General features: G+C 46.0%; 5 protein-coding genes and 1 non-coding gene across 7 annotated transcripts; 2 read left to right on the forward strand and 4 right to left on the reverse strand.

The window, feature by feature from the left end:
• Window positions 1–10301: 10301 nt before the first annotated feature.
• Window positions 10302–16708, reverse strand: LOC109744897 (wall-associated receptor kinase 1-like). Its single transcript, XM_020304035.3, has 3 exons — window positions 14813–16708; window positions 14546–14704; window positions 10302–12712 (listed from the first exon to the last, which is right to left on the reverse strand). The coding sequence occupies exons 1-3, from the start codon at window positions 15846–15848 to the stop codon at window positions 11652–11654; spliced, it is 2256 nt and encodes a 751-aa protein (XP_020159624.1). The 5' UTR covers window positions 15849–16708; the 3' UTR covers window positions 10302–11651.
• A 19813-nt stretch (window positions 16709–36521) lies between these two features.
• On the forward strand, window positions 36522–42185 carry LOC109763399 (probable glucuronokinase 2). Its single transcript, XM_020322243.4, has 12 exons — window positions 36522–36901; window positions 37121–37270; window positions 37474–37662; window positions 37754–37870; window positions 37960–38120; window positions 38237–38475; window positions 40008–40056; window positions 40414–40540; window positions 40617–40687; window positions 40773–40845; window positions 41571–41693; window positions 41881–42185. The coding sequence occupies exons 1-11, from the start codon at window positions 36689–36691 to the stop codon at window positions 41682–41684; spliced, it is 1503 nt and encodes a 500-aa protein (XP_020177832.1). The 5' UTR covers window positions 36522–36688; the 3' UTR covers window positions 41685–41693; window positions 41881–42185.
• A 415-nt stretch (window positions 42186–42600) lies between these two features.
• Window positions 42601–44786, reverse strand: LOC109763409 (uncharacterized). 2 transcript variants are annotated; one of them, XM_020322253.3, is made up of 8 exons: window positions 44608–44786; window positions 44152–44256; window positions 43762–43848; window positions 43610–43660; window positions 43424–43517; window positions 43249–43333; window positions 42998–43161; window positions 42601–42903 (listed from the first exon to the last, which is right to left on the reverse strand). In XM_020322253.3, the coding sequence occupies exons 1-7, from the start codon at window positions 44755–44757 to the stop codon at window positions 43005–43007; spliced, it is 729 nt and encodes a 242-aa protein (XP_020177842.1). In that variant the 5' UTR covers window positions 44758–44786; the 3' UTR covers window positions 42601–42903; window positions 42998–43004. The 2 variants fall into 2 exon arrangements, with proteins under 2 accessions (XP_020177842.1, XP_020177843.1); XM_020322254.3 differs by having other exon boundaries at window positions 42730–42894.
• Window positions 44787–44863: 77 nt separating this feature from the next.
• TRNAA-AGC (transfer RNA alanine (anticodon AGC)) lies at window positions 44864–44936 on the forward strand. The gene has a single exon. It is a non-coding gene; the product is annotated as a tRNA-Ala (tRNA).
• A 3931-nt stretch (window positions 44937–48867) lies between these two features.
• LOC109763403 (phospholipase D delta) lies at window positions 48868–59902 on the reverse strand. The gene is made up of 3 exons (XM_020322249.3): window positions 58774–59902; window positions 56836–56952; window positions 48868–50578 (listed from the first exon to the last, which is right to left on the reverse strand). Exons 1-3 carry the CDS (start codon window positions 59761–59763, stop codon window positions 49076–49078), a joined length of 2610 nt encoding a protein of 869 aa, XP_020177838.1. The 5' UTR covers window positions 59764–59902; the 3' UTR covers window positions 48868–49075.
• An 894-nt stretch (window positions 59903–60796) lies between these two features.
• Window positions 60797–63717, reverse strand: LOC109763410 (serine carboxypeptidase-like 51). The gene is made up of 10 exons (XM_073500613.1): window positions 63570–63717; window positions 63377–63471; window positions 62909–63262; window positions 62600–62667; window positions 62373–62478; window positions 62045–62287; window positions 61841–61891; window positions 61172–61224; window positions 60957–61089; window positions 60797–60865 (listed from the first exon to the last, which is right to left on the reverse strand). The coding sequence occupies exons 1-10, from the start codon at window positions 63715–63717 to the stop codon at window positions 60797–60799; spliced, it is 1320 nt and encodes a 439-aa protein (XP_073356714.1).
• Window positions 63718–70112: the final 6395 nt, after the last annotated feature.

Raw genomic sequence — 70112 nt, forward strand, 5'->3', positions numbered from 1 at the left:
ATTATATATAGGAAGTCAAGTTTCGGCCACCGGGAAAGTTTCGGGGGTTACCGGTATTGTACCGGGACCACCGGAAGGGTCCCGGGGGTCCACCGGGTGGGGCCACCCATCCCGGAAGGCCCCGTGGGCTGAAGTGGGAAGGGAACCAGCCCCTAGTGGGCTGGGCGCCCCCCATGGGCCTCCCCCCATGCGCCTAGGGTTGCAAACCCTAGGGTGGGGGGGCTTCCCACTTGCCTTGGGGGGCAAGGCACCCCCCTTGGCCGCCGCCCCCCACCCTAGATGGGTTTGGCCGGCGCCCCCCCCCCCCTCCCAAGGGGGCCTATATAAAGGGGGGGAGGGAGGGCAGCAACATATCAGCCTTGGGCGCCTCCTTCCTCCCCTGCAACACCTCTCTCTCTCGTATAAGCTCGGCGAAGCCCTGCCGACATCCCGCTGCATCCACCACCACGCCGTCGTGCTGCTGGATCTCCATCAACTTCTCCTTCCCCCTTGCTGGATCAAGAAGGAGGAGACGTCGCTGCACCGTACGTGTGTTGAACGCGGAGGTGCCGTCCGTTCGGCACTCGGTCATCGGTGATTTGGATCACGGCGAGTACGACTCCGTCATCCACGTTCATTGGAACGCTTCCGCTCGCGATCTACAAGGGTATGTAGATGCACTCCTTTCCCCTCGTTGCTAGTATACTCCATAGATGCATCTTGGTGAGCGTAGGAAAATTTTAAATTATGCTACGATTCCCAACAGTGGCATCATGAGCCAGGCCTATGCGTAGTTACTATGCACGAGTAGAACACAAAGCAGTTGTGGGCGTTGATGTTGCCAATTCTTCTTGCCGCTACTAGTCGTTTCTTGTTTCGGCGGCATTGTAGGATGAAGCGGCCCGGACCGACCTTACACGTACGCTTACGTGAGACAGGTTCCACCGACTGACATGCACTAGTTGCATAAGGTGGCTAGCGGGTGTCTGTCTCTCCTACTTTAGTCGGAACGGATTCGATGAAAAGGGTCCTTATGAAGGGTAAATAGAAATTGGCAAATCACGTTGTGGTCTTCCGTAGGTAAGAAACGTTCTTGCTAGAAACCTACAAACCACGTAAAAATTTGCAACAACAATTAGAGGACGTCTAACTTGTTTTTGCAGCAAGTGCTATGTGATGTGATATGGCCAGAAGATGTGATGAATGATATATGTGATGTATGAGATTGATCATATTCTTGTAATAGGAATCACGACTTGCATGTCGATGAGTATGACAACCGGCAGGAGCCATAGGAGTTGTCTTTATTATTTTGCATGACCTGCGTGTCATTGAATAACGCCATGTAAATTACTTTACTTTGTTGCTAAACGCGTTAGCCATAGAAGTAGAAGTAATAGTTGGCGTGACGACTTCATGAAGACACAATGATGGAGATCATGATGATGGAGATCATGGTGTCATGCCGGTGACGAAGATGATCATGGTGCCCCGAAGATGGAGATCAAAGGAGCATAATGATATTGGCCATATCATGTCACTATTTGATTGCATGTGATGTTTATCATGTTTTTGCATCTTATTTGCTTAGAACGACGGTAATAAGTAAGATGATCCCTTATGATAATTTCAAGAAAGTGTTCACCCTAACTGTGCACCGTTGCGAAGGTTCGTTGTTTCGAAGCACCACGTGATGATCGGGTGTGATAGATTCTAACGTTCGAATACAACGGGTGTTGACGAGCCTAGCATGTACAGACATGGCCTCGGAACACGGAGGACCGAAAGGTCGAGCATGAGTCGTATAGAAGATACGATCAACATGGAGATGTTCACCGATCTTGACTAGTCCGTCTCACGTGATGATCGGACACGGCCTAGTTAAACTCGGATCATGTTTTCACTTAGATGACTAGAGGGATGTCTATCTGAGTGGGAGTTCATTAAATAATTTGATTAGATGAACTTAATTATCATGAACTTAGTCTAAAATCTTTACACAATGTCTTGTAGATCAAATGGCCAACGTTGTCCTCAATTTCAACGCGTTCCTAGAGAAAACCAAGCTGAAAGATGATGGCAGCAACTATACGGACTGGGTCCGGAACCTGAGGATCATCCTCATAGTAGCCAAGAAAGATTATGTCTTAGAAGCACCGCTAGGTGAAGCACCAATCCCTGAGAACCAAGACGTTATGAACGCTTGGCAGCAGCGTGCTGATGATTACTCCCTCGTTCAGTGCGGCATGCTTTACAGCTTAGAACCGGGTCTCCAAAAGCGTTTTGACAAACATGGAGCATATGAGATGTTCGAGGAGCTGAAATTGGTTTTCCAAGCTCATGCCCGGGTCGAGAGATATGAAGTCTCCGACAAGTTCTTTAGCTGTAAAATGGAGGAAAATAGTTCTGTAAGTGAGCGCATACTCAGAATGTCTGGGTTGCACAACCGCTTGACTCAGCTGGGAGTTAATCTCCCGGATGACGCGGTCATTGACAGAATCCTTCAGTCGCTTCCACCAAGCTTCAAGAGCTTTGTGATGAACTACAATATGCAGGGGATGGAAAAGACCATTCCTGAGGTATATTCGATGCTGAAATCAGCGGAGGTGGAAATCAGAAAAGAACATCAAGTGTTGATGGTGAATAAAACCACTAAGTTCAAGAAGGGCAAGGGTAAGAAGAACTTCAAGAAGGACGGCAAGGGAGTTGCCGCGCCCGGTAAACCAGTTACTGGGAAGAAGCCAAAGAATGGACCCAAGCCTGAAACTGAGTGCTTTTATTGCAAGGGAAGTGGTCACTGGAAGCGGAACTGCCCCAAATACTTAGCGGACAAGAAGGCCGGCAACACCAAAGGTATATGTGATATACATGTAATTGATGTGTACCTTACCAGTACTCGTAGTAGCTCCTGGGTATTTGATACCGGTGCGGTTGCTCATATTTGTAACTCAAAACAGGAACTACGGAATAAACGGAGACTGGCGAAGGACGAGGTGACGATGCGCGTCGGGAATGGTTCCAAGGTCGATGTGATCGCCGTCAGCACGCTACCTCTGCATCTACCCACGGGATTAGTTTTAAACCTCAATAATTGTTATTTAGTGCCAGCTTTGAGCATGAACATTGTATCTAGATCTCGTTTAATTCGAGATGGCTACTCATTTAAATCCGAGAATAATGGTTGTTCTATTTATTTGAGAGATATGTTTTATGGTCATGCCCCGCTGGTCAATGGTTTATTTTTGATGAATCTCGAACGTGATGTTACACATGTTCATAGTGTGAATACCAAAAGATGTAAAGTTGATAACGATAGTCCCACATACTTATGGCACTGCCGCCTTGGTCACATCGGTGTCAAGCGCATGAAGAAGCTCCATGCAGATGGACTTTTGGAGTCTCTTGATTACGAATCATTTGACACGTGTGAACCATGCCTCATGGGTAAGATGACCAAGACTCCGTTCTCCGGAACAATGGAGCGAGCAACCAACTTATTGGAAATCATACATACCGATGTGTGCGGTCCAATGAGTGTTGAGGCTCGCGGAGGATATCGTTATGTTCTCACTCTCACTGATGATTTAAGTAGATATGGGTATGTCTACCTAATGAAACACAAGTCTGAAACCTTTAAAAAGTTCAAGGAATTTCAGAGTGAAGTTGAGAATCAACGTGACAGGAAAATAAAATTCTTACGATCAGATCGTGGTGGAGAATATTTAAGTCACGAATTTGGTACACACTTAAGGAAATGTGGAATAGTTTCACAACTCACGCCGCCTAGAACACCTCAGAGAAATGGTGTGTCCGAACGTCGTAATCGCACTCTATTGGATATGGTGCGATCTATGATGTCTCTTACCGATTTACCGCTCTCATTTTGGGGCTATGCTTTAGAGACTGCCGCATTCACTTTAAATAGGGCTCCGTCGAAATCCGTTGAGACGACACCGTATGAATTATGGTTTGGGAAGAAACCTAAGCTGTCGTTTCTAAAAGTTTGGGGATGCGATGCTTATGTCAAGAAACTTCAACCTGAAAAGCTCGAACCCAAGTCGGAAAAATGCGTCTTCATAGGATACCCTAAGGAAACTATTGGGTATACCTTCTACCTCAGATCCGAAGGCAAGATCTTCGTTGCCAAGAACGAGTCCTTTCTGGAGAAGGAGTTTCTCTCGAAAGAATTGAGTGGGAGGAAAGTGGAACTTGATGAGGTGATAGTCACCCCTTCCGTACCGGAAAGTAGCGCAGCGCGGGAAAATGTTCTTGTGGTGCCTACACCGACTGGGGAGGAAGTTAATGATGATGATCATGAAGCTTCGGATCAAGTTGCTACTGAACTTCGTAGGTCCACAAGGACACGTTCCGCACCAGAGTGGTACGGCAACCCTGTCCTGGAAATCATGTTGTTAGACAACGGTGAACCTTCGAACTATGAAGAAGTGATGGCGGGCCCGGATTCCGACAAATGGCTAGAAGCCATGAAATCCGAGATAGGATCCATGTATGAAAATGAAGTATGGACTTTGACTGACTTGCCCGATGATCGGCGAGCCATAGAAAACAAATGGATCTTTAAGAAGAAGACGGACGCGGATGGTAATGTGACCATCTATAAGGCTCGACTTGTCGCTAAGGGTTATCGACAAGTTCAAGGGGTTGACTACGATGAGACTTTCTCACCCGTAGCGAAGCTGAAGTCCGTCCGAATCATGTTAGCAATTGCCGCATACTATGATTATGAGATATGGCAGATGGACGTCAAAACGGCATTCCTTAACGGCTTCCTTAAGGAAGAGTTGTATATGATGCAGCTGGAAGGTTTTGTCGATCCTAAGAATGCTAACAAAGTATGCAAGCTCCAGCGCTCAATCTATGGGCTGGTGCAAGCATCTCGGAGTTGGAACATTCGCTTTGATGAGATGATCAAAGCGTTTGGGTTTACACAGACTTATGGAGAAGCCTGTGTTTACAAGAAAGTGAGTGGGAGCTCTGTAGCATTTCTCATATTATATGTGGATGACATACTATTGATGGGAAATGATATAGAATTCTTGGAAAGTATAAAGGCCTATTTGAATAAGTGTTTTTCAATGAAGGACCTTGGAGAAGCTGCTTATATATTAGGCATCAAGATCTATAGAGATAGATCGAGACGCCTCATTGGTCTTTCACAGAGTACATACCTTGACAAGATATTGAAGAAGTTCAATATGGATCAGTCCAAGAAGGGGTTCTTGCCTGTATTGCAAGGTGTGCAGTTGAGCACGGCTCAATGCCCGACCACGGCAGAAGATATAGAAAAGATGAGTGTCATCCCCTATGCCTCGGCCATAGGGTCTATTATGTATGCCATGCTGTGTACCAGACCTGATGTAAACCTTGCCGTAAGTTTGGTAGGAAGGTACCAAAGTAATCCCGGCATGGAACACTGGACAGCGGTCAAGAATATCCTGAAGTACCTGAAGAGGACTAAGGATATGTTTCTCGTTTATGGAGGTGACGAAGAGCTCGTCGTAAAGGGTTACGTCGACGCTAGCTTCGACACAGATCTGGATGACTCGAAGTCACAAACCGGATACGTGTATATTTTGAATGGAGGAGCAGTAAGCTGGTGCAGTTGCAAGCAAAGCGTCGTGGCGGGATCTACATGTGAAGCGGAGTACATGGCAGCCTCGGAGGCAGCACAGGAAGCAGTCTGGATGAAGGAGTTCATTACCGACCTAGGGGTGATTCCCAATGCGTCGGGTCCGATGACTCTCTTCTGTGACAACACTGGAGCTATTGCCCTTGCGAAGGAGCCCAGGTTTCACAGGAAGACCAGGCATATCAAGCGTCGCTTCAACTCCATTCGTGAAAGTGTTCAAAATGGACACATAGATATTTGTAAGGTACATACGGACCTGAATGTAGCAGATCCGTTGACTAAACCTCTCCCTAGGACAAAACATGATCAACACCAGGACGCAATGGGTGTTCGATTCATCACAATGTAACTAGATTATTGACTCTAGTGCAAGTGGGAGACTGTTGGAAATATGCCCTAGAGGCAATAATAAATGGTTATTATTATATTTCTTTGTTCATGTTAATTGTCTATTGTTCATGCTATAATTGTATTGTCCAGAAATCGTAATACATGTGTGAATGCATAGACCACCACGTGTCCCTAGTAAGCCTCTAGTTGACTAGCTCGTTGATCAACAGATAGTCATGGTTTCCTGACTATGGACATTGGATGTCATTGATAACGGGATCACATCATTAGGAGAATGATGTGATGGACAAGACCCAATCCTAAGCATAGCATAAAAGATCGTGTAGTTTCGTTTGCTAGAGCTTTTCCAATGTCAAGTATCTTTTCCTTAGACCATGAGATCGTGCAACTCCCGGATACCGTAGGAGTGCTTTGGGTGTGCCAAACGTCACAACGTAACTGGGTGACTATAAAGGTGCACTACGGGTATCTCCGAAAGTGTCTGTTGGGTTGGCACGGATCGAGACTGGGATTTGTCACTCCGTGTGACGGAGAGGTATCTCTGGGCCCACTCGGTAATGCATCATCATAATGAGCTCAATGTGACTAAGGCGTTAGTCACGGGATGATGCATTGCGGTACGAGTAAAGAGACTTGCCGGTAACGAGATTGAACAAGGTATTGGGATACCGACGATCGAATCTCGGGCAAGTAACATACCGATTGACAAAGGGAATTGCATACGGGATTGATTGAATCCTCGACACCGTGGTTCATCCGATGAGATCATCGTGGAACATGTGGGAGCCAACATGGGTATCCAGATCCCGCTGTTGATTATTGACCGGAGAGGCGTCTCGGTCATGTCTGCATGTCTCCCGAACCTGTAGGGTCTACACACTTAAGGTTCGGTGACGCTAGGGTTGTAGAGATAAGTGTATGCGGAAACCCGAAAGTTGTTCGGAGTCCCAGATAAGATCCCGAACGTCACGAGAGGTTCTGGAATGGTCCGGAGGTGAAGAATTATATATAGGAAGTCAAGTTTCGGCCACTGGGAAAGTTTCGGGGGTTACCGGTATTGTACCGGGACCACCGGAAGGGTTCCGGGGGTCCACCGGGTGGGGCCACCTATCCCGGAGGGCCCCGTGGGCTGAAGTGGGAAGGGAACCAGCCCCTAGTGGGCTGGGCGCCCCCCTATGGGCCTCCCCCCATGCGCCTAGGGTTGCAAACCCTAGGGTGGGGGGGCTTCCCACTTGCCTTGGGGGGCAAGGCACCCCCCTTGGCCGCCGCCCCCCACCCTAGATGGGTTTGGCCGGCGCCCCCCCCCCCCCCTCCCAAGGGGGCCTATATAAAGGGGGGAGGGCAGCCACATATCAGCCTTGGGCGCCTCCTTCCTCCCCTGCAACACCTCTCTCTCTCGTATAAGCTCGGCGAAGCCCTGCCGACATCCCGCTGCATCCACCACCACGCCGTCGTGCTGCTGGATCTCCATCAACTTCTCCTTCCCCCTTGCTGGATCAAGAAGGAGGAGACGTCGCTGCACCGTACGTGTGTTGAACGCGGAGGTGCCGTCCGTTCGGCACTCGGTCATCGGTGATTTGGATCACGGCGAGTACGACTCCGTCATCCACGTTCATTGGAACGCTTCCGCTCGCGATCTACAAGGGTATGTAGATGCACTCCTTTCCCCTCGTTGCTAGTATACTCCGTAGATGCATCTTGGTGAGCGTAGGAAAATTTTAAATTATGCTACGATTCCCAACACTTACCAATAGATTGAAGGTTATCCTCCCTGATATTATATCTCATAATCAAAGTGTTGTCGTCCCCGGGCGTATTATTTCAGATAATATCCTTCTTACATATGAATTAACACACTACTTGCAGAATAAAAGGAGTGGAGCATCAGGATTTGCAGCTCTAAAGTTGGACATGAGCAAGGCTTACGATCGCCTTGAATGGAATTTTGTTGAAGGAATGCTCCTGAAGCTGGGGTTTAGAAGAAGATGGGTGGACCTAGTGATGAAATGTGTAACCACGGTTAGATACCAAATCAAGGTCAACAATGAAGTCACTAACACAATTCTTCCCGGGCGGGGGCTAAGACAAGGGGACGCATTATCTCCCTATCTTTTCCTGATTTGTGTAGGAGGCTTTTCAGCAATGCTCCAAGATGCGGAAGAAAATGGAAGACTAAAAGGTATTAAAATCTGTCGCAATGCCCCAAGTGTTAGTCATCTACTATTTGCTAACGATTCTTTATTACTAGTTGAAGGAAACGAAAGGAATGCAACAGAAGTGCAGCGCATCCTTGAAGTGCATGAGAAATGCTCAGGCCAGGCAATCAACAGAGACAAATCGTCTATCCTCTTCAACAGGAACATGAAACCATGTCACAAGGAAAGGATGAAGAACATCCTTAACATCCACAAGGAGGGGTATTCAGAGAAGTACCTTGGCCTGCCAGCTTATATTCGGAAATCAAAGAGCAAAACTTTTGCGTACATAAGAGAAAGGGTTTGGAGATGAATCCAAGGCTGGAAGGAAAAAATGCTTTCGTAGGCTGGGAAAGAAATCTTAATCAAGGTCATGGCTCAAGCAACTCCAGTCTATGCAATGGCTTGTTTTGACCTTACAAATCCTTCTATGATCAATTGAGCGAGATGATCTGTAGGTATTGGTGGAGTCAAATGGATAAGGAAAACAAGATACACTGGGTGAGCTTGGAAAGATTGACAATGTCCAAACAAAATGGGGGTCTTGGGTTCAGGAATCTCCATTCGTTCAATATAGCAATGCTTGCAAGACAAGCATGGAGGTTGCTCCACAACCCAAATGCCCTTTGTGCCCGAGTATTATCTGCGAAATACTACCCAGATGGGCAAATCTTAAATGCAAAGCCTGCAAGGGGAATGTCATATACATGGAGGAGCATATTAAAAGGGGTCAATCTGCTAAATAAAGGCATAATATGGAGAGTGGGGAATGGCAAATCTATTAACATATGGAACGATCCACGGATCCCAAGAGGAATATCAAGAAGGGTCATATCAAGGAAGGGCAACAATCTAATCATGCACGTCGAAGAGCTCATAAATCCAGTAACTAACACTTGGGACCTAGACCTACTGAACCAATCAATGGTAAGCGAAGATGTACAAGTTATACTCAGGATCCCAATTCATGAGCAGCTAGATGACTTCCCAGCATGGCACTATGATAAGAAAGGACTTTTCTCAGTCAAATCTGCATACAAAGTAGCACGGGATTGTGAAGCGCATGAATCTGTGAAAGGGCTACCTGAATGCTCCAGTCCAGTGGGAAACACATGTGGTTTCGAATGGAAGAGACTATGGTCACTCCCTCTGCCTAACAAGATTCTGCACTTCCTATGGAGAGTGGCCACCAACAGTTTACCATTGAGGATGAAACTGAAACAAAGAGGTATGAATATTGATACCAGATGCCCACTTTATTTTAGATTAAATGAAGATGGAGGCCACATTTTTTGCAAATAAAAATTAGTTAAACCAATCTGGAGAGGACTTCAAATGGAGGACACGAGAGAGTTAATTGCTGGATGCCCAAGCGACCCATCTCTCCTACAGGAAATATTCAATCTAAACGAAGACAAGAGGCTCGCAGCTTGTTGTTTGCTCTGGATCTGGTGGGCGGAAAGGAATAAAGCAAACCGGGAAGAAAAACTAAGAACATGAGATGAGAGAATTACCTCTGTCAGAGTTCATGTTTTGGAATACAAGAACATGCAGGTAAAGAAACTAACACCAAGTAATAAGATGCAACTGCAATGGTCTCGACCGATGCATAATTTTTTAAAGATCAATATAGATGGGGCTTTTAGGCATCAATCCTTCTCAGGTGGTTGGGGCTTTATAGTCAGGAATGATCGAGGAGTAGCGGTGGCAGCTGGACAAGGTCATCTTCAAGCTGAACCTCGAGCTCTTCTCCAAGCGGTGCAAATCACCTCATCAATGGGGTGTAATCAGGTGATTTTGAAAATAGATTTGACTGTACTGAAGAATGCTATTACATCAAGCGATTATGATCTAGCGCCCCTAGGTGTTCTATTTAGAGAAATAAAAGCCATGTTATGTGTTAGTTTTGAAAACTTTAGAATATCTGTTGTAACAAGATCATGTAATGTTGTAGCTCATGAACTAACTGCGCGTGACGCTCTGTTACGGGATGGCGATCGTGAGGTCTGGATTGTCCATCTACCGCAGTTTGTACTAAACCTGTGTGCTGGTGATATGCCCAGCACACCAGTTTAATGGAATACATCTGTGTTCCTTTCACAAAAAAAAAGAAAAAAAAACACCGCGTCCGCATCCGAACGGGATCCCTTCGGTGGTCGCCGCCTAGCGGAGACTCCTCCACGCGCCACGCCGTCGCCGTCCGCCAAGGTGCTGACCGCCGTTGTCCCTCCAGTACGCCTAGGCCCCTCCTCCCTCCCGACTAGTCTTCACCGCGGCGGCGTACCATAGCCGGCCATGCCTTAGCTCAGCTCCAGGTCTCCCGAGCCACGACCGCAGAAATCGCGCAATGTACGTTCCGGCTCCCCAGTCCTCTTCCATTTGATGCTGCCCGTGCCCCTGTTCTTGCTATTCTTTTGAAATTGATGATTGAATGTGATGAATCGATTAGACTATGGCTGCTCGGCGTGCTGTGTCTTTGCCTCTGTCTGCTGCTGCATCTGTGTGCTACTGCTACTTATGTCTGCTTTACTGTACTGCCTGTCTCTTATCCGCGTTTTCATGTTCCTTTCGTTATCTTCTTGTGTCATGTTAATCCTGTTCATGTGTGGTGTTATACTGTCAAAATCCGTGCTCAATCTCTGTCAAAACGCTTTCGAATGTGCCTCCTGTGCATGATGCACATCCAGATTCAGTTAAACCGGAAACTGAACCAAATTAGCGGTTTTCAGATTCTGAGTGCAAATTATCGGTTTTCCAATTTTCACTAACTGAGCTTGGTATAAACCGGAATTTTCGGTTAGAAGGATGTGTGGCTTCTAAGGCCATGTCACAGCCCTGACGATGAGCGCTATGGATTAGAATCCTGGCCGTTTTTGCCTGTGAGAGAATTTCCTGGGGCCTCCCAGGTCCCAGCCAGCGCTGCTAGACTTGGCTAATACTCTTAATGTAGTACTCCCTCTGTCCCAAAATAAATGACTCAACTTTGCACTAGCTTTAGTACAAAGCTAGTGCAAAGTTGGGTCACTTATTTTGGGACGGAGGGAGTAGTTTTTTGTCTGTAGTTTTTCTTAACTTCTTCTATCAATGAAATGATACGCAAACTTTGTGTATTCACGAAAAAAAAAAATCCGACTACTAGTACACTTGCTGAGTTAGTATTAAGTAAAGGTATGATTGAGACTTGAGAGTGACACCTCAGTTATTACTGTCTTGCCAGTATTCTTTGATTCACATCATGATAAATATATATTTGTCTAAAATACTTACCATTGATGGCTGCTACAACCCTTACACTTGTGGGTACAAACTATTACGTCCGAATTTCAAATCTGGGCACTTGTATAACTAGTGTTGATGTACTTCAAATATAGGAGCAGTGGTCTGTACTTCGTCTTAACAATCAAAACTAAAAGTTTATGAATGTAACCATTACATAACAAGATCAAATATGCATAGTATTAGCATTTGTAGGTTCTTCATTCTCCCCAAGACTTGAGCAAAGCAACATCATCCGGCGCAGGACCGAGATCTGCCTGGTAGTTTCTCCCTTGTCCATTCTGCACACCTTGACCAATAATTTCGAGGAGACGATGCTCTACTTGTTTCATATCTAGGCGTTCTTCGGGATTAAGTTTTACACACTCCATGGCAACTCCACTGACCATTTCCAAGAGTTTAATATCCACCTCACTTGTGATATCATTGTCAATCAAGTTTCTTACTCTTTTGTCTAGATACGCTTCGACAAAGCTTGTAACATAGTTCCTCTTGTTAGAGTATGTTGCGGGCCTCCTCGTGATAAGCTCTATAAGAACAACCCCAAAGCTGTAGACATCACTCTTCTGTGTAACAATCCCCTGGTCCATATATATCGGATCTATGTAACTCATGTCCCCGACGACACGTTCAGTCTTCTCGGACTTTCCTCCTGCGAGCAACCTCGAGGTACCAAAGTCTGAGACTTTAGGGCAGAAATTTTCATCAAGAAGAATATTGGCAGATTTAACATCACCATGACGGATTGTACTCTCCCCTGCTGAATGCATGTATGTTAGTCCTTCAGCTGACCCAACAGCAATTTGTAGGCGCATATCTACCGGTATGATATGTACACGCCTCAATCCAAATAGAGCATCATATAGACTCCCTCTTGATACATATTCGTATACCAACATTGGAACATCCAGCTCTAAGCAACAACCTAGGAGCCTTGCAATGTTCTTGTGTCTCATCTCAGATTGTACTATAACTTCGCCAGTGAATTCTGCCTTCATATTCTTGTCAACTTTGATGGACCTCTTTATAGCCACTTGTTGTTTATTTTCTAGAGTCCCCATATAAACCTTCCCGAAGTTTCCTTCTCCAATGACACGATTGTAGTTATTTGTAATTTGTTTCATTTCTTTCCTTCTATATATCTTTATGTTCTTTACACCTTTTAGTACTGGTCCACCATTTTGTTCATAGAACCTCTTGAGTGTCAGGAGTTGACGGGCCATAACCATGACGACAAGTACAACAATACAAGCAGCAAGGCCTACACATGATAGAGCAGTGACATGTTTTTGTTAAACTATGTTCAACATTTAATACATTTCTCAAACGTAACATGTTAATTAATTAATAGAAGGATTAACTTGACATGATATTTGTCCATAATTACATTCATTTAATAATAATACATAAACTAATCGTAATAAAGTGCATACACAATAAGTAAGCTGAACTTTGAAGTTGCATGATGACTTTTAAACATAAAGCAATCAGATGCACACAAATTTATCAATGTCAAGCTAGAACCAGAATGTCAGCAAAGATGCGACAGATGTCCAGATGGCCATGGATAAGAAGATGCCAACATCAAACACTTATGGAAGACCCTCGTCAAGATTTTTAAGACACAACATGATACCCAGGGTGTTCGACGAATTGCTTACTTTGCTAAAACTTGAACTCTAAGAGAAGGATTTCTCTCGGCAATAATTAAAAAAATTGTGTTTCGATGAATGCACAGGACATATAACTCGAGTAGAAGGAATACACAGGGCTTTGGGTAAATACACTTGAAAAATGTTAGCAACATTGTGGGCTCCAAAACGGATGGCAGCCCCCAATTGTTAGCTATCCACTAGGATTTTGTTTGGTGGATTTACACATCTAAACCTATTTTTCATGAGTTTAATAACTGATGTTTGTTTGTTATTGAAATGTCTCTGTGTTTTGTAGTTCTGCTGAAATTGTCTTTTTTTGCAATTCATTATGAGGTATGGTCTTTAAGCGTTTGCTTTTAGATAGCTCAGGAAAGGCAGTTAATCCATTATTTTTCTATACGTGGTTGACTTCACATGCTGTCTTTTTATGTTGAACGAGGCAATGAGCTAAAGTGCTATACTACTACTCCCTCCGTCTCAAAATAAGTGTCTCAACTTTGTACTAACTTTAATACAAAGTTTTTTTTTTTGAGGAACCGGCAGGAGCACTGCCTTTTCTTATAGAAGGAAAACAGAAGCGCAATTTGCAGGGGAGCGCACGTTTTTAGGAAACATGGCAAAAAAAATGGCCCATATGCATGCATGAACCATGTAAAACCTAGCACATACTCAGCCTATGCCGACAGATGGCAAGGCCCCAACGAAAGCCATATCCCGTTGCTTAATGGCCTCGAAAGCTAGTAGAGCAACCTCGCGATGAGTCATCCGTTGTCCTGTGAAAACGCGTCTGTTCCTCTCTTTCCAGATAGCCCAAATTGTGTAGATGATCCTACCGCTCCTCCGTCTCCGCACTTGGGATGGCTCATCTACTAGCACCTTGTCCCACCAGTCAGAAACAATGCCTGGCTCAGGCAAGAAACCTGAGATGGCGAGACCCTCTTGACACTTATTTTGGGACGGAGGGAGTATTAGTTTAGTAATGGGAAAATTAGTATAGATGTTTCCACAGTATGATGCTAAGCTAGCAACTCATGGCTCATCCATTATACATATGGATATGGTGCAGATTAATCACCATACACATAGTGGTAGTTTGAGATTAATAAAGAAAGGCACTCCTCTACTTCTGTGTGTAGTTCTTCCTGTTTGTAGGGGTCATCCCAAGACGCCGCACACCCTTCTCACCGGACTCGCCAACAAAGTTGTGCGACATAAAGGATTTGCATCTAACATGTTGGTCTGGACACCTGGTTAATTAATTGAACTTCTATTATCTCATACTGGTCCAAACTACAACTAATGGTAAAAGTACATGGTCTGGTTTTATTTGGATTTCTAAAATCTGGTGCAAGCTACAATTTGGGTAGCAATATATACTTGGTTATCAATGTAGATTCACTCATTTCAATGCATAACCAGTGTGCTAGGTCAGTGCTTACCCACAATCACCTTTGCTGGCAGAGGGAAATTTTCCACGCAGTGTCCGGTTTTGCCATTCATTCCAGATTTGCATGGACAGTCATAGCCTTCCAGCCTGTTGCTGCAGATCCCGCCATTCCAGCAAGGATACGAATCAGGGAGCTTGCATTCATCTATGTCTTGGAAGGATAAAATTAAAGGAATTAATTATGTTAAACATAGGAATACCAATTATATGTTAAACATAGGAATACCAATTATAAAGTTATACTTCAAATAGTATATACCAAGGCATCCACCAATGATGTATGGGTTGCCATCGTAATGCTCCAAGCACTTGCAGACATAGTCATCGCCTCTGGTGGTGTTGACACAAGTGCTGTTGCCGCTGATGCACGCATAGCCCTGAGGTTTCTGCTGTCCTTCCGGTGGACATGAACCAAGGTTCCTGATGGCGAACTCCAGCACAACGGGTACACCCCTGGGGTATAACAGCTCGCGGCCATACAAGTCGTGCACAGAGAAGTTGTACCAGGATTTCTCCACCAGCATGCCATAGAAGCACGGATTGGTTTGCCACAGTAGGTTGAGCCGGGGCATGAACGAGACTCCAAACTCAGTCACATTCAGGGGCAAGGCAGCTTGACAGCATCCCAACCCGGAGCATGTACCGTTACCGTCTGTCGCGTACTTGAGCTTCCCCATGAGGTTGGAAAGGCAGGACGGCATGTACGCTTTCATCTCATTCCCCGTCTCCCCGGTTGAGGTCATCATCATGGACTCGACGTTGGAGCCGACACCGATGAGAACATTTCTCATCGCCGACAGGAGGAACGGGCCCTCGTCACCCAAGTTTGTGTATTGGAACTTGGCACGGAAATGTGTACTATTTGTGCTGCAGGCGGAGCTGACCGCCCTGTATGCCCGGGCCTCGTTGTGAGCAACTGATATGTCCATGAGTTCCACGGCGTTCTTCATCACAAAGGAAGCAGTGACGTTGCGGGCGGTGAACCTGTGGTTCAGAGCACTCACCACCTGGACTGGCCCGCTCTCGTTGTACGCAAGGAACAGGCGGGGGCGACCGGACGAGGAGGTGTTGCAGATGACCTCGAAGCCAGGAAGGAAGCACCTGGGCTTCCCCATGCCGAAGGGGAAGGGAATGCTGATGTTGCCGCACATGTCCTGGCAGCGCGGACGTGCCACTACCGCCTGCTGCTGCTGCTGCTGCTCTTCTAGTCCTCGTTGTTCCGCAATCGCAGACAAGATCAAGAACGCCGCTGCTGCTGCAAGGAGATATGGCAGCAGCTGGGAGGGTATTGCCATGGTGCACTACTTCTGCTTGGCTAACGAGCTCTCTGTGGATTATTGTGCGCCTGCGCTTGCTACTTGCTAGCCACCCCGGGGCCAGGTACGTCTATATGTGCTAATCTGTAACTAGCAGTTGTTAGCTTGCTCTTATCTCTGAGGTTGGGTTGGGTTTTCTTAAGCACTCTGACAGATCATAGCTGGTGTCATACCATACCAGTCGTATACGCCACAATGTGCTCTGACAGAATATGTATAAGCTATTGCTGGAACAGGTCTTTGCATGTTACTAGTATTTGATTTCGTCGAGAGGGATGGCACAGCCACATAAACTTTCTTTCTCGTTTTTTATGAACAGCAGCAACCCAGGACCTGGCAAAGTCGTCGGCATCTCATGAAAGAATGATTCTGATCATTACGGACAAAAACATATTTATACTGCTGTCATGCGTAGATAGATGATGTAACAGGATACCCGCAATCACACTTTTAAATTTCACTTCCATATGGAAACCACCTTCGGTTGGTTGACTATAGTAGTAGTAGAGGTCGTTATACACTTAACCTATCAGGAATTCAGGATGAAACCTAACATTATATTTGTCTCTGATATTTTTTTCGTCTTGTAGATACCGATGCGTCTTTAGTGATCATTATTCTTCAAGCCCTTCAACTCCAGCATTCATGAGCAATGTGTAGATGTGGATGATGGTGTGTGTGTGTGTGTGTGTGTTCGCACGCATCTACAATGTATTTGACATTTCTCAAAAAATTGACTTGTACCTCCGTTCCATATTAGTTGTCGCTTATTTAGTTGACATGTGTTTTCATGTATATCTTCTCATACATCTTTTTTACATATCTAAAACCTTTCTAATATACGTTTACCATTTTTAAATACGCAATATCACATTTTTCTCAAAAACTTGTTGTAAACATCCTGTTCGAATAGGTGTTCAACATTTTTTCAAATACACATTCAACCATTTTTTTTTGCATGATACGAAATATTTTTTGGAACAATGCGAACATTTTTTTCACATAGTATAAACAATTCCTTAAAATTATCACAAACATTTGTTTTGAAATGTACGAACATTTTTCCTAATGTAGCGTAATTTTTTTCTGATGGTACAATTATTTTTTCCAATTACACAATGATTTTTTATCATATAACATTTTTCTAAATGTCCATGCTTTTTCTGGATGTTAGACACAGTTTCTAAAAGAGGTGTAAACATTTTACGCTGCATTTACATTTCTTTTACACTGCATTCACTATATTTGCTTTCATGATATATGTATTTTGTTTTTTTAATAAATATAAAAAAAGCATGCCGAAAGTATGACAAGACCATGTCATAACTGGGCTAGCTGCGGGCGACGCTCACGTACAGCTCGCTTCAGGCGGCACATAGCCGGCTATTTGTATTTTGTACATTGCGCGTTGGACAGGGAGCAAACTCAGACGCCGGCGCACTCTATTCGACCGGCTCACTTACTAGGTTGCCCTTTTCTCCTGGCATGAAATTAGTTTTTAATTTTTTGAAAAATCTAGACTGGTTCGAGTCGGTTTTAATATCGCTAGTCTAGCATTTCTTTTTAAATCGAGATTAAAAATGTTCATAAATTCCAAAAAGTTTGCAAATATGCTCGTGGACTGAAAAAATTTATCTGAAGTTTAAAAAATGTTTGGCGTTTAAAAAATGTTCACGAACACAATAATTGGTCACAAAGTTAAGAAAAGGTTCATCAATTCAAAAAGTGTTCGCGAAATTAAAATATTGATCCCAGAATTGGAAAAATATTCGTGAATTCAAAAAAATCATGAATTTTAAATAAATGTAATGAATTTGAAAATATTCGCCAATTAAGAAAAATGTTCCCGATATGCAAAAAGTGCTCAAGGGTTCAAAAATAAATCATGAATTTCAAATTTTCTTATGAATTCAGAAATTTTACGAATTTCAAGAGAAATTCTAATATTAAAAATTAATTGAAAAAATTGAATTTTGGAAGTAAAAATAGAAAAAGTAAAAGTAAGGAAGAAGAAGAAAATCTAAATATAAAAAGAAAAGAAAGAACGAAAATGGAAAACCAGAAAGAAAAAACATAGGATAAAATGTTGGGGCAGCGTAGGGGGTGTGATTCCTCGTTATTCCCTGGCCTATGAGCTAAATAGGATCGCCATTGGCTACCTCGCGAAATGAGCATAGTTTAGATGGTTAGGTTCTTATGGTAGAATCAGCCCACTCAAGTCGTAGACTTGGCACCGGTGTTCGTATTTTCCCTAAATTTTATTCCAGTCTTTCAGGCGATGTTCGTTCAACAGGAGGAGATGTTCTCGTCGACTACGAATGCATCCCTAGTGAGTTCATCAATCTCAACATATTGTTTGGCTCAGTATATCAAAGTTGCTCATAGGGGTATGGTGTGTGCGTGTGTGTTTAGATGTCATTGTATGTATGTGCATGTGGGCATCTGCGTTTGTACCATGTTTTATTTTTTTTAACCTTTCATTGCAACAAATCGTTGTCGTGTCTCATCATGGTCGATGTGTTCCGTAGCGTGTTGGATTTTGGGTATGGTCGTATTTTTAGGATGCGTTCGGTGATAATTTACTTTTATTCATATTTTGCGGAGGGGCGTTTTGGCTCCCCGGCTCATCTGAGCCCGGGAGTGAGCAGTAAATTTGCCAAAAATAGTTTAAAAATCCAAAAAAAATTGATGAAAGATACTTTAGTCCGTGATGTCCATGCAAAAAATCAGCGTATTTGAACATGTGACGAACTCTCGGCAAAAAAGACAAATTTGCGGTTTGTGAAAAAGTTTATTGTTTTGCACTGTACGGACCCCCGATTTTGTTTTTTACTGAGAGTTATTCAGATGTGTGAATGAGTTGAAACTTGCACGAACATCAAGTATCTTTCACCACAAAAAAATCGTTTTTTTTTCTAGTATTTTTTTGGATTTACTGTTCACACGGGGTGTAGATGAGCTCGGAGCCAAATTGGATATTAGATATTTTACCATTTACCGTAATGTCGTCCTTGTGAGATGGTTTTCCAGCCGGTGTCTGTGCACAAAGGAGACCGCTTGTAGCAAGTTTTCAAAGCGCCTAAAATTTCATTAATTGCTAATAAAGGCCATTTAGGTCAAATTATATGTACAGAGATTCTTCTAGCTTTGCCTTGATATTTTTGTCTATGTTTGGCTAGCTGAGTCCACTGCATCTTACTGTTTGGCTGGAATTGTATTCCCACATGATAGCTGCGCGTCCTAACCTTATGTTGTCATTGTACTAAAGGAAAACCGGTTCAAATTTTGTTTACGTTGTCACTCATCATGTTTAATTTGAATGAAAATGGAGCTGGGCTCACCCCTATTATGATGCTGACTCCCCACGCTCTCGACCTGGCAAGAACAGAAGAGAGACCATAATTCGCGGAGGACACTGCCAACAATAGAGATACGACAAATCGAGAAAGCATAGATATTTCCAACGGAGTAAAGTAATACAGGGTTCCTCTGGATATGGCAATGTGCCCCTCCGCCGAGTTCCTTGTCCAACCCCACCGCACTACGACCTCGTCGCCCCTGCCATTTTAAAACTTCGACTCGTATGTCCTTGCACCACAAAACTCCCTCCCTCTATGCAAGACATGCTCAAATCTTTGCAGTCTTCAATGTACAACTTCGACTGACAATATGTACTTCTGCAGAGGTATTTGTGTTGTAAAATATTTTTTCTCTATGTACTTGTTTGTAGACATAGTACAGGCGAAAATCATAGTCAAAAATTGAACATGCTGTTCACCGTGAAATGGCCCTTACGATTCTGGAAAAAGGAGTAATAAATAATTGGTTAATGTCATATTCTATTTATTTTTAACACAATGCAACCCCTGATGCTCACATACACTTATCCGCATGTCACACATACACAAATCCTATCCGTATGATCACCTCCGAGATACTGAATCGGCACAACATCTTGAGATTGACGAAGTCACCATAGCCGCCTAGTAGTCAACGAAAACGTCTCCTTCAACTAAATAAACATAGTTGAAAAGTCTAGAATAAATCCAGAAAAAACGAATACCAGAGCCAAGAACATAAACACACACTCAACTCGCCTATACTCTGAGTAGTTTATTTTCTACATGCATCCCGTGACCAAAGGATTTTGCCCCTGTACACATCGGCAAGGACTGGTCAAACATGCAGCCAGCTATGTATTGAGGCCTCTTCCAATGCATGGGTGCTTAGATGAGGTGCTAAGTGCATTTAAAATCTTAACAACTAGTCTCCATAATGCATGGGTGCTTAGCTTTGGTAGCTAAGCTTCCTTCATGAAATTGTTTAATAATTAAACTCCCTCATGTATTGGTTGATAGTCTTTTTACATAGGTTCACGTGCTTAGCATCGTTTCTTCCCGGGATCACCATAATGCCCTCTCTCCTCTTTAATTGCCTTGCCACATCACTTTTTTGCCTATGTGACATCCTTAGCACCTGTTGAAATGATCGATATAGTTGACTAGAGGGGGGGTGAATAGGCAACTAACAATTTTTAGCTTTTCTTTACCAATTTAAACTTTGCATCAAAGTAAGTTGTCTAGATATGCAACTAGGTGAGCAACCTATATGATGCAACAACAATAAGCATACACGCAAGCAAGAGATAAAGCACAAATAAGTTTGCACAAGTAAAGGCACGAGATAACCAAGAGTGGAGCCGGTGAAGACGAGGATGTGTTACCGAAGTTCCTTCCCTTTGAGAGGAAGTACGTCTCCGTTGGAGCGGTGTGGAGGCACAATGCTCCCAAAGAAGCCACTAGGGCCACCGTATTCTCCTCACGCCCTCACACAATGCGAGATGCCGTGAATCCACTATTGGTGCCCTTGGAGGCGGCGACCGAACCTTTACAAACAAGGTTGGGGCAATCTCCACAACTTAATTGGAGGCTCCCAACGATACCACGAAGCTTCACCACAATGGACTATGGCTCCGCGGTGACCTCAACCGTCTAGGGTGCTCAAACACCCAAGGGTAACAAGATCCACAAGGGATTAGTGGGGGGATTCAAATTTCTCTTGGTGGAAGTGTAGATCGGGGCCTTCTCAACCAATCCCTAGAGAATCAACAAGTTTGGTCGGCTAGGGAAGGAGATCGGGCGAAAATGGAGCTTGGAGCAACAATGGAGCTTAGAGGTGAAAGAGGTGGTCAACTAGAGGAAGAAGACACCCCTTATATAGTGGAAGAACAAATCCAACCATTATCCACCAACTCAGCCTGCGCAGCGCGGTACTACCACACCTGAGGTGCGGTACTACCGCAGGGGCACGCGGTACTACCGCAGAGCCCCGCGGTACTACCGCCCACGCAGCAGAGACCAGAACAGCCACACATGCACTAAGGCAGAGGGCGGTAGTACTGCTGGCGCGGTACTACCGCTCCCCCTTGCGGTACTACCGCAAGGCAGGGGCTGTCCAGGGATGGGAAGGCATGGATATAAAAAATTACATCCGTGGCTACTTCCGCAGAGTTGGAGTCGATGCAAAAACCCGACGCCGTAGTACCGTAAGTCAGCCGCGGTACTACCGCGTGAGGCGCGGATGTAAAAAATTACATCCGCCCCTTACTGCTGCGTACTTGCAGAACTAAGCAGGGACCACGGTACTACCGCTTACTAGAAGCGGTACTACCGTGGGACCTTGCGGTACTACCGCACCAGCGGGCGGTACTACCGCAAGGTCCTGCGGTACTACCGCTCTAACGAGCAGTACTACCGCACCCCCCTAGTTCGGCAAACAAGAGCAATATTTGCATAGACAAGGAAAACATAGGATGCTCCGAAGGCTAGAGGAAAGGAGGTGCAAAGGAAGATGTGTACGTGATGAATCCACCCAACTTTTCCAACGCGGACCCCCTCTTAATAGTACGGCTTCCCTACGACTCAATACCACCGAAAAGAACCGAAGAGAAACGCCGTCTTCTATAGCCTTCGAGGGGAACCCAATCATCTTGTGCCTAGTCAATATATCTGAAATATTCGATGCACATGATTAGTCCGCAAAAGCATTGTCATCAATCACCAAAACCAACTAAGGGATAAGAATGCCCTTACAATCTCCCCCTTTTTGGTGGATTGATGACAACACGGGATTTGCACGAGGGTATAACGCAAAGAGCAAGGGCAAACCCCAAGTCTCTAAAATATAGACGGGCTCCCCCTAGATGTGTGTTATCTCGATGAGTGCTTTGGACTGCACGGCACACATACTAGGATCAACACTCCCCCTATATTTTACAGACATGGCAAATCTTGCAATAAGGCTAAAGCTAAGCAAGATAGACAGGAGCATAATGTAATAAGCACAAGATAGAATAAGCTCACTACGGTACGATAGAGTGCATATGTCTTACACCATATGATAGAAGGTCTCACGAGCACAAACCAAAGCAAACCAAAGCAAACAAAATAAACGAAGTTCAACTGACCCAAACACGACACAACTCGCAAATCCTGCACTCTCTCCCCCTTTGGCATCGAGACGCCAAAAAGGCAGAGAGGACACCTACAGCAATAGTGGTGGCTCAAGCAGAGTAGTCACTTGCACGCTCCTCGTCAGACTCTGCAGCTGGGACGGACTCCTCCTCAGACTCGGTCCACCGATAACCCTGCTTGTGCAACCATTCTGCCTCTGGGGTGATGTTCACCTCTGACCCGCTAGAAATGTTCTTGCCAAAGGTCCTGAAAATCCGCTTGTCGCGACGGCGAGTCTTCTTGGAAGCCACATGGGTCTGGTACTGCCCCTTTGCTTGCATACAGAACAGCATCTTCATCTTGTTCTTCAGTCGCTTAGCCCAAGAAGGCTCAGAGGTGGGAGGGATGTAACCCTCAGAGCTGTCCTCGTCTGCTGCCTCCTCCTCATCCTCATCTGCATCCACGTCCATGGCAGCCGCAGTATCAGCACGAGAGGTAGTGTTGGCCCACTGAGGCTTGATACGGAGGTTGATGGGCTCATGCCGGATCCAACCAGGGGCCTCAAACTCATCCTGAGGGTAGACCCGCTCCCAGGTAGCCGAGATCAACTGAAACAAATAAGGTCCATAGATGGGGACCTTGCGGTTGTAGACCGCAAAGCGAAGGTCATGCCACATGATATGAGAGACATCAAGTGGTGGTGTCTGAGAGTTGCGAGCATCTTCACACAGGAGCATCATATCCACAAGATAGGCATGCACCTTGTCCTTGTCCCCAATGCGTGGGAAGAGAGTGTTGCGGAAGATCCGGTGCATGATGTCAAGAAAGGAGTTGAGTACCCAAGATGACTTGCCATTGGAGAGCCTCTTCTCCACATAGTAGGGCATAAGCTTGTTCTTGTTGGCAGACTCGGGATTGGCATGAGGGCGAACACCTTGGGGTGTGGCGAGCCCCTCATCCGGAACCCCAAGCAAGGTCATGAATTCCTTCCAAGTAGCAGTCAGCTGCCGACCATTGGTCATCCAAGTCATGGTCCTTTCCTCATTGGGATGAAAATGCACTGAGGCAAAGAACTGAGCAAGGATCTCAGGATCATAGTCTTTGTGGAATGAGATGATACGCTCAATGCCAAATTGCTCCACTAGGTCCAAAGCATCACCAAAGTATTCCCGGTGCGCCTCTTTGCGCATGTGATGCATGTTGATCCACTTCACCTCCACATGGATATTTTGCTTGGCCTTGATGACATCCAGATAGATGAGATTCTGCTGCTTGGTCCAGAATAGATCATTCCCTCGAAAGTTAGCACGAGGGTTTCCATACGGATTGATCTTCCTCCGAGAGATGAACTCAGCAAGCGGTATCTCATCCATACCCTTGGCGGGGTCCTTCTCTTTGGTGGCAGTGGTCTTGGTTCTGCGTTGGGGGGCATTGGAGCCCTCTGCTTCCTCTGTGTTGCGCATACGCTTGGATCCCGTGTCACGGCTTGGATTGGAGCGACGAGCTGGAGCACCTGAGCCACCACCTAAAACACACACCACAAAACAAACACGCACGAAACACGAGAAGGATCAATGCAAAGACCACAGCAAAGCAGGTGAAACAAGTAGACATGGCATGTGAGAAGTGCCACAAGAGGGATTTGAGACAATGGTAATATCGTGTGTTGCGCCACGTGCGGTAGTACAGCTCCAAGGAGCGGTAGTACCGGACGTGCGGCAGTACCGCACCAGCAGGGCGGTAGTGCCGGACGTGCGGTAGTACCGCACCAGCAGGGCGGTAGTGCCGGACGTGCGGTAGTACCGCACCAGCAGGGCGGTAGTACCGGACGTGCGGTAGTACCGCACGGTGCAGATCTGAAACAGCCATGGAGATCTGAGCACAACCGTGTCAACACGCGGTACTACGGTCGATCAAATCCATCACGGGACAACTATAGCAAGTACCATCACTATACAAAACTGCTCTCCTACATCCTACTCTTGCATAGATTTGGCCTAAAATCTCAAGAACAACTTGCATCACCCCAAAACCTAAAAACAACAAGACGAACAAGAAAAAAGGGAGGGATTGGGGAGAAACCTTGTTCCATGGCAAGAGGGAGTGGTGGGGAACGATCTCACCGGTCGGAATCCGAGGAGAGCGGCCGGAGACGGAGATCCGGCGAGGACCTCCGGCGCCGTTCTTGAGAGAGAGAGAGAGAGAGAGAGAGAGACGGAGTGGGGAGAGAGACAAATGGGTATGGGGGAGTTAGAACTCCCCCTGCCCGTGAAACCCCCACACGCCCTCGACCGCACGGTAGTACCGCACGTCATCGCGGTACTACCGTCCCGGGCGGAAGTACCGCACCGTGACTATAGTACCGCTCCCCCAGGCGGCAGTAAAAAATTACTGCCGCGCTGGGTGCGGTAGTACTGTGCGCTCCTCACGCGGTAGTACCGTACGTCATTGCGGTAGTACCGCCCCGGGCGGAAGTACCGCACCGAGGCCGTAGTACCGCTCTTCCAGGCAGCAGTAAAAAATTACTGCCGCGCTGGGTGCGGAAGTATCGTGTGCTCCTTACGCGGTAGTACCGCACGTCATTGCGGTAGTATCGCCCGGGCGGAAGTACCGCACCGAGGCCATAGTACCGCTCTTCCAGGCGGCAGTAAAAAATTACTGCCGCGCTGGGTGCGGAAGTACTGCGCGCCCCCCCTTGCGGTAGTACCGTGGCAGGCCGCGGTAGTACCGTGAGCTCAAGAAAAGATAGTTTCAACCAAAAGAGAGGACACCAAAGCACGGAACCTTCAAGCGAGAGACCACACCAAAGATCTAACACACTGGACACCACAAGCACAAGCTCGGCACGAAGGAAGAGAGGCAAGAGACAACACAGACCAAAAACGAGACACAAACTCTCCAAGGAGAGGGCAGTGGCCGGAGCCACCTATGTTTGAGTCAATTGGTATGGCACCGCGAAGAATTATCCTTGGGCCCATGACCAAAACTCGTCTTTGAAGCACAAGTACCATCAAAAATGGCTAATGTGAAAGAGTTGATCACTTTATGCATAATGGGGGAGGGAGAGTTCATTGAGAGAACAACACTCCCCCTATGTCCATGCCTACACCTAGATTAGACAACAAGTTGAGTGTGGTGGGGTGTGCAAGGGTTCAAGCAACATTGCTCGAATCAATGATATTTAGCTCATGCCTTAACTCGCAAAATCTTGCTTCATCCAAAGGCTTCGTGAAAATATCTGCAAGATTATCATGGGTGTTGACGTAGTTGAGCTCGATCTCCCCTCGCCTAATGTGATCTCGGATGAAGTGATATCGAATCTCAATATGCTTCGTCTTGAAGTGTTGCACGGGGTTGAGAGAAATCTTGATGGCACTTTCATTATCACACCAAAGAGGCACTTTGTCACAAATGACACCGTAATCCTTTAAAGTTTGCCTCATCCATAAGAGTTGTGCACAACAACTCCCGGCCGCCACATACTCCGCTTCGGTGGACGAGAGAGACACACAACTTTGCTTTTTCGAAGACCAACTTACCAAAGAGCAACCAAGGAATTGGCACCCTCCAGAAGTGGACTTCCTATCCACTTTGTCTCCCGCCCAATCGGAGTCCGAATATCCTACAAGCTTGAAGTTTGCTCCTCTTGGGTACCATAAGCCAAAGTTTGGGGTATGAGCCAAATATCTAAAGATTCGCTTGACCGCCACAAAGTGGCTTTCCTTAGGTGCGGCTTGAACCGTGCACAAATTCCCACACTCAACATGATATCCGGTCTAGATGCACAAAGGTAAAGCAAGGAACCAATCATGGAGCGATATACCTTTTGATCCACTGCTTTACCATTGGGATCGATGTCAAGTTGGCACTTGGTGGGCATTGGAGTGGACGCCGGCTTGACATCACTTAGCTTGAATCTCTTGAGCATGTCTTGAGTGTATTTGGCTTGGTTGATGAAGGTTCCTTCTCTTCTTTGCTTTACTTCGAAACCGAGAAAGAACTTCAACTCTCCCATGGAAGACATCTTGAACTTTGAGGTCATGAGTGCGGCAAATTCCTCATTGAAAGCTTTGGTAAGAGAACTAAAGATAATGTCATCAACATATAGTTGGCATACAAACAACTCCCCTTTGACCTTCTTAGTAAAAAGAGTGGGGTCGATTAGCCCAACTTCAAACCCACGATCTTGTAACAACTCGGTAAGGTGGTCATACCACGCACGTGGAGCTTGTTTAAGGCCATAGAGTGCCTTATCGAGTTGATACACATGATCGGGAAAGTAGGGATCCTCGAACCCGGGGGGTTGCTTAACATAAACCAACTCATTAATAGGACCATTAAGAAAATCACTCTTCACATCCATTTGTTGCAACTTAAAGTTGTGATGAGAAGCATAAGAAATCAACAAACGAATAGATTCAAGGCGAGCAACGGGAGCAAAGGTTTCACCGTAGTCGATACCCTCGACTTGGGAGTAGCCTTGTGCCACCAATCGTGCCTTGTTGCGGATGATGGTCCCATGAGCATCTTGCTTGTTCTTAAATATCCACTTGGTTCCAATGACATTGTGGTTCCCCGTTGGCCTTGGCACTAATCTCCACACGTTGTTGTACTCGAAGTTGTTGAGTTCTTCATGCATGGCATTAAGCCAATCCGGATCTTCGAGTGCTTCATATACCTTTTGGGGTTCAACACAAGAGACAAACGCGTGATGTTCACAATAGTTTGCCAATTGTCTACGAGTGCTTACCCCCTTTTGAATGCTTCCAAGCACATTCTTCATGATATGACTCTTGGTGGAGAGCTTGGATGCAATCTTGGCGGCACAACGCTCCAATTCCTCCTCGGTGGTGAGTTGAGGAGCGGTCACTTGATCATCTTGAGCGCCGTCTTGAGCTTATTCTTGATCTTGAACTTGCTCGGGGGAGATAACTTGACCTTGGGCATCACTTGGTGTGTCAACACCGTCTTGATCATGATCTTGCCCTTGGTCTTGTTCATGAGGTTGAGGGCCTTCACTTTGTTCTTCGGAAGTGTGTGGGCCTTGGGTTGGTGATGGCTCCACTTGAGTGGAGCATTGTCCTTCTCCTTCGGCCACAAGGGGTTCCTCAATGGGTAGGATAAAACCAACACCCATTCTTCTTATGGCTTGAGGAGGAATTTCATCACCTACATCACAAATGCCACTTTGCTCCACTTGGGAGCCGTTATTCTCATCAAACTCCACGTTACACGTCTCCTCAATAAGTCCCATGGATTTATTGAGGACACGGTAAGCATGAGAGTTTGTAGCATAACCAACAAATATGCCCTCATAAGCTCTAGCCTCAAATTTAGACAACCGAACACCTTTCTTGAGAATGAAGCACTTACACCCGAACACCCGAAAATACTTGAGGTTGGGCTTGTTACCGGTGAGAATCTCATATGGAGTCTGTTGGAAATATGCCCTAGAGGCAATAATAAATAGGTTATTATTATATTTCCTTGTTCATGATAATCGTTTATTATCCATGCTAGAATTGTATTGATAGGAAACTCAGATGCATGTGTGGATACATAGACAACACCATGTCCCTAGTAAGCCTCTTGGAGACTAGCTCGTTGATCAATAGATGGTTACGGTTTCCTGACCATGGACATTGGATGTCGTTGATAACGGGATCACATCATTAGGAGAATGATGTGATGGACAAGACCCAATCCTAAGCCTAGCACAAGATCGTGTAGTTCGTTTGCTCAGAGCTTTTCTAATGTCAAGTATCAGTTCCTTAGACCATGAGATTGTGCAACTCCCGGATACCGTAGGAATGCTTTGGGTGTACCAAACGTCACAACGTAACTGGGTGGCTATAAAGGTGCACTACAGGTATCTCCGAAAGTGTCTGTTGGGTTGGCACGAATCGAGACTGGGATTTGTCACTCCGTGTAAACGGAGAGGTATCTCTGGGCCCACTCGGTAGGACATCATCATAATGTGCACAATGTGACCAAGGAGTTGATCACGGGATGATGTGAGTTACGGAACGAGTAAAGAGACTTGCCGGTAACGAGATTGAACAAGGTATAGGGATACCGACGATCGAATCTCGGGCAAGTAACATACCGATGGACAAAGGGAATTGCATACGGGATTGATTGAATCCCCGACATCGTGGTTCATCCGATGAGATCATCGTGGAACATGTGGGAGCCAACATGGGTATCCAGATCCCGCTGTTGGTTATTGACCGGAGAACGTCTCGGTCATGTCTGCATGGTTCCCAAACCCGTAGGGTCTACACGCTTAAGGTTCGATGACGCTAGGGTTATAGGGAAAGCATGTACGTGGTTACCGAATGTTGTTCGGAGTCCCGGATGAGATCCCGGACGTCACAAGGAGTTTAAGAATGGTCCGGAGGTAAAGATTTATATATGGGAAGTCCTGTTTTGGTCACCGGAAAAGTTTCGGGTGATATCGGTAATGTACCGGGACCACCGGGAGGGTCCCGGGGGTCCACCAAGTGGGGCCACCAGCCCCAGAAGGCTGCGTGGGCCAAGTGTGGGAGGGGACCAGCCCCAGGTGGGCTGGTGCGCCCCCCCACCAAGGCCCAAGCGCATGGGAGAGTGGGAGGGGGCAAACCCTAGGTCCAGATGGGCCTTGAGGCCCACCCTAGTGGCGCCCCCCCTCTCCTCCCCTTGGCCGCCCCCCTTGGATGGGATCTAGGGCTGGCCGCCTCCTCTTGGGGTGGGAACCCTAGAGGGGGGCGCAGCCCCCTCCCCCCCTATATATAGTTGAGGTGTGGGCTGCCCAAGACACATGAGAACGTCTCTCTTTCGGCGCAGCCCTACCCCTCTCCCTCCTCCTCCTCTCCCGCGGTGCTTGGCGAAGCCCTGCGGGATTGCCACGCTCCTCCACCACCACCATGCCGTCGTGCTGCTGCTGGACGGAGTCTTCCCCAACCTCTCCCTCTCTCCTTGCTGGATCAAGGCGTGGGAGACGTCACCGGGCTGCACGTGTGTTGAACGCGGAGGCACCGTTCTTCGGTGCCTATATCGGAATCAACCGCGATCTGAATCGCTACGAGTACGACTCCTTCATCCGCGTTCTTGCAACGCTTCCGCATCGCGATCTACAAGGGTATGTAGATGCACTCCCCTTCCCCTCTTTGCTAGATTACTCCATAGATTGATCTTGGTGATGCGTAGAAAATTTTGAATTTCTGCTACGTTCCCCTACAGAGTCTTGTTCAAGCCCTTGCGGAGGTAGAGCCGATTGGATGCATGACACGCGGTGTTGATGGCTTCGGCCCAAAAGTTGTATGGAGACTTGAACTCCGCCATCATGATCCTTGCCGCATCCATCAACGTCCGGTTCTTCCTCTCCGCAACACCGTTTTGTTGAGGGGTGTAAGGTGCGGAATATTGATGCTTGATCCCCTCATCACTAAGAAACTCATCCAAGGTGTAGTTCTTGAACTCGGTGCCGTTGTCACTTCTTATTGTCAAGATCTTTGCATTGTGTTGACGTTGGGCTTCATTTGCAAAGTCAATGACGGTTTGTTGGGTCTCGCTCTTCCTCTTGAAGAAATACACCCAAGTGTATCTTGAATATTCATCCACAATCACCAAGCAATACTTCCTACCCCCAAGACTATCAAAAGATGGAGGCCCAAAGAGATCCAAGTGAAGGAGCTCCAAAGGCCTCTTCGAGTAAATGATAGTCGTGGGAGGGTGAGCCTTCTCATGTAGCTTTCCTTCGATACAAGCACTGCAAGCACGATCTTTAGCAAAACTAACATTCGTTAGTCCACGGACATGGTCCCCCTTGAGAAGACTTTGCAAAGATCTCATATTGACATGGGCTAAACGGCGATGCCAAAGCCATCCCACGTCAACTTTAGCCATTAGGCATGTCGCGGTCTTAGTGGGTCGCTCCGAAAAGTTAATCACATAGAGACCGTTCTCGACATGCCCAACAAAGGCTACTTTAAGAGTCTTGCTCCACAAGAGGGCCACGGTATCAATATCAAAGAAAGTGGCAAAGCCCATGATTGCAAGTTGACGAACGGAAAGTAAATTGTATGCAAGGGACTCAACAAGCATGACCTTCTCGATCGTGAGATCATGAGAAATGACAACTTTGCCGAGTCCCAATACCTTAGAAGACGAGGCATCACCCCACTCGACATTGGTGGGCATAGATGGAATCTTGTGCACGTCCACCACCAAGTCCTTGCTTCCGGTCATATGATTTGTAGCTCCACTATCGAGCAACCATGATCCCCCACCGGAAGCAAACACCTACAAGAGATCAATGCTTGGTTTTAGGTACCCATTTTGTAATGGGTCCTTTGATGTTAGTAACAAGGGTCTTAGGAACCCAAATAGACCATTCAATATACTCATGAGGAGAACCAACAAATTTAGCATAAACATGCCCATCACTAGCATGGCATAACACATAAGAAGGATTAAAGTCGCCGGCTTTGTTGGAAGGGGTGGCATTGCCCTTCTTGACACTGCCACCCTTTGCATTGTTCTTCTTCTCCTTGGAAGCACCCTCTCCCTCCTTCACAAAAGTTTGCTTGAGAGGAGGAGGTCGTTTGGTCTTGTCATTCTTCTTCTTGTTCTTGGGATTGGGTGCGAACCCAATCCCCTCCTTGGCCACAACTTCCTTTTGATTGCTCAAAAGGTCGTTGAGGTTCTTCTCACCTTGTATGCATGACACAAGGCCTTTCTCAAGTTGCTCCTTCAACTTAGCATTCTCCTCAACAAGATGCACATGCTCACAACAAGGGTTAGTAGCATTTGCATTATCAATTAACACCATATGAGGAAAGGTGGCTTTCTCCTTAGTTAGCTTCACTTGGAGTTGATCATGAGACTCCTTGAGGCTAGCATGAACACCCTTCAATACTTTGTGAGCCTTGTCGAGAATGTCAAACTCCTCTTTGAGTCTAGCAAGATCAACCCCAAGCTTTGCCTTCTCGGAGTTTAGCACATGAGACACAACAAGAGCATGATCAAGATCTTTCTTTAACTTAGCATGATCATCGTTGTGTGACTCCTCAAGAGCCAAACGAAGACCACGCTCTTCGTCAAGAGCATTGGAAAGATCCGAAATCTCATCGGCATAGTCACGACTATGCCCCTCCATCTTAGAGATGGTATCTTCGTGAGCCTCGATCATGTCATTGACTTCACCAAGTTGTTCCAAGAGAGCAATGAAGTGCTTCTTGGATTTACCCTTGAGTTTACCCATAAAGGTCTCAAACTCATTCTCCTCCACATTTGTCCCCTCATATTCATCAATGCTATCCGTCGAAGAAGGATGATTAATGATGGTAGTTTTGATGTTGGGGGTTACCTTGTTGGTGGCTTTAGCCATGAGGCACTTGGCGGTGATGTTCTCATTGGGTGAGTTGAAGAGAGACATCCGTGGAGTCTCGCAATGGCAACGGAGGCCATGGCAACCGACCCACCATCTTCATCATCGTCATCATCCTCATTGTACTCTTCTTGTACCACCAATGCCTTGGGAGGAGTCTTCTTGGTGAAGTTGCTCTTGTTGGGGAACGACTTGGCCTTGTCCTTTCGGATGAGCTTGCCACCATTGTCTTCCCTCTTCTCGTAAGGGCACTCCGCAACAAAGTGGCTCACATTGCCACAATTGAAGCAAGTCCTCAATCGTTGCTTGCCCTTTGCGCCACTTGAATTGTTCTTGTTGAAGTTTGGCCTTGAGTTCTTCTTGCTCCAAAATTGCCTTGAAGCAAGAGCCATGTGTTCATGATAGGCATACTTCGTATCTTCGAGGTTGCTCTCCTCTTCTTCTTCTTCATCCTCTTCCTCCATACTCACCTTGGCCTTTAGCGCAAGGTTGGGCTTCTTTACTCTTTGAGAGCGAAGAACCGCATTGTCGGCGGTCTTGTCCAAGATGCTCATAGCAACGAACTCATCCAACACTTCACTTGAGGACAAGGTGTGGAAGTCCAGCCTTTGACGAATGACGGAGGACATGGCTTTGTGGTAGGGCATCATTGCCTTGAGGAATTTGCGCTTGATCCAATTGTCATCCGTGTCCTTACTTCCATGATCTCGGAGAGAGACCGCGAGTTTGGTTACTCTCCGATAAAGCTCACGAGGTTCTTCATCTTCTTTCATTGCAAACTCATCGGCTTCATCTTGCACCACTTCATAGTTGGAGCGTTGAATGCTTGCGCTTCCCCGATAGAGGGAAATCACTTGTTGCCAAGCATCTTTGGCAATGGTGTAGGGCCGGAGATGAGGAAGATCTTCGGGTGGGATTGCTTCTTGGATGATGAAGAGAGCATTCTCATTGAATTGATGGTCCACGACTCTCTAGGAGTGAAGTTGCTTTGGTCATGCGGATAGAAACCTTCTTCAATGATTCTCCAAAGGTTAGTGTTCACATGATTTAAATGACGCTTAAAACGATAGACCCAAGAATCAAATTCTACATTCTTCTCAATCTTAGGGGCCGGGTCGGCATGATTCAAATGAGTGGAAGGAAGCGGTCCACCATAGACAAGTGGAGGTTCCACATGGGCAAAGATGCCGGTGCCATTTTTACCACTAGAAGAAGGAGCTTTCTCGCTAGTAGCTTCCCCCTTGTCGGAGGTAGCATCCGTCACCTTGTTAGCGGGATCACCCACTTTCAATGGTGCGGTGGAAAGTTTAAGCCCTTCTAAGAATTTATTAAACATGCTTTCGACCTCGGTCGTCATGGAGGTTTTCAATGTGTCCAACGCCACATTGAATTCCTCACGAGAGACCGCGGTTCCCCCATCTCCCGTAGACGAGACCGGATTCACACCAGAGTGCTCCTCCACACCGTCTATGACGTCAACCATACTCTTCGGACGGTAAAGTCCTTAATAAAGAGACGAGGCTCTGATACCAATTGAAAGGATCGATATAGTTGACAAGAGGGGGGTGAATAGGCAACTAACAATTTTTAGCTTTTCTTTATCAATTTAAACTTTGCATCAAAGTAGGTTGTCTAGATATGCAACTAGGTGAGCAACCTATATGATGCAACAACAATAAGCATACACGCAAGCAAGAGATAAAGCACAAATAAGCTTGCACAAGTAAAGGCACGAGATAACCAAGAGTGGAGCCGGTGAAGACAAGGATGTGTTACCGAAGTTCCTTCCCTTTGAGAGGAAGTACGTCTCCGTTGGAGCGGTGTGGAGGCACAATGCTACCCAAGAAGCCACTAGGGCCACCGTATTCTCCTCACGCCCTCACACAATGCGAGATGCCGTGAATCCACTATTGGTGCCCTTGGAGGCGGCGACCGAACCTTTACAAACAAGGTTGGGGCAATCTCCACAACTTAATTGGAGGCTCCCAACGATACCACGAAGCTTCACCACAATGGACTATGGCTCCGCGGTGACCTCAACCGTCTAGGGTGCTCAAACACCCAAGAGTAACAAGATCCACAAGGGATTAGTGGGGGGATTCAAATTTCTCTTGGTGGAAGTGTAGATCGGGGCCTTCTCAACCAATCCCTAGAGAATCAACAAGTTTGGTTGGCTAGGGAAGGAGATCGGGCGAAAATGGAGCTTGGAGCAACAATGGAGCTTAGAGGTGAAAGAGGTGGTCAACTAGAGGAGGAAGACACCCCTTATATAGTGGAAGAACAAATCCAACTGTTATCCACCAACTCAGCCTGCGCAGCGCGATACTACCGCACCTGAGGCGCGGTACTACCGCACCTGAGGCGCGGTACTACCGCAGGGGCACGCGGTACTACCGCACCTGAGGCGCGGTACTACCGCAGGGGCACGCCGTACTACCGCAGAGCCCCGCGGTACTACAGCCACACATGCACTAAGGCAGAGGGCGGTAGTACTGCTGGCGCGGTACTACCGCTCCCCCTTGCGGTACTACCGCAAGGCAGGGGCTGTCCAGGGATGGGAAGGCATGGATATAAAAAATTACATCCGTGGCTACTTCCGCAGAGTTGGAGTCGATGCAAAAACCCGACGCCGTAGTACCGTAAGTCAGCCGCGGTACTACCGCGTGAGGCGCGGATGTAAAAAATTACATCCGCCCCTTACTGCCGCGTACTTGCGGAACTAAGCAGGGACCACGGTACTACCGCTTACTAGAAGCGGTACTACCGTGGGACCTTGCGGTACTACCGCACCAGCGGGCGGTACTACCGCAAGGTCCTGCGGTACTACCGCTCTAACGAGCAGTACTACAACACCCCCTAGTTCGGCAAACAAGAGCAATATTTGCATAGACAAGGAAAACATAGGATGCTCCAAAGGCTAGAGGAAAGGAGGTGCAAAGGAAGATGTGTACGTGATGAATCCACCCAACCTTTCCAACGCGGACCCCCTCTTAATAGTACAGCTTCCCTACGACTCAATACCACCGAAAAGAACCGAAGAGAAACGCCGTCTTCTATAGCCTTCGAGGGGAACCCAATCATCTTGTGCCTAGTCAATATATCTGAAATATTCGATGCACATGATTAGTCCGCAAAAGCATTGTCATCAATCACCAAAACCAACTAAGGGATAAAAATGCCCTTACACCTGTACACCTTGGAGCACTGGAAAGGGCCTGATAGCATTCTGGAGAAGGGGGGGCAGGTGGTGTGGCTCGTTCTTCGACAAGGTTTCTAGGGGCCTGGTGCAAGCCTCACGACGGTGTCACAGACCCTCTGATTGCCGAAGCGCTATCTTTGCGCAATGGCGTTACTCTTGCAAAACTAAGAGGATGGAAAAACGCGAGCTTTGGAACCGACATGGCATGTAGGTGGACGGGGTCGGAGAGGCTGCGGGGTAGAGAGCCTACGTGGATGGAAGGATGGTGGCCGGCGTCAACGGCAATTCGAAGCCGGACACCATGATTTTTCCTTCTTGCGTTCATGTCATGTGTTGTATTTTTTATTGTACTCTTTCTTTTTCCTTCTATCAATAAAATGATACACAAGCTTTGCGTATTTGCGGAAAAAAAAGATGGACTGCCCGGAGGTAGTAGACCTCTGGAACACTCGCCACAATTCCCGTTCTGTTGTGGCACGTATCCTTCTGGAAATTGGGGATTTATCTTCTAGTTGTAGTTCTTTTGTTATTCAACATGTTCCTAGATCTTCCAATCTTTCGGCTCACCTTTGCGTTAAGCGAGCTTGTTCGCTGCAAGTGACCGAGGCTTGGACCGATGATGTACCTCCGTTCCTAGTTAGTAGCCTTATGGCTGACTGTGCTAGGTGTGCTTTCGTTGAATAAAGAACCCCAAATTCCAACTAAAAAAACATGCAGCCAGCTATGACCCGCATGTCGTGCCGGCATACACACAGGATAGATCGCATGTAAAAATAAAATGAGCTATTGAATCACTCTCTCCGTTTCAAATTTCAAAATACGTTTTAAATTTGATACAACTTTGGACTAAAATTAGTATAGAATCGGAAGGGACGGAGAGAGTAGCAGTAGAACGGACGCTTCCTCCAGATACAGATACAGGGCAGCCTGCCAAGCTCCAGCGGGTACAGTACGCTCGGCTCGTGCGGCGGTAGCTTCCGAAAAGGAAAAGCGGTGGCGTGTGACCACGGACCAACCTCAACCTCGGCAAAATCGACAAATTTGACCTCTGTATGAAATCAAATCACAGAATGAACTGTCCGTGAAACTATTTCACGCGGCTGACCTTTTTGTGTGACGCCCGACATGAAGGCGTCACACTATACTGTGCAACGCCTCACAGATAGGCGCTACACGCCTGGCCAGCGTCGCACCCGTGTGATCCGAAAATTACTAAGTTAGTGTGCAGCGCCTGAGAGTTAGGCGCCACACTATACAGTGTAGCGCCTAGCTTCTAGGCGTTGCACTAGTGGTTGCTTCATTTTGTAGTGCAACCACTAGTGCAGCGCCTGAGAGCTAGGCGCCACACTATACAGTGCAGCGCCTAGCTCTTAGGCTCTGCACAATGACTTAGCAATTTTTAGGCAGTCTGGGGTGCAACGCTGTCCAGGCGTGTAGCGCCTATATGTGAGGCGTTGCACAGTGTAGTGTGGCGTCTTCGTGTCGGGCGTCACACAAAAAGGTCAGCCGCGTGAAATAATTTCACGGACAGTTCATTCTGTGATTTGATTTCGTCCTCGGGTCAAATTTGTCAAATTTGCCCTCAACCTCAGCCTACAGTACTCCTGTGGCAGCCTGCCAGAATCCAGCGGACGAGGGTAACAACGCCTGTGTCCAAAACGGAAACGAGTGACCACGACTGGGCCCGTCTGCTTAGCTGACGTTGTTATCCGGCCATTATTAATCAGTCCACCCCCTGCCATCCCGGCCGGATCATCGTCATCGTCATCGGCGGCGGCGGCGGCGAGCGGCGTCCGTGATGGTGGTGGTGACGGAGAAGGAGGAGATGGAGCGCAGGGCCTACGCGCGCGTGGGCCTCCTCGGCAACCCCAGCGACGTGTACGGCGGCCGCGCCGTCTCCTTCGCCGTCGCGGGGCTCTGGGCCACCGTCCGCCTCCGCCCCTCCGACCAGCTCCTCGTCCAGCCCCACCCGCGCCACGACCTCGTCGCCTTCCCCTCCCTACACGCCCTGGTAAGCACCGCCCTCCCTCCCCCATCCCTCGCAATGGATAGATACATCAACGCCGGTGCATGAACGGACAGATCTAGCAACACCCAAATTAATCCATCCATTGCGCCGCGGCGCCGATTATTAGGAACATAGTGGCACCACCAATCTCTGTTCTTCCAGATTAATCTCCATCGATTTGTCAGATCGACCAATCTCTCAGTTCTACCGACCCGTGTGCAGGTGGAGCGCCTGGACGGCGGCGGGTACTACGGCGGCGTGCGGCTGCTGCTGGCGATCTGCAGGATCTTCCACAACCACTGCAAGCAGAACGGAATCGCCCTGGAGGACAAGAACTTCACACTGTCGTACGACACCAACATTCCTCGCCAGGTTCCCCCAGATTCCCCAAAGATGCATACTTTTGTAATGCTAGCCATCAGGTCCCCACCCTTCCTTAGATTCCCCCAAATATTCACAATGGCCTAGCATGTTTTTTTCTTTTTCATCAGACCTGTAGTGCTGGCCTAGCCCATCGTTATTCAGAGTTGTTGTGAGCTGTGACTGATGGCTCTGTTTGTTTACTCTGCCGACAGGCCGGGCTCTCGGGCTCCAGCGCCATCGTCTGCGCCGCGCTGAGCTGCCTCCTGGATTTCTACGGCGTCAGGGACAAGATCAGGGTCGAGGTCAGGCCCAACCTCATCCTCAATGCCGAGAAGGAGCTCGGGATCGTCGCCGGGCTTCAGGACCGCGTCGCGCAGGTCTACGGCGGCCTTGTTTACATGGTATAATGTGTGGCAGCTATATATGCAACCATGTTCACCTTCACCTGTTGTTCTGTTTTGCTGAATCTTTCAGTTATGTTTTGCTTCTCAGGATTTTAGCCAGGAGCATATGGATAAATTGGGCCATGGAGTGTACACGCCGCTGGACGTTGATCTGCTCCCCCCTTTGTATCTCATCTACGCCGAGAACCCGAGTGACTCTGGCAAGGTTTGTTCAACCTGAATTCAAATTCCACTACTTTTTTGGCTTGAACAATCTTTCTGATGTCCACATTTGAACCTTGTCTAACTGATTAGGTCCACAGCAGCGTCAGGCAAAGGTGGCTTGACGGAGACGAGTTCATAATATCATCCATGAAAGAAGTCGCGCAGCTAGCGTATGATGGCCACAATGCGTTGTTGCAGAAGAATTATAGTGAGCTCGCCAGGCTTATGAACAAGAACTTTGATCTGCGGAGGTGAGACCAATGCCGACGAGTCTTTGAAAACAGCCTTGTTAGACCCATGTTGTATATGTATGTTTATCTTTGCAGCAGTACAAGCTAGTTAAATGGCTGTGCACGATTGGTTGCAGGAAAATGTTTGGGGACGATGCGCTCGGCGAGTTGAACATAAAGATGGTCGAGGTAGCGAGGAGCATCGGCGCCGCATCGAAGTTCACGGGAAGCGGTGGCGCGGTGGTCGCGATGTGCCCGGACGGTGACGCTCAAGCAGAGCTCCTGAAGACGGCGTGCCAGGAGGCCGGTTTCGTGGTGGAGCAGATTGAAGTCGCCCCGTCGGCGCTGACAAAGGAGGAGCTGGCAAGCTTATCAAGTCACCAGTAGCCAAAAGGATCTCATATATTCAAATATACGCCCTCCCTCCCGAATTAGTCGTCTTAGATTCGTCTAGATACGTATGCATCAGACACGTTTTAGTGTCGGGTACATTTGTATCTAGACAAATCTAAAACAACATATTTGGGACGGAGGTAATTGATAAGAGCATAGCAAGCATGCAATTTGTTGTCACCACAGGAGTTCACTTTTTCCTTATTCGTTCGAGTCATCACAGGATCACAGGAGTTTTTCATGTTGTTTCATACTTTTTGTGTGTGTGGGGTGTAAGTGTAACACTGATGTATCATCATGCTGATGCATGCAAAATAAAAGGTTCTTTTTCTCACCGATGATCTCATTGTCAGTTGATCAGAACCAATCGATCTTGTTCCTCCATTGCTGGAGGTGGAAACCCTCCCTCCGGCTTCAGCTCAGCTCTGCTTAATGCTCCCACCGGCAGCAAGCCACGGTCGCCGGAGAAGAACCCATTTTTTTAGGTGTCGCCGGAGACTAACCGAGGCGGCCTCGTTCATTTCGCTGGAGGCCCGGCCCATGCGAGCGGCCCAGCCCACGAGTCGCTCAGACGAACGCCCGGCGCACAAACCAAAGCCCACCACGCTCCTCCCACTCCAGCGTCTTCCCACGCGCGCACAAACCGCGCCGCCGCCCGCCACCGGACGCCATCTCCCCCCACCTCCACCCAGCGGCCGCCGGACGGAGGAGCAGGCAGCTAGCGGCTCGGATGGCGGGAGAAAACGCGGCGGCATGCGCACCCGAGGTCGACGGGCACGCGCCGCGGGACGCCGCCTCGTTCGACGAGGAGACGCGGGCCCTCATCGCGCCCGACGCCGGGAGCCTCCCGGCGGCCCCGCCCTCCGCCGTCGAGGCCAACTTCGCGCGCTACTTCGCCGCCGGTAAAAGAAAGACCCCGCCTTTGCTACGCCCTCTTTACTGTTGTACCTAGAAGATTTTCAGCTTAGAGCTCTGTTCTATTGGATACAGTACTACTCTAGTCTTCTACTACTAGGTAGCATTCGATCTCTGGAGTGGAACCTCGCTGCTATTAGACTCCCACTTCTGAAGTGGAGCTTGCTTTTTTAATTTGGCGACGGAAGTTCTAGTCTTTCTGTACTGCTTATTGACTGAAATGATTGTTTAAGCATATGTTGAACTATTGGGTATGAACTGGTTACATGGTTTGCACGGTTGTTATGAGAACATCAGCTACTTACAGTCGAATAGCACAATTTTCAACCAGAGAATGCATTCAATCTCCACCTGCATGATGTGCCTTTTGTTTTCTTTCTTTCTTGAAAATATCTAAAGAAAATCCAAACGTATTTTATGTCTCTGTGTGCACTCTGCATTCTGGTGCTGTAATTTTAGTTAACAGAGTATTGCAATGACCTAGTATTATACTCCCTCTGTCCCATAAAATTTTGTTTAAGTTCTTATATTATGAAGTTGAACTTAATTCGTGAACTCTACTTTCAGTCGTCCAATTCATTTCTTCTCCTTTCTTGGCAGATTATCTCAATCCAGGACATGACCAGTACGTGTACCGCCATCCAAACGGGTAAGCTTATTTTATTTTATTTCATTTGAGAACTTAAACAGTACGCTTTCAACAGGTCCAAATTGGCTTTCTCATGATCACCGGCAATAAATGGTCTTCCGGTGAACATATTCACTAGTTTTATCTGAAACTGGGTTATTTCTAGGCAGTAGAAAAAAGTTGCTCAATGTATGCATAAATAATATCAATGCAGTGATCTTTGTCTTGGACAGATGCATTGTTTAATGTTGCTTACTTATTTCTAATGCAACTCTAGTGGACACATGCCAATAATTCTTTTTTTGCTTAGCGACTTGACGTTGGTGATTAGGAAGGAAATTTATTCTCTTTGGTTTCTTATGTTCCTTAAAACTTTAGGTTGTGCGTGGTTGGTTTAGCTACAGCCCATGTTGCACTGAAAGAGGAAGGGGGAATAACTGCCATTGACTTCAATGTTGGGAAGACAGATCGCAGTGAGATAAAAGTCACAGGGAAACGCAAAAGGGTAATTGGAGTTGACGTATGTTCTTTGTTTAGTTGATTAATTAGCAGAATCATTTGATGTGTGCTTCCGATTACAGAATGCACAACATTTGCAAGAAAATTCAGCATTATGTAAAGTCTGCACAAAGGATAAAACTTTTGTGGTGAGGTTGGTCCGCTAGATCTCGCAATTGATTATGCCCAGTGTCATTGTATTTTTACACTGAAGTGTTGTCTACGTTCAATTTCCCTAGGTGTTGCGTGAAAGGGCAGCTTTTGGAGATTAATGATAGATTGATGAAGCAACCCGATCTGCTTAATACCTCTGTAAGTACCTCTATCAGAAGGACACTTTTGATGCTTTGCTATTAGTGTGGCTTGTCGTTGTCGGTGGCATATTGTAGCAATGGTGACGCCTACATGCATAAAGTGAACCACCTATATTTTCTAGTTGGCTGGTACCGCTACCGATTGTCTCTTACTGAAGATAGTTTTCTGGTCCAGCCTTTATGATCCATGCGTATCCGAGAGATGTTTAAGTTGGTTTTTCTTTGTAAACTCACTGTTGGTGTTGTTCCCAAGTGAGTACTGAGTAGCACCGAAACATGAGTGCAACCTTGAGAGGAATATCTTGTCGAATTTCAGTTTAACATGTTTCTAGTAAAAAAATCAGTTTAACATGGATAAGCTTGCAGTTTTGTAATGTTGTATATTATTTCCATTACCTCTGTTGAAGCATTTCATGTTTTGTCCAGAAGTGCGTGACGAAACCTTGCCTGTGAAGAGAGTCTGGATTCAAGCAACATTTTGATTGTGCCCATTTGTTTGCTTTGTTTACTATATTACTTTTTTCTGAAACATGGAAAGAGACTTGATTTTTCATTAGTTAAGGAGAAATTTGATTTAGAACGTAAGATGCAAAAGGCGTACTCTCCACAATGATTTAACCCAAATGCTTCACCCATTCAATTTCTCGAATTTTCGCTCCTTGACTTCTGCGACGATATTTATCATATTCTGACCGGTATATGGTTTTTCCTTTTCATTTGTAGGCCGACAGAGAAGGATACATAGCAATCTTCATGCAGAAACCAGGTGACTGGCTCAAAGTTAAGGATAAATTTCTTAGCTTTGAGGACTACAAAAACTTGAGAGGAATCTGCTGACACCAAAAGGTAGTCAGGGATAATGTTACACCCTTTAGCTTTCAAAGACAGCGATGAACTTGGGCGAGCATATTTCCGGACTTTGACTTGATGCGTGCTTATCAATTCATTGAAATGCTCATAACAAACACTGTTTTCTTACATCGTTTTTTGTCGCATGCACATGCACATCTCATTCTTTTTTTTATTTGTGCAGAGGAATTCATGCCGGCCAATTGTGTATTAATTTTACAATTCAGAGCTGAAGCTCAGGTCTCATCGGCTATTGGCCTGATCCTCGCACAGATGCCATCTATTTTATTTAGAATTTGAGAGCCAACTCCAGATAAATTCACCTTTACTGGCGTGATATTGAAGTCTCTTGTAGTGGCCACAGTTAGGGAGCCTGTTCCCTTTTTCTGACAATTTAGTAGAAGCATTATTCTGATACTTTCAAACTTAATAGTCTACTCAACTGTAGAGCAAGCTTTGGAACCGTAATCATTTGAAGTTCATAGAGAACTTATGTGCTTCACTCCTTTACTGTATAACTTGATTGTTTCCCCACAGAACAATGATTGAGAAATGTATGCTAGTTTGATACAAATACTGAATGAGGTTTACTTAATCTTTTTCTGTCGGGAATTGGGAGGCGGACCAGTTCATTAGCTTATCTTTGCAACAAAATAAAGAAGTTCATTCGCTTATAATTCTACCTGGTTTCTGACTACCTTTCTTCTTCCCTTCTGTTCTCCTAAATGTTTCTTCTACACATGCTATGAAATCACAATACTTCCAAAGACAACTGCCAGCACATTTTCTATGGTCTATCAAAACAAAAGCTCCTCCAGATTTAAGCACACAAGGTTCACATTAGATTAGTGTACTATTTGAGAGGAACAACCCTGAAACACTCGATGAAAGTGGATTCATGAACTTAAACAAGGCAATGCTTCAACCGATGAATGTACATGCAATGCACATCTGTGATTATGATCAGTTGGACCGACACAAAGATTGTGTTTTTGCTTGTCAAAGCTATTGCTTGGTTCCATTAATGACGAAATCCGAACAAACAAGAATGTTTCCCTTCAAATAAATAAATACTTTCAGATGGAAGTTCTTGTGGATGATCTCATGAGCTTCTGGAGTTACCTAATGTACAGTCATATGCAGTGAAGTCCCAAACGTTCCATTGTCATGTCCTGTTGGCTGTGCTGTCAGCCAACTCCTGTAAAGGCTGGAACACATGAAAGAAGGGAACCATCCTGAATACCAGATGCAGCATTTTCTATCTAATAATCAGTAACATGAAGCTAATGTACTCCAATTACCCGAAGATCATTTAGGTTTTCCCTTCTCAAGTGTGATCTCAACAAGCTGAATATTTCCCTGTAGTGAATCAGCCTTGCAAGAAGGAAGGAAAGAGAAGCCGTCCAGAAGCTTCAAACATTTCAAACCCCACTTCACCATCAAAAATTCAATCAAGTGGTGACCACTGCACAAAAGAATCGAGCCGATATGTTAGGGGAGTAACTCCCAGCAGTTTTATTAAGTGGAGAAGGCTTGAGGAATTTCTTGGAACCTGCGATTGTGGTATGTGGTGATGAACACTGCCCCAGGAGAATTTTCCAGGAGGAAGGTAACCGTCGCGAAGAGATCATCAAACTCTTACCAAAATAGATGCAGCGGCATGTTACTTACGTGTCTCAGCCAAAGTGACAAGAATGCAAGCCAAGAGGAGTAGATAAGTAGCTTACTTGCTGAATCATAAAGCACATCGGCTCCGAGAATAATATCAGGGTGCAAATCAAAAACAGGTTCATCCCAATCTCCCCAAGTAAGTCCTAATACCTGCATGGTTAAGTATGACTTACTACTTGCAAAAAGTAGAGCTGCTTTCGAAGGATGCAGCCTGTAACAAATAACTTCAGATCAAAGCTTACCGTACAGTTCGCGTTATTGAGACTGCATATTTGCTGTATATTGTCCAGTACCTACTCATTGCCAACAAAAGCGGAAAGCTATAAGTATTGAGTCATCAACAAGTAATATTGAAAACTAAAAGAAGGTCTAGCCGGGATGGGGTTGAGCTAACTTCTGTATTATGCGCAATGTCTGTCAGCGTAACATGTGCTCCAACCTTTGCAGCTACTAAACCCGGTAGCGAGGTTCCCGCACCAAGCTGTAAGCCATAGACGCGAATCAGAAAAGGATAAAAATAATCAAGAACGACAACACTAACATTACAATAAATCCTTTTATTGTAGAACAAAAAACAAGAACGGCACTCGTAATGCCGAGAAATTTCAGTTTGCAGAATGGAAAAATAGCTGTTCCATCCAAACAACCAAAAAGAAAGTCACGACAAAGCAGTGTGAATTGCACCGACAGAGAGAATAAGGACTTTTTCAAAGCTCAAGCATGGAGAAGTGCTGTATGTTAAGCACTGGAACTTGTTCCGTAGAGAGTTAAGCATGATTAATACCTCGACAACTCTGGAGCGGGAGAACCGTGGCCTCTGCTGCCACACGTATTCCGCGAGGATGACGCTGCATGGCCAGACGAACATCCCGTAATCCTCTTCTATATTCTGCACACCGGTTGAGAAGCACGCAGCTTGTCAAGGCAATCAGATTGAACAAAGATAGCACTAGCGCTGGAAGACATCCGTGCACTACTGCACTAGTCCTGGACTCCTGTCCAGGTGGCAGCAGCATTTCGCCGAAAGGCTGAGCTGCATCCACGGAATCCGTCCTCTTCCCCACTGCCGTCGTTCGTATATGTGAACGAGTTGCCAGGAAGCGTCAGATCGGCACAGAGAGCGAGTGTCGTGGCGGGACGCCGGACGCGAGTGCTGCCTCTTGGCTGTCCAGCGATCAAGCGCCGCCGGTGAAGCGGGTGTGAGAGAGAGTGGGCGGGGTACGAGGTGAGACGCACGAACCTCGACGATGTCGACGCGGAGGTCGTGGTCGCGCTCGGACGAGGAGCCGCCGAAGTAGTGGTGCGAGACCGTGGTCATGCGCGGTGGCGGAGCGCGGCCGGGCTCCTCCTCCGCCTCCGACGAGGACGCAGAAGCGGAAGCGGAGCCCATTGCGTGTTATGCAGGCGGGAAAACGTTGGCCATTTGTCGGGTAAAAATAGGACGTGCGCGCGCTGGCATCGTAGATAAAAGTTATGAGTTGCTAGGACAGCACAACGGGGATGTAGCTCAGATGGTAGAGCGCTCGCTTAGCATGCGAGAGGTATGGGGATCGATACCCCACTTCTCCAATTCCTTTTTGGTGGAGGGAGGCGAAGGTGTTATTCTTTTTATGGATGAGGTGTTAAGTTACTCCCTCCGTCCCATAATATAAGAGCGTTTGTGTATTTTATCACGCGTCGAGCTAGACGTTGCTCTTGAGCCTTCATAGGTGCTCCACCAGATCCTGCTACAGTTGTTGATGCACCTGTGGGTCTCGGATCTCCTGACACATATTGAGGAAAGCAGTCCAGGTTGCCGGTAGCTGGTGATCAACTTGGGCACTGTCACCACTGCCCTGCATCCTCATAGCTGTCGTACACTTCCGGATTGAGGTGAATCCAAGTGTGCCGGTGCAATCCTTCTTGCACTTAAAGTGGTTGTCGAACTCCCGAATGGAATTCACAATCCCGAGGAAAAACTTTCGGCTCATCCGATAACGGCGCTGAAATACTTTGTCACCATGCAGTAGAGCGTCGGCGAAGTAGTCGGAGTAGAGCAAGTGCCGAGCCACCTCGCCGTGGCTTTGCATTGCTCGCGAGCAGGCCGGTCAGGGCGGCGAGGACCATGAGATGCTCTTCGTTCTGGACGTCGGCATCAGCTTCCTCCTCCATTCTTGGGTTGAATACTCTACCCTTAAAAAACTATTGTGATCCCCTATACTTGTGAGTTATCCATTCTCTTTTTTCCTATAGTTGCTAAACGCTTTGTAAGTGAACAGTAGTTTAAAAAATCAGATCATAATAAATTGCTACAAATCCCATTTTCCTTAATTTGTGTGAACATAGTGTTAGAGCTGAAAGGGTTAGTAGGAAGGCTACATGAGATGATCGGGAAACTTGTTGGTGGAGCCTAGGACCCTGTCGTCGATGTCGGGGAAGAACTCGTGCCCCGTCAGCGGCCACACGTTGCCGTCATCTTTCACCTCCACCGGATACCTCATCATGTGGGGAGAATATCATACGGAAAACAATATTCAATGAAAACTTCATGGAACCTATATTTTAAAGTTTTGGAAAAAACTGAAAAAGGGGGATGTTAAGAGGGTAATGTTTTATTGCCACACAAAATTTCAAGTTGAAACACGTTACGAAATGTGAGCTATGAAAAAGACAAATTCAGTCATGAATAGTGACATTACTGTTCGGCACTATTCAACGCTGATTTTGTCATTTTCACAGCTCACATCTTGTAATGTGTTTCAACTTGAAATTTTGTGTGGCAATAAAACATCATGCTCTTAACATCCCGTATTTTTTTCAGATTTTTTTGAAACTTCAAAACATCTTCTTCGCGTGGTTTCCACCGGTTTCCACCGGATGTTGGTGTCCGTATGATATTCTCCCCTCCTCTACCACCTCCCCCTCGTCTGTGTACCTCTCCCAGTTCTCCCGTGCCACCTAGTTCACCAGCCTCATGCACTCCGGCGACTCCGGCGCCTTCGGCACCTCAGCCAGCCCGTCCAGGTGTTCCTCCCACCGCGACATCTTTTACTGGTGCACCTGCTCTTAATTTCTAACAGGTTATCTACAGGGCTACGACTTCAATATGTATGCGATCATCACTCAAAATGTGGATGTGTGGGCGTTTATGAGCTCTGGGTGCACCTGACTGGAAACGAATGCACATGTTTTATTCAAATGGTTTGGCTGGTGAACCACGCGTAGATTATGTGATGAGCTATGTAATCTCGGATCCGGCCGGTCGTGTGCTCGTGTTTAATTTTCATTTATTTATTATTTTACTGCCTGGTACTCTGTGACTTGTACTTGATTCATGTTTTAATAAAATACTACTTGATTCATGTTTTAATAAAATAACTGTGAATCCTTGGATGCAGAGGTGGGGTACTCCTCTTTTTGAAGAAAAATATGTTTATTTTTCTGGATGTTTTCTCAAACTTACAAACTACACGAAATGGGCACACCACTTTAAGGAAAACCCGCACATCAATAGCTTGCCCGTTCTAACATGTTGTATAGGCTCATGTGCTGCAATTGACAAGTTAAACACACATATTCCTATACTAGTTTAAGGGACTGAAGTCTTTTCATGCAATTTCAATTATTTGCACTACTAGCCCCCTAATTGGCACATTCTAGCATATTCTGCTTATACGCCATTGTGCACAAAAGTTCAAGATAAAAAAATGGCCACTAGAGATTTCTTTGTGAAGGAGCAAGCTACACAATAATCTAGATGGTGTCTATTGAATAGTCTAGGCGGTGCATGGTTATTCGTAGATAGAAGGTGTTTGACTTTAGAGTTAGCTTTCTATTTAATATCTCATCTAAGCTCTTGAGAGTTGCTACTATTGGAACTATGAACTCATACCTCTTTCTCACCAGCAAACATAATTTTAGATGCATTTTTACTCTCTTTTGAAATTTAGTTTTTTTATTTCAACCGAAGATAGAATAACAACATATATATTAAAATTTATCTACTTCTAAGACAAACAAACAAATAGTCTAAGATATTAGGATCTAGGTATTATAAGATGCCAAAATGAACCATAGCACAACAACTATAATTCATCAGAGGGCAAAAAAATTAATAAACGAAAACAATCTAAATGTGTTAAAATATAAACAACAGAAGTAGCTTTTGTTGTCAGATATTACTTATATTTCAAACATATTTGATATAGCAAGAATCAAAATAAATAATAAAAGTATATATCTTAATCCTTATCGAGAATATTATTTAATAGATTTTTTTAGTGTAATAGAAAATTTTACTCATTAAATTGGTAAAATGATGGATGGAGCGAAAGCCATGGAAACCTAGCAAGACCGATCCCGTTCAAGGGATCGAGCGAGGAGACAGGGAATCGAGTCCGGCCCAAGCGTTCTCTCGGGCGACAGGTTGGCCTGCAGGATGGCAGTTTGGCTGTAATTTCGAGCTGAAACAGGCATAGTCTCCTAAACTCCAAATGTTTTGTTTTGAGGGATCACCAGAATCGACCCAAAATAATAATTTTCACTTGCGGGTGATTGTGGTTTGATTCTCATGATCCGACATAATCAAATCGAGTTCTTTAGCATTTCTAATTCTCCATAATCGGGCGAAAAGAACTGCTCCTGAATCTCTCATCATATTTGTTCATTTCGGTAATACGTAAACAATGTGTTTGTTTTTTGTTTTAATTATGCAACTACAATGTATACAAATTAGTTTATCTAATTTTAAATGAATTTTTTCAAACATATAGCTCGAATAAATATATCATCAAGGTTCCATGAACAATTAATGTGCTAAAAATGAAGGTATTGGAAATGACACAAAGCTAAAATCAGGATGATGAAAAATGTATGAAGTTTTTCGATGCATTTGGTGTGATAAGATTATACGGGGCTTGTGTACTTAATGGATTTAATTTTTTACCTTTTACCTAAATTTTGATCAATGTCCGAAGAAACCATAAGATAATTATTAATAAATCACACAAACCGAAAAACATTACAAACGAAAATATGGTATCTTAGCTTGCCTTTTGCTTGGCCATGCCGACTTTGCTTCTAGGCTAGCGATGTGAGAGTACACAAATCACAGACGATTGTTTGAAAAACTTACTCGTGTGTCTTCACCACTAGTTTGCATCATTCCTCCCTAATAAAATAGCAAATAAAAAACACAACATAAGAATAGGCCTACATGTTTTCTTCTTCATTCACATGTCTAGTGATGTATATGAGCCTCAAATTCTAGATATTGAGCTCTTCCACTAAGGCGAGGGGCATGCACTCCTTGTGTATTTTGTCATGCTATACCCAAACTTCAATTCATAATTTTATTCACACGGGCATTTATCAATAAATTGTCAATGTTCTCGTCCGTGCTATTTAGACTCAGTTGCTGAATTGTGATGTCTTGTGCTTTGTTTTATGAGATAATATCATGTGAAAACCAAGTTTTAATGAAAACTTTGTGAAAGTTTTAAGAATTCTAAAAATATATACATTATGTTAAGAGAGTGATGTTATATTACGAGCTATGATAAAAACAAATTCAGCAACGAATAGCGGGTTTCTTGTCCAGCACTATTCAATGCTGATTTGCTTTTCTTTTTTTACACCTCATTTATCCCCACAATAAATTGCTACAAATCCCTTTTTTTCCCTTAATTTGTGTACACATAATGTTAGAGCTCAAATGGTCAGTAGGAAGGCTACATAGTGAGATGATCGGGGAACTTGTTGGTGGAGCCGAGGACCCTGGCGCCGACGTCGGGGAAGAACTCGTGCCCCGTCAGCGGCCACACGCTGCCGTCGTCGTCCACCTCCACCGGATACCTCATCAGGTGCCCCTGCATCTTCTCTACCACCTCCCCCTCGTCCGCGTACCTCTCCCAGTTCTCCCGGGCCACCTGGTTCACCAGCCTCACGCACTCTGGCGACTCCGGCGCCTTCAGCACCTCAGCCAGCCCGCCCAGGTGTTCCTCCCACAGCGACATCCTGTACCGGTGCACCTGCCCGCGCGGCCGCCGGCCGGTGTGGTGCGGCTGGTGCGCGCCGACGGCAATCTCGGTGTCGCGGGAGCCAGAGAGGGAGCGCTGGTTGACGTTCGCGGAGCCGAGGAGCACGTACTCGTCGTCCACGACCATCCCCTTGGAGTGCACGTACACCATGAACCGCCCGTGCCTCCGCGCCAGCGCCGCCGGGCTCGCCCCTGTCTCCGCCGCCCGTCCGTACAGATCCGCCGGTGCCTGTTCGCGGTTGCCGAGGCAGTAGAAGTTGAGATAGTCCTGCGGGTGCGCTCTGCCGCCGTCCCCGGCCTCCACGATCGCCGACGCGACGACCTCGTACATCGCCTGCATCGTCTTCCCCTGCCAGAAGAGGGCCTCCTGCGCCGGCGCCGACCCAGGCGGCCCCTCCGCCGCCGGCCACATCGGCAGCACCACGTACGCCGCGAAGTCCTCGCCGGCCCTGATCTTGCTCGCCGCCTTCAGCGCAATCTCCATCGGCACCAGGTTGCCGGCGCCCGGGTGCCGGAACGGCGTCGGCCACGCGTACGATGACCCCAGGAAGCGCTCGGTCTCGAGGTACACGAACCGGTCGGCGGCGCGGATCGCCGCCACGTACGCCGCGTGGATGCTCTGCTCCACCGCCAGGCTCTTGTCGCAGAGCAGGTGCCGCGCCTCCATCTCCTCCGTCTCCCAGGAGCGCGGGAACCCCTTCACCGACCCGGCGTCCACCGACCGGAACACCTGCGCGTGCCAGCACCGGGGATCATCCTCCGGCAGGACGCGCAGGGCGTCGTCCCCGCCGTCGGCGACGACCGGGCTGAGGATCCAGGGGATGCGCTGGAGCTTGAGCAGGGCATCGTCCTTCCCGTGCTTGGACGCCTTCAAGTGCTTGGCCGTCGCTCTCCGCCACCGCTGCTCGAAGTTCTTGAGGACGTCGTACGCGGCGGCGCCGTCGAGGCGGCAGTGCATGTCGTGCCACGGCAGACGGGGCCCGTTCTCCGCGGCGGCGTGGCCGAGCGTGGGGTTGTGGATGTCGGCCCGGAAGACGGTGTCGAGGTCTCCGAAGAGCCGGTGGGCCGGCGTGTCGTAGCGTCCGGCAGCAAGGTCAAGGCCGCCCAGGAAGGCCGTGATCCGGCGGGTGGCCTCGGACGCCGGCGTGTCGACGAGGATGCACTTCTGGTTGTGCGCGTACGGCGTGCCCACCACCTGCACGCTGGACAGGCATCCCACTGATCAGCTCATGCATCTAGTTCCAAATTTGGACCTCTTGGTAAGTCTCAAGTCATTTTTTGCAAGCCTTTAGATTTTCATCCAATGGTAGGCAACTCAAACTTGATTAACACAATGGAAACTCATAGTTTTGTTATATTTACCCTAATGGAAAACACTAATACGAAAGTTGCGTATACGACACTAAACTTTCATTTGTCCAGTGTAAGATATAGGTGAAAAGAACGTTGACTGAGATTGGGAAAGAAAAAAGCAATATCCTCAGATTAGGATAAGATCGTAATAGAGAGAGCAATCAAGTAGCTCACGAATTGGCTAGGCTAGCTAAGTTTTCTCCTTCTGGTTGTTGGATGGATACTGCCCCTAGTGCGGTTATTCCCTTTCCTGTAAGCGATGCCACTATTTAGTTCACACGTTTAGTGATGTATACAAGCCTCAAATTCTAGATATTGAGTTCTTCCGCTAAGGTTTTCCTTGTGTTGAAGAATTTTCATATTGCATCTTTAGTATTCATATTGATACTAGGAATTTCAACATCGTATTCAAGAGGGGCATGTGCACTCCTTATGTATTTTGTCATGCTATATCCAAACTTCAATTCATAGTTTAATTCACACGGGCATTTATCAATAAATTGTCAATGTTATCTTCTGTGCTATTTAGACTGAGTTGCTGAATTGTGATGTCTTGTGCTTTGTTTATGAGAGAATATCTTGTGAAAACCAAGTTTCAGTGAGAACTTTGTGGAAACCACGTTTGAAAGTTTTAAAAATTCTAAAAAAATTATGTTAAAAGAGTGATGTTATATTGACATGTGAAATTTCAAGTTCAAACACAAAACGATTTAAAAGCTATGATAAAAACAAATTCAACAACGAATAGAGACGTTTCTTATTCGACACTATTCAATACTGATTTTTTGGCACCTCATTAACGAATTTGTGTTTCAACTTGGAAGTTCACGTGCTAATAGAACACCACACTGTTAACATGTCGTATTTTCTATTAGATTTTCTCAAAACTTCAAAACATATTTTTGCACGTGGTTTCCATCAGTTTCCACCAAAGCTTAGTTTTCACATGATATTATCTTGTTTTATAACCTCATGTAGAAAAATAGGTCAGATATAAACAGAAAAACAAAACAAATACAAAAGGGCAAAAATCTAGTAACGCAAACAGGGTTATCATAAATAATGACAACTCAACCTTGCCTTAAATGCTCGCTAAAGCATACAAAGACCGATGTAATAGTGCACAGATTTTCTGGTCCAAATTCCTTTTTGTGTGTGGGAACTTTTGGTTCCAATAAGCCCTAAACCTGTGTTTTAACACTCGGCTTATGTATAGATACTAGGCGACGTGTGTTTTTCCTGTAGTGCAATCCAAATGCAAGATATTCAAATAATTATCCTATCAAGGTTTGATAACATTAGAAACATATATGATATAACAAAAATCAAAATTAGATCATTAATGAAAATTTATCTTAATACTTATTAGGAATATTATTTAATTGATTTTGTTAAGCGTAGTAGAAAATTTTAGTCATTGAATTGGCAAAATGATGGAGGGAGCGAAAGCCATGGAACCCTAGCGAGACCGATCCAGTTCGAGTTGATCGAGTTTGGAGACTGGGATGCGAGGCCGGCCCAAGCGTTCTCTCGGGCAGCTGGTTGGCCCATGGAGGGCATTTTGGCTGTAATTTCAAGTTGAAACAAGGGTAGGCTTTTAAAATCCAAATGTTTTCTTTTGAGGATCTTCAGAATCAACCAAAAACAATACTTTTAAGTTGCACTAGTGATTGTGGTTTGATTCTCATGATTCTACATAATCAAATCGAGTTCGTTGGGGCTTCTGATTATCCAGACCTTGATTCTCCATAATCGGGTGGACTATGGAACCAACAACCTGATAGAGTGCTTCAATAGCTAGATTAAGCAACACAAGACTTTGAACTTGGACGACTTAATGGCAAGCTTAGGCAAATGATTATGATCATGTTGAATCGAAGGAGAAAAGTAGCAAAAAAAGTTAGTTGGTTTAATTTTGCCACACATAATTAATAAGTTGAATGCAAACAGTAGAGAGTTTAAACATGGAGGTGGTAGAAAGCTCGGAAGAAGTTGCTGAAGTTACTCAGTTGGGAGGCAGCGGGTTTAGGTTTGTGGTCAACTTGTATGGCACCACATGTTCTTGCATACAATGGCAAATTGTCGGTCTTCCTTGCAAACATGCTCTAGCATTCATCACATCACTTGTCAATGCACATATACAGAATTATGTAGACTCGGATTACTCCATCGATATGTTTATAGTAGCTTATGGCCAACTAATCCTGCTATGCGTGTGACAAGATTCGGTGACCTGAATATAACCATGGATTCTTCATGCATCCACTCACGTTAAAAGCCGTAGTTGGTCAGCCCCAAATAGAGAGACATAAAGGTTGTGGTGAGAAAAAGAGGAAAAGTGGCCAACACTTATGCCCTATCTGTAAGGAATACAGACACCATTGGGAAAAGTGCAAGAAGGGGAATAAAGATGACATTGGTGCTATGATAGAGTTGTGCTAATCAACTATGTGTTCTACATTCTTATTGCATGTTAACTACTTTCTTGCATTACCGCTTAGTGGGAAAAATATTAGTACTACATGTTAACTAGTTTCTTGAGGTAATAAACTATGCGTGTTAACTAATTTTTTATTGGTCGTGTGGAGAACCACCAAAGAAAAGGAGAAACACTAGCAGATCAACCGAGTTGTCAATTGTACCAAGAGGTGATGAAGCACCTGCAAACGCTATGTATTTTCCACGAAGTTTAGAAATTCTACACCTATGCTTGTTCCAAATGAAAATTGAGTTTTATTTGTACCAAATCAAAACTGAGTTCGCTTTGTATGTATTCATCTAATCAATAGGCAAAGCTTGGAAACTACAACCAAGAAAAAGAGAAAACATAGACAAACTTTGGAAACTACAAATAAGAAAAATAGAGAAGGGACTAAAAGGTGACCTGTGCTACATTGATCTAGCGCACCATTCATGTTGCATACAACTTAGCACCGCCAGCAAGTATACCAAATTTGTTTGAAAACTGGTTAGGGGGTATTCATCATAAGCTGAAGGGCCAAATTTGTGTGGGAGCTTGTGTCATTCTTTGTGTAATATGGAAGAATGATTGTGTTCTTAACCGGTCAACTACTCTTAATTTCTAACGGGTTATCTACATGGCTACGACTTCAATCCGTATGTGATCATCACTCAACATGTGGACGCATGGGCATTGACGGGCCCTGGGTGTAGCCGTCTAGAAATTCGACCGGTTTCACTAGCAAACCACCTGTAGATTATGTGGATGAGCTATGTCATCTCAAATTCGTGCGGTTGTACAGTCGTGTTCTATTTTTATTTTTTATTTTTACTATCTGGTACTCGGTAACTTGAACTTAATTCATGTTTAATAAAATAATCGTGTGCATCCTTGGATGCAGAAACCGGGGTACTCCCATTTTTGAAGAAAAATATGTTTATCTTCCTGGACGTTTTCTCAAACTCAAAAACTACATGAAAGGGGCACACCACTTAAGGAAAAACTGCACATCGAGAGCTTTCCCATTTAAGCATGTTGTATAGGCTCATGTGCTGCAATTGACAAGTTAAACGCATATATATTCCCTCTAGTTTAAGGGACTGAAGTCTTTTCATGCAATTTCAGTTATTTGCACCACTAGTCTGCTAATTGTCATATTCTAGCATATTCAACATGTTGAAATGGACTGAAGTCTTTTCATGTAATTTCAACATGTTGTATAAGCTCATGTGCTGCAATTGACAAGTCAAACACATATATATTCCTTCTAGTTTAAGGGACCACAGTCTTTTCATGCAATTTCAATTATTTGCACCACTAGTCTGCTAATTGTCATATTGTAGCATATTCTGCTTATACTCCATCGTGCACAAAAGTTTGAGAGAAAAAATGACCACTAGATATTTCTAGGTGAAGGAGCATGATACATAATAATCTAGGTGGTGTCTACTGAATAGTCTAGGTGGTGCACGCTTATGGGCTCTGGGTGCAGCCGATTGGAAATGGTTTCGCATGTTTTATTCAACCATTTTCGTTGGGGAACCACATGTAGATTATGTGGATGAGCTATGTAATCTCGGATTCGGGTGGTTGTGTGATCGTGTTTTAGTTTTATTTATTTATTTTACTGTCTGGTACTCGGTGACTTCAACTTGATTCATGTTTAATAAAATAATTGTGTGCATCCTTCGATGCAGAGGCCGGGGTACTCCCCTTTCCGAAGAAAAATATGTTTATCTTTCTAGATGTTTTCTCAAACTCAAAAACTACACGAAAGGGGCACACCACCTATGGAAAAGAGTAAAATACACTAGAGATTCTAAAAGTATTCCGAGTGTGTCAAGTAGGTCCTAAAAGTTTGAAATCGTTCACCGCGGGTCCTATATGCGTATTTTACCCGTGGTTTTTAGGACCTAGTTGACACACTTACAATACTTTTAGGACCTGCGGTGAACGACTTACACACATTTAGGACCTTTAGTTAACGATTTGAAACTTTTAGGACCTACTTGATACACTTGATTACTTTTAGGACCTCTAGCGTATTTTACTCTAAGGAAAACCTGCACATCGATGGCTTTCCCATTTTAACATGTTGTATAGGCTCATGTGCTGCAATTGACAAGTTAAACGCATATATATTCCTTCTAGTTTAAGGGACTTGAGTCTTTTCATGCAATTTCAATTATTTGCACCACTAGTTGTCATATTCTAGCATATTCTTCTTATACACCATCATGCACAAAAGTTTGAGAGAGAAAATTGCTACTAGAGATTTCTTGGTGAAGGAGGAAGATACATCATAATCTAGGTGGTGTCTACTAAATAGTCTAGGTGGTGCATGGTATTGGTAGATAGAAGGTGTTTTATTTTATAATTTTCTTTCTATTTAATATCATCAAAGCTCTTGAGAGTTGCTACTATTGGAACTATGAACCCATGGCTCTTTCTCACCATCGAAAATAATTTTAGACGCACTTTTACTCTCTTTTGATTTTTTTTATTTCAACGGAAGGTAGTTAACAACATATATTTTAAAATTTATTTACTTCTAAGACAAACAAATAAACAATCTAAGATATTCGAAGTTAGATATTATCAAATGCCAAAATGAACCATAGCAAAACCACTATAATTCATCAAAGGGCAAAAAAATTAATATGTGAAGACAATCTAAATGTGTTAAAATATAAACAAGAGAAGTAACCTTTTGTTGTGATATATTACTTAAATTTAATGGAAACATATTTGATATAACAAGAAACAAAATTAGATCATTAATGAAATTTTATATTAATACTTATCAGGAATATTATTTAATTGATTTTGTTAAATGTAATAAAAAATTTAGTCGTTAAATTGGTAAAATGATGGACAGAGCAAAAGACATGGAACCCTAGCGAGACTAATCACGTTCTAGGGGATCAAGCAAGGAGACAGGGATGCGAGGTCGGACCAAGCGTTCTCTCGAGCGGCGGCTAGTTGGCCCGTGGGAGGGCATTTTGACTATAATTTCAAGCTGAAACAGGGGTAGACTCCTAAAATCCAAATGTTTTCTTTTGAGGATCGCCAGAATCGACCCAAAACAATGCTTTTTCAGTTGCACTGGTAATTGTGGTTTGATTCTCACGATTCTACATAATCAAATCAAGTTATTTGGGGCTTTCGATTCTCCAGACCTATATTCTCCATAATTGGGTGAAAAGAATTGGCCCTGAATCTTTCATCATATTTGTTCATTTTTTCGGTAATACGCAAACCATGTGTTTTTTTGTTCTAATTATAAAACCGCAATGTATACAAATTAGTTTATCTTGTTTTAAATGTATTTTTTTCAAACATATAGCTTGAATCAACATATACATCAAGTCTTCACGACAATTAATGTCCTAAAAATAAAGGTAGTGCAAATGACACAAAGATCATATGAGGATGATGAAAAATGTATGAAATTTTTTGAGGCAGTTGGTGTGATAAGATTATAGGGACTTGTGAACTTAAAGGATTCAATTTTGCACATTTAACCTAAATTTTGATCAATGTCCAAAGAAACCATCAAGTAGTTAATAATAAATCACAAATCACACAAATAGAAAAAGTATTACAAACATAAGAGAAAATATGGTATCTTAGCTTGCCTTTTGCTTGGCCATGTCGACTTTGCTTCTAGGATAGCGATGCGAGAGTACACAAATCACAGACGACTGTTTGAAAAACTTCTTCGTTTCTTCGCCACTAGTTTGCATCATTCCTCCCTAATAAAATAGCAAATAAAAAACACAACATAAGAATACACATATATGTTTTATTCTTCATTCACACGTTTAGTGATGTATACAAGCCTCAAATTCTAGATATTGAGTTCTTCCGCTAAGGTTTTCCTTGTGTTGAAGAATTTTCATATTGCATCTTTAGTATTCATATTGATACTAGGAATTTCAACATCATATTCAAGAGGGGCATGTGCACTCCTTATGTATTTTGTCATGCTATATCCAAACTGCAATTCATAGTTTAATTCACACGGGCATTTATCAATAAATTGTCAATGTTATCTTCTGTGCTATTTAGACTGAGTTGCTGAATTGTGATGTCTTGTGCTTTGTTTATGAGAGAATATCTTGTGAAAACCAAGTTTCAGTGAGAACTTTGTGGAAACCACGTTTGAAAGTTTTAAAAATTCTAAAAAAATTATGTTAAAAGAGTGATGTTATATTGACATGTGAAATTTCAAGTTCAAACACAAAACGATTTAAAAGCTATGATAAAAACAAATTCAACAACGAATAGAGACGTTTCTTATTCGGCACTATTCAATACTGATTTTTTGGCACCTCATTAACGAATTTGTGTTTCAACTTGGAAGTTCACGTGCTAATAGAACACCACACTGTTAACATGTCATATTTTCTATTAGATTTTCTCAAAACTTCAAAACATATTTTTGCACGTGGTTTCCATCAGTTTCCACCAAAGCTTAGTTTTCACATGATATTATCTTGTTTTATAACCTCATGTAGAAAAATAGGGCAGATATAAACAGAAAAACAAAACAAATACAAAAGGGCAAAAATCTAGTAACGCAAACAGGGTTATCATAAATAATGACAACTCAACCTTGCCTTAAATGCTCGCTAAAGCATACAAAGACCGATGTAATAGTGCACAGATTTTCTGGTCCAAATTCCTTTTTGTGTGTGGGAACTTTTGGTTCCAATAAGCCCTAAACCTGTGTTTTAACACTCGGCTTATGTATAGATACTAGGCGACGTGTGTTTTTCCTGTAGTGCAATCCAAATGCGAGATATTCAAATAATTATCCTATCAAGGTTTGATAACATTTGCCAAAAGTTTGAATTTGGCCCCAATTCATTTCTAATTGAGATAACCTGACCGAACTACAAATATGTTGGTACATACTGAAATCGCTGAAATTTGCTAAATTTTGACGAAATTCCATTGGAATCGACAGTTACGCACATATAGCTCGCAGTCTGATCTTACCGTGTTTAGGAAAAAGCTCGGGTGCGGGGGGGGGGGGGGGGGGGGGGGTGTCGTGGTGGTCAAGCGGCGACAACGGCTCGTTCTGACCAAAGTACTGGTCGGTTGGTGGTCACGAAATCTCAATGTATTTTTTTATATATTTAAGATGCTTTGTACTTCCGTTGAACTTTAACGAAAGATAAGATCTTTTTCGCAAAAAATAGACCGAGGTAGTAGTGCACCGATTTTCTGGTTCAAAAGCCTTTTTTGTGTGTGGCAACCTCTGGTTCCAATCGATATGCGAGATGTTCCATTGGTTTTATCCAATCATGTATTTTGGACCTAAAATAATTACACGTGTAGGAATCCTATCAAGGTTTGAGAAAAATCGACAAAAGTTTGAATTATGCTTGAATTTTCTTTTGAGAGGTGAATTATGCTTGAATTTGGTCCCAATTCATTTCCCACTAAGATAACCCGCCGGAACTGCAGATATGTTGGCACGTACTGAAATCTCTGAAATTTGCTAAATTTTGACGAAATTCCATTGGAATCGACAATTACGCACAAACAGAGTTGCAGTCTGATCTTACCGTGTTTAAGAAGAAGCTGGGGTGCAGGGGAGTGTCATGGTGGTCGGAGACGAGGAGGCAGACGCGCACGCCCTCCTGCGACTTGTACTTGAGCAGATCCCCCAGCGCCATCTTCTCCACCTCCACGCCGGCCAGCGCCCTCACCTCCGCCGCCTTCTCCGCCATCTCCGGCGACATCTCCTCCCGCAGCAGCCTCACCCTAGCGCCCACCGCCCACCCCGCCACGTACACCAGCTTCTGCGCCCCCAGCACCGCCATGCACACGTCCTCCCAGCACCGCCCGCGCTCGTACGAGCACGGCGCCCCCACCGCCACGTGCGCGTCCTGGTACAGCTTCAGCTCGCACCCACGCCGCGCCGGGAAGTACGCCGGCACGCCACCGAAGCGGTGGCGCCGCCGGGAGGGCGACGACGATGCGGGGGTGAAGGTGAGGGAGACGCGGATGGCGGAGTTGGGTTTGGGCGGGCCGCGGCCGTCGGGGCGGAGCAGCGGGAGCCAGGCATCCACGATGGGCTTGCCGTCGAGGAGGGTTGCGGCCGGGAGGGTGGCGAAGCCGATGAGGTCGGAGCCGAAGGGGTCGGAGTCCCTGACCTGGAGGACGAGGCGGGAGGCCTCGTGCGCGAGGGGGATGCGTATGCGCGCCGACCAGTCCGGGGCCTCGGAGTTGCGGACGACGTAGGTGCGCGCGAGCGTGGTGTCCGGGCCGTCCGGCCCCGACACCGCGACGACGGCGTAGGGGTCGGAGGTAGGGACGATGCTGTGGCGGCCGCGAGGCTTTTGGCGGCGGCGGCGGCGGCGGCGGAGGGGGCTGTCGGCGTCGGTATCGGCGTCGACGTTGCGGCTGGGGAGGCGGCGGGGCCGGATGCAGAGCCGGCGGAGGATGGTGGAGAGGACGTCCATGTTGGGGAGGCCGCACGCCTCGTGGATGGTCAGGTCGAGGTCGCCGTGGAGGAGCTCGACCCGCTCGCCGTCGTCGGCCATGGACGGCATGGCCGGCCGGTCCGTCGGCGTGCGTTTGCGCGCGCGCGTCCGATCTCCGGGCCGTGCCGTTACGCTCCCGCCACCTTTATGAGCCAAATAGCAGGCGTTACGCGACACTGAGAGGTGGGGCCAAAGGAGGAAACAGCGTGGACCTGAGAGGTCAAGTGGGCCCTAGCACGCATGTGTGGAGAGGATGCGATTCTTGGCTTGGCTCGAGGTTGATCCTTGTGCTGCTCGTCTACTCAACGTCCCGCTCCTTTTCCTTTTCCGTCAAGCCAACCAAATTAGGGTGATGTGTATATGCATGATACAAATATAGTACTCCCTCCCATTAGTATTACTTGTCTAAGATTTGTCTAAATACATTTGTATGTCACTATCTTGACAAATCTAAGACAAGAAGTATGTAACATACTTCATGAAAAAGCATTTACATCTGGACCTTTGACGTGGGAGTAATGTTTCTTTTGTCTTCGGTTTTGCTACAAATTTTATCGACCCACCTTGGTCATTTTTAAGGCGGCCACAAACAATGAGAGGTGCAAAAGGTAACCAGACCAGGAGGCACAAGAGAGGTCACTAGAGACAGAGACGAAGAAGGGTAGCAACAAGGAATCAATGACGAGTAATTCACTCGGCGGAAATAAGAGGGGGGAGGGGGGGGGGGGGGGGATTTAGCACTGAAGTGATGATTTTTTATGTGATAAAGGAAGCATATTAATACCAAGAAGCTATCAGTTACACCAGGCTCTCTGTAACAACACAATATCAATAGCTATTCAAAACATCGAGGATTGACACAACAAAATTACTAGAAAGGATGACACACGCTAAGAAGGCACATCGACCAAACCATGACAACACTAAGAATACAACTCTGCCAGAGCAACATCTCCAAGAAGGGAATGACATGCCAACTCCAATTAGCAAATGTCGGATATTGGGTTTTGCACTGAATCATGATCACCATCTATCTTCTCGCAGATGGTACAATAGAGCTACCCCACAAAGAAGTACAATAAAGCTAGAGTTAGTGTGTCATCTAACTTGCCGGAGACTGGGTTATGCTACTGATCATGCTTAGTGCAATGCAAGGCTGGTCAGCAGGCACCTGCAATATCAGACATGCACCAATATCAACTTCAGTTCAAGAGCAACATATAAGACACCAAGGAGGGATGCATCTATGTTCACGAGCTTACAAAGTGCCCAGCTTGAAGGATCCAGTAGAAATGCAAGTTCTTGTAGGATCTGACGAAGGCCTGGGTGACCTTGGAGGACCCACAGTACAGGGGCTGCCTTGGCAGGCTTGTGAAGTTCTTCAGCCCGTCCCATCTGAAAGTGCAAAAGCGTGATTAGAGGGCTCACACATATCTGAACCGCGAGGAGAAGCGTGACAAAGAATTGAAGGCCTCACTTGAGCTTCTGCACCCATGCTTCCGCGCCGATCGTCGAGCAGATCACATCGAGCTTCACAAGAAAAAATTCATTGGACTTACAGTACTATAAATAGAGACTTACATAAATCACGCCCATTCATGAAATGCTATTCAATTGGAAATATCTGGGTGTAGAATGTGAACCGTGGGAGTGGTTTTCTCTAAAACGAAAGATGAAAGTTCATGTCAACTTTTTATTCAGAAAAAAATCATATCAAATTCAAGAGCCGTTTCTTACTCAAAATGATTCCATTTGCTAATCTGGTACCTTCATCAAATCGACAGTACATCGACCAGTCGTAGCACTCAACCATATGCTTCCCACGGAAGATAAAATCCGGTCGTTTTTAGCGTCTTGGTTACAAGTTGGTCAGTTTCTATTTGCAAATTGCATGGTGACACCATTTCTATTTCTAAATTGAAAGTAATATTTCAAGAAAATTTCACGATCATTGGATTTGTAATCTGACTAAATGTTCTTTCATTACTCCCATGAATAAACTTCATTACGACCATTGGATTTGTAATCAACAAGTATATATGTACTAACATTACGCCTAATGATTCGCAAGCAAAAAAAGAACGTCGAGGTTTTTGTGGGTACTATTTGCCAGAGACAGTAAGCAAAAATGAAGAGCAACAATCACCTGGCCATTGTACACCGTCACATTCACACCGTAAGACAACAACTCATCAACCTGTGGAAATTGCAAAGAGTTAATCAATTAGTGAAACATCGTCCCTTTTGTCGCAATTTAACAAAACAAAAGTAAAATGAACAAATATTTGACGGTCGGTGTAGAGCTAGGCTCACTTGCCTCGTCTATCCTAGGCTTCATGATGTCATTGACCAGTGCATTGTAGACCAGCTCTGATATCCCTTGCCACGTGAGGTTACTGGGGATGATTTTGAGCTTTTCCTTGATGACGCCGTTCATGATGCCGCTGATGGTGTTGGGACCAGATGCAACCTCCTTGCGACTAAGGTATGTTGAGTACTTCATTGTCTGGGCATTGCTCACTGCCGCCACCGATGACGAAGAGGCCGCTGACACCGGGTCCATGCCAGCTTCAAGCAAGAAGTTATAGGTGTCCTACAAAGGGGAAACCAAAACCCCCTAAGGTTTTCAAAGAAGTTGAAAGCTACACTAAGTTAGTTGAAAGCTAGTTCATACTTACAACGCTAGCGCTCTTGGACTCGATAAACAGAAGCAAGTCCGTCCACGAGTTCCACGCGGCGGCGAACTGTCCCACAGCGATCTGCTCCTTCACGGTCGCTGCCTTCCTGGTCAGAGTTTGCGCGCACATGCATGCATGTGATCGTGAGTCCGAATATATGTTTCCTTTTTACGCCATGTAAGCAAGAAGGTAGCAAGGGAGGCATGGTAGCTCGAATGTTTACTTACCCTTTGGCGGCGTCGCCGGCGTTGTCGTCCAGCCTCGACACGTCCAGCAGCAGCGGCGCGTAGGAGAGCTGCACCATCCAAATTAAAGAGCGCTCTTGTTAAAACAAGAATTCTAAGAGACCATGTTTTGCTCACCGCGAAATCCTCCGGCGATATGAAGCTGTCGCCGAGCGCGACGCCGGCGAGCGTGAGGTTGAGCTCGCCGGCGCGGATGGCCCGGACGGCGGAGACGCCGAGCGTGACGGCGTACTTGCCGCCGTAGGACTCGGCGACGAGGAACAGCGGGCTCCCCTCCCGCAGGGCGGGCACCTCCGTGGCCAGCGCCTTGAGGAGCGCCGTGGCGTCCGCGGCCGCCTCCCAGTCGCTCGTCACCAGCGCGCTGCCGTTCTCCGCGTAGCTGTACCCGACGCCCACGGGGTTGTCCTGCCATTGCCATTGCCATGCATCGAGCCAGCCATCAACACAGGTAATCAATCGGTCTACGTCGAAACGGCGAGGTCGGGTTAGGAAGAAGCAAGATGCATGGAGGAGTAGGAGTTTGTAGCTCTGGCTGACCACGAAGATGAGGTCGGCCTTCTGCAGCCAGGTGGAGTTGCGGGGGTTGAGGTGGACGTCCAGCGGCCCGACCTCCAGGAAGTTGCCGATCCCTACGCCGGACGCTCCCTGCTCGACGGACAGACATCCATGGAAAGATGGAAATGACGGCGAGCTTTCGCCGGTGGGCAGCCATGGCTCCGGCATAGGTAAGTAAGAAGAGAACAGAAGATGATGGCGTACCGGGCCGCCCTGCAGCCAGAGGACGGTCGGCCATGGGGTGGACGGCGTGGACACCCTCTGCGGGCTCTTGTAGTACCACCAGAACAGGTGAGCCTCTGCAACACACACCAAAAAAACCAAAGGAGCTTCAGACTCTCCCGCCAACGAACGATGACTAGACCAGCGTATATAGGGAAGGGAGCACGTGGATTACTTGGCCGGACTTCGACGTATCCCCAGAGCTCGCTGCCGTCGGTGGCGCCAGCGGTGACGGACGCGTCGGAGCCAGCCCGGAGCAGAGACAGGCAGCAGAGGATCAGCAGGAGGGAGGACAGAGCGACGGGACGGCAGTACTTGTCCATCTTCCAAGTGGCGCGTTATGCAGGGGCTGTGGTGGTGAGGTGCGGCTGGGTTACAAGCGTTACGCGTCTAAAATAGGTGCCGCGGCCATTGACATGGAGGCTTACCTACGCATAAACAAATGCTTCGTCGGGAGTTCTAATGCGGCGGCTAGCCAGCAGCATCAGGCGTAACGCCGTCTGCTCGACCACAATTACGCCGGCAATTTCATCCCGCTCCAAGGCGGCTACCACGACAGTGATCCATGCATCTCTCGCCGGCCGCACGCCCCGGTACAATGATGCATATAGCCAACGGCATTCTTCATCAGTCCAATACTGTGGATTAACTACCGTGCACGGGACACGGGAGGTCCCGTGCACGGTCCAGCGATTGATTGCCACGCCGTGATTCATGCTAGACAGTACAACTCATCCATATTTTTTTTCATACGATTCAAAGATTGTATCGATTTTATCTTTTGAACACCAAGTCGGATTTATCACCTGGTCGTGCATTTGCATCTCTCGTAATGAAGCCTTCCAAACAAAACCAATCTTGAATATATTTTGACAAAATTTAAAATTTAGGTTCTAAAACATGATGAAACTGGTAAAAAAATCTGTGATTTTTTTAGAAATTTATGGAAAAGTCTAAAATCTTCAAAACTTTTTTCCAACAAACTTGAACTACTGGTGTACTGGAATAAAGCTTTCCAAAAAGAACTCCCGTGAAAAATCTGAGCAAAAATAATAATTTCTCCAAGACAAAATAGAGTGAATAGTAACTCTAATATAGTGCTGATTTTGCTTTTTTGCCAACAATACAAAGAAAGGCTTTTCTTCGCAAAAACAAATTACATGTGTGTAACACTTAGCAAGTTTGTTGTCAAAAAATTCATGATTTTTCTACCATTTTTGCACTATGTTTCATAGAGTTTTATCATGTCGCATATTTCCATTTTTAAAACCATCGAAATGCATTCAGGGGTGGTCTTGACACAAACATATTATAAATTAGCCTTTTGGTTCAATGGATAAATAAGATTCAAACTTCAATGATGCGTTGAAGGCAGAGGTTCATGCTTTAGTGCAAGGTATGGCTCTAACTATCCAACACTCTGAGTTTCAGTCTTGGTGCAATCAGACTCTTCACAAGCACTTTCAATTCTTTCGAGTACTTCAGTGGACAGATCCGCATATGGCCACCTTTCCTTGGAGATTAAAGTTTTAATGGCTGATATGGAGTTTATTCTACAGAAGATACATAGGGATCAGAATAGAGTTGCAGATTGTTCGGCTAGATATAGCCGGACTGAGTGTACCACTTATGTGTGGTTACTTAGAGGGCCCTCATGTACTAAGGATCTATTACCTCGCGATTGTAACTCGATAATTTTGGAATAAACCTTCCTTTACCCCGCAAAAAAAGTTTCAAACTTCAAAATCAAATGAAGAAGGCATGAGTGAGTGGAATACTATACGTGTAATGTAAGAAGTAAAGGAGGAGAGAGATTGACTCAGGCATGGGACCTCCCGTGCATGGCATAATCCCTTTTTTTCACCTACATTCTGCTCATGCACCCTTGCAGAGTACTCCCTCCGATCTAAAATATGGTTAGTTCAACCTTAATTTAAAGCTATGACACTTATCATGGATCGGAGGGAGTACAACCACCCCCCGGTAGACGAATTTGTGCATAGTGACATAACACCCGACCTCCTTTTTGTATTATTTTCTCGGCCGAAGTGCCGTCGAAACGCATAATTCATCATTGGATCTGAATTTTCGTGTTCTTACAACATCTTCAACAGCAGCGCAACGCACGGCGTGCTAAAAAACCGTTTACAGTGCCGGAATCGTCAGTTTTTGCGCGCCGCAGAGCGCTGGCTCCAGCGGCCGCTGCAAAATATATAGTGCGCGCGCCGCTTCAGCAGACGCGCTAAATTACAGCGCGGGCTAGCAGCCGACGCTTGCCATATGTTCATTTTGGAGACAATATGGTGATATTTCAAACATCAAAACAAGACATAGCATAGTTTAAAATCACCCAAACAAGTTCATGACATAAAAGTTCAAAATCATGCCCACATCAACATCCAACCAAGTTCAAAATCATCGAAGTTAATGACATAAAAGTTCACACAAACAAATGGCACATCAACAATCATGCCTCATCCTCATCTTCGTCCTCCTCTTCCTCCGATTCTGCCTCCTCCTCTTCGTCCTATTCTTCATCCTCCTATTCATTGTGTCACGCCGCATCATCTTGGGGAGCTCGGAAGGCGTTGGCAAGATCTCCAGCGGCATCATGCGAAGGTATGTGAGACACACCGAAAGACATGCGTCCACCCATGTCACCCGGAGGTGCTCCCATGCCTCCCATGAGAGACGCAAAACTCATGCCTCCCGTGGTAGCTCCGAAGACAGCCATGCCACCCATGGTCCCCATAGTAGCTCTGAAGCCACCCATGCCGCCCATGGTAGCTCTGAAGCCACCAATGCCGCCCATGCCAACCATGGCTCTTTTTTGGACCAAGACTTCTTTGCGGGCAAGATTGATGTACTCCTTTTGCTTCTCATCAGAGGGTAGATGTGTCCATGAAGAACAAGTACTTCTCCCATTCCAACAATCTAGTTCGCCCCTCCCTGGCCAATTTCTTCTCCAATGCCACCTTCCTCTCCTCGGCCGCCACCCTCCTCTCCTCGGCCGCCAACCTCCTCTCCTTGGCCGCTGCATCTTGGTTCCTTGCCATCTTCCTCACCTCGTTCGCTTCTTTTCTTGCATTCACAATAGCTTCCATAGCATTTTTTAGCTCGTCATCTCCTTTCCTCTTCTTCTTTTCTTTTCCGTCTTTCTTGCATCCATTTGCACTACTAGAAAAAGGGCTATAGATGGGATTGACACTAATGGCGCACCAGACAAGCGGTGCTAATGGCGCACCACCTCCTGATACGCCATTAGAGTTGAAACTACTAATGGCGCACCAGGCGCAGGGTGCGCCATTAGTATCAAATTTTTTTTTAACTAGTGCGCCTGTCCAAACATACTAATGGCGCATCCAGACACAGTGCGCCATTACTAGTTGTAACTAGTAATGGCGCACCTGGCCTAGGGTGCGCCATTAGTATCAAAATTTTTTTAACTAGTGCGCCTGTCCAAACATACTAATGGCGCATCCAGACATAGTGCGCCATTACTAGTTGTAACTAGTAATGGCGCACTTGTCCTAGGGTGCGCCATTAGTATCAAGTTTTTTTTAACTAGTGCGCCTGTCCAAACATACTAATGGCGCATCCAGACACAGTGCGCCATTACTAGTTGTAACTAGTAATGGCGCACCTGGCCCAGGGTGCGCCATTAGTATCAATTTTTTTTAACTAGTGCGCCTGTCCAAACATACTAATGGCGCACCACCAGAAGGTGCGCCATTAGTAACCTGGATTACTAATGGCGCATTTAGAGTTGGTGCGCCATTAGTAAGTGGGCAGCAACAAGATATTTTGGACAGCCTCTCCTACCCACACTCACTTTCTCCCCACTTCATTCTCTCCACCTCCTCCTTGTCTCGGGTGCCTCCTCTTTTTCACCTCATTTCCATCATAGATTCATTCAATTTAAGTGGTTAAATTACCTTGTTTTGATAGGTAAGTAAGGGGGGAAGCTATATTTATGTTGTTCTCCCTACAACAATGTGCACATGCACTTTTTATGGCCTAGCTAGATCTATGTATGTTCGTGGTGTTGCATATGTTTGTGGTGTTGCATATGTGTTTGTGTTTGGAGGTGTACCGGTATTTGAAATGCGATAGTTGCCAATATTTTGCCGGAATGTTGATTCATTTCCGTTTCGGCTTGGCATTAAGCATTCTTTTTGGTCCTATTTTTAGGGAAAGTCATGCCAAATTTTTTCTTGGTTCTAAAATATCGTTTTGCTCTACCCCATAGGCGACCATGGTCCGCATGATGACCGAAGGCATCGTGAATAGGTTTTTGAGGTCCGCGAAGGCCGAGATGCTTCAAAAGAACGAGACGGAGATAAGATGTCCGTGTCGAAGATGCAAGCTGAAGAGCCTTATTGCGGACCCGGAATCCCGACAGGTGCGGGACCACCTGCTCTTGCGTGGTTTCATGGATGGCTATCGGTGGCAAGGTGATGAAGATGACTACGAAGTCGTCCATGGGGGCCGGGCAAGAAATGAGGAAGGGCAGCAAGACAACCACCGCGGCTCGGGCGGGCGAGAAGACGAAGAATCCCCAGGAGATGATCACGACGGTGATGCTGTACACAGTCATCATGTAGAAGATGCAGGACATGATGATGAGGAAGATGCCGGAGCAGACGACGGGCATGATCATGAAGATGATGATGCCGACGGAGCAGACGACGCTGGACCATCGATGGGCTGGGTGCAAGACCCTCATATTCAAGAGCTGCTTCTCAAGCAGACGGATAACGCAAGAGCTGCCGCCCGAGAGAAAGCCAAGATGGATCAACTTGAGTTAGACGCGGTTACTCCATTGTATGAAGGATGCAGGCCCGAGGATACCCGCCTGAAAGTAACGCTCATGGCTCTGGAGATGAAGGTAAAACACAAAATGACCGACGCATGCTTCGACGAGAACATGTCATTCTGGCACGAACGTCTTCCCAAGGGGAACAAGTGCCCGACCAGTTTGGAGGAGGCGAAGAAAATCGTGTGTCCTCTGGATTTACCGCACGTGAAATACCATGTGTGCATGAACAATTGCATCATTTATCGGGACGAGCACGCGGAGTCTACCATATGTCCGGTGTGCGGCGTCACTCGATACAAGAAGAGGAAGAAAGCTCCTCGAAAAGTGGTTTGGTACTTTCCGATCACTCCTCGTCTGCAGCGGTATTTCGCGGACCCTAAGGTAGCAAAGCTCCTGCGTTGGCACGCGGATAGGGAGGAGAAGAAGCGAGAAGATGACGCAAATGATCCGGAGATAGATAAAAAAGACAAGATGCTGAGTCACCCTAAGGATGCGAGCCAGTGGCAAGCGTTGAACTTCGAAGACCTAGAATTTGGGAACGATCCAAGGAACATCGTGCTGGGCGCGAGCACCGATGGAGTCAATCCGTTTGGCAGCCAGAGAAGCACACATAGCACCTGGCCTGTGTTTGTGTGGATGTACAACCTTCCCCCCTGGTTGTGCATGAAGAGGAAGTACATTCACATGAGTATGCTAATCGAAGGACCGAAACAACCAGGGAACAACATCAATATGTATCTGGGGCTGCTGAAAGAGGAGCTTGACACGATGTGGAAAACGCCAGCCAATACGTGGGACGCCGCAGAGAAAGAATATTTCCCTATGAGAGCCGCGCTGCTCACAACGGTGCACGACTATCTCGGTTACGGATATGTCGCGGGGCAGGTGGTCCACGGATTTTCTGGATGCGTCAGGTGCATGGATGACACAACGTATCGCCAGCTAGATAGAGATCCCGGGTCTTCGAAAACCGTGTTCATGGGACATCGAAGGTGGCTTCGCGACGATGACCCGTGGAGAAAACGCAAGGATCTATTCGATGGTGAAACCGAACCCCGAGGACGCCCGCGTACGAGGAGCGGCGAGGAAATAGACGAGCTGTTGAAAAATTGGAAAGACTGCCCACTGCCGGAAAGGAAGCAAAAGGCGCCAGAGCCAGGAAAGAAGCGAAAGGCGCCAGAGCCGCTGCTGAAGGTATGGAAAACGAGGTCTGTTTTCTGGGACTTGCCGTACTGAAAGATCCACCGTGTGCCTCACAGCCTTGATGTCATGCATATCACGAAGAACGTGTGCGAGTGTCTGCTTGGTACCCTGCTCAACATGCCAGAGAGGACCAAAGATGGGCCGAAAGCAAGGGCAGACTTGAAATCAATGGGCATCAGGCAGGAGCTTCACGCTATATATGATGATGATGATGAGGCGAAGCAGGACACGAAAAGTCGTCGCAAAGGCAAAAAGGCCAAGAAGACCGGAAATGACTACCCTCCCGCGTGCTTCACTCTAAGTCAGGAGGAGATCGAGCAGTTTTTCACCTGCCTCGTAGGAGTAAAACTTCCTTACGGTTACGCGGGGAAGATAAGCAGATACCTAGACCTAGCGAAGCTGAAGTTCAGCGGGATGAAGTCTCACGACTGTCACGTGCTGATGACGCAGATACTTCCAGTTGCAATCCGTGGGATCATGGACGCGCACGTCCGTGAAACGCTATTTGGCCTATGCAACTTTTTCGACGTCATCTCTCGGAAGTCTGTTGGCGTGAGGCAACTCAGAAGGCTACAGGAAGAGATCGTGGTGATACTATGCGAGCTTGAGATGTACTTCCCGCCCGCATTCTTCGACGTTATGGTGCATCTGCTGGTCCATATCGTGGACGATATCATCCAACTCGGGCCGACGTTC

This window comes from Aegilops tauschii, chromosome 6 (genome assembly GCF_002575655.3).
Source record: "Aegilops tauschii subsp. strangulata cultivar AL8/78 chromosome 6, Aet v6.0, whole genome shotgun sequence".
Lineage (NCBI taxonomy): Eukaryota > Viridiplantae > Streptophyta > Magnoliopsida > Poales > Poaceae > Aegilops > Aegilops tauschii.

What these genes read in the sequence shown, in the direction of transcription:
- LOC109744897 (XM_020304035.3), bottom strand. Translation starts at nt 15,848, where the DNA reads ATGGCAATACCCTCCCAGCTGCTGCCATATCTCCTTGCAGCAGCAGCG. An exon ending in CATCATTGGTGGATGCCTTG is followed by an intron (nt 14,705 to 14,812) that starts GTATATACTATT and finishes TATCCTTCCAAG; the next exon opens with ACATAGATGAATGCAAGCTC. An exon ending in GCCAGCAAAGGTGATTGTGG is followed by an intron (nt 12,713 to 14,545) that starts GTAAGCACTGAC and finishes TATCATGTGTAG; the next exon opens with GCCTTGCTGCTTGTATTGTT.
- LOC109763399 (XM_020322243.4), top strand. Translation starts at nt 36,689, where the DNA reads ATGGTGGTGGTGACGGAGAAGGAGGAGATGGAGCGCAGGGCCTACGCG. An exon ending in TCCCCTCCCTACACGCCCTG is followed by an intron (nt 36,902 to 37,120) that starts GTAAGCACCGCC and finishes ACCCGTGTGCAG; the next exon opens with GTGGAGCGCCTGGACGGCGG. An exon ending in ACCCGAGTGACTCTGGCAAG is followed by an intron (nt 37,871 to 37,959) that starts GTTTGTTCAACC and finishes CTAACTGATTAG; the next exon opens with GTCCACAGCAGCGTCAGGCA.
- LOC109763409 (XM_020322253.3), bottom strand. Translation starts at nt 44,757, where the DNA reads ATGGGCTCCGCTTCCGCTTCTGCGTCCTCGTCGGAGGCGGAGGAGGAG. An exon ending in ACATTGCGCATAATACAGAA is followed by an intron (nt 43,661 to 43,761) that starts GTTAGCTCAACC and finishes GGCAATGAGTAG; the next exon opens with GTACTGGACAATATACAGCA. An exon ending in TGTGCTTTATGATTCAGCAA is followed by an intron (nt 43,334 to 43,423) that starts GTAAGCTACTTA and finishes TATTTTGGTAAG; the next exon opens with AGTTTGATGATCTCTTCGCG.
- LOC109763403 (XM_020322249.3), bottom strand. Translation starts at nt 59,763, where the DNA reads ATGCCGTCCATGGCCGACGACGGCGAGCGGGTCGAGCTCCTCCACGGC. An exon ending in CCAGCTTCTTCTTAAACACG is followed by an intron (nt 56,953 to 58,773) that starts GTAAGATCAGAC and finishes CTATTTTATTAG; the next exon opens with GGAGGAATGATGCAAACTAG. An exon ending in TCGACATGGCCAAGCAAAAG is followed by an intron (nt 50,579 to 56,835) that starts GCAAGCTAAGAT and finishes TCCAGCGTGCAG; the next exon opens with GTGGTGGGCACGCCGTACGC.
- LOC109763410 (XM_073500613.1), bottom strand. Translation starts at nt 63,717, where the DNA reads ATGGACAAGTACTGCCGTCCCGTCGCTCTGTCCTCCCTCCTGCTGATC. An exon ending in TCTGGCTGCAGGGCGGCCCG is followed by an intron (nt 63,263 to 63,376) that starts GTACGCCATCAT and finishes TCCGTCGAGCAG; the next exon opens with GGAGCGTCCGGCGTAGGGAT. An exon ending in AGCTGGTCTACAATGCACTG is followed by an intron (nt 61,892 to 62,044) that starts GTCAATGACATC and finishes CAATTTCCACAG; the next exon opens with GTTGATGAGTTGTTGTCTTA.